At 46.7% G+C, this 71,677-nt stretch overlaps 2 protein-coding genes across 5 annotated transcripts in view; both read right to left on the bottom strand.

Moving 5' to 3' along the window:
* The window catches only part of MAGI3 (membrane associated guanylate kinase, WW and PDZ domain containing 3), a 57,509-nt gene extending 42,032 nt beyond the window's left edge, over nucleotides 1-15,477 (bottom strand). For all 3 annotated transcript variants that reach the window (XM_030965615.1, XM_030965616.1, XM_030965618.1), the window contains exon 1: nucleotides 15,086-15,477. In XM_030965615.1, the coding sequence (XP_030821475.1) occupies nucleotides 15,086-15,407 (322 nt within the window). In that variant the 5' untranslated portion in view covers nucleotides 15,408-15,477. The remainder of the gene's footprint in view (nucleotides 1-15,085) is intronic.
* A 19,680-nt stretch (nucleotides 15,478-35,157) lies between these two features.
* On the bottom strand, nucleotides 35,158-58,398 carry LRIG2 (leucine rich repeats and immunoglobulin like domains 2). 2 transcript variants are annotated; one of them, XM_030965694.1, is made up of 18 exons: nucleotides 58,208-58,398; nucleotides 53,821-53,892; nucleotides 53,271-53,345; nucleotides 52,645-52,779; nucleotides 51,985-52,128; nucleotides 51,711-51,854; nucleotides 50,798-50,941; nucleotides 50,421-50,564; nucleotides 48,194-48,274; nucleotides 47,294-47,365; nucleotides 47,088-47,156; nucleotides 45,450-45,613; nucleotides 43,892-44,212; nucleotides 42,547-42,828; nucleotides 40,871-41,320; nucleotides 40,248-40,397; nucleotides 39,081-39,362; nucleotides 37,956-38,182 (listed from the first exon to the last, which is right to left on the bottom strand). In XM_030965694.1, the coding sequence occupies exons 3-18, from the start codon at nucleotides 53,339-53,341 to the stop codon at nucleotides 37,956-37,958; spliced, it is 2,880 nt and encodes a 959-aa protein (XP_030821554.1). In that variant the 5' UTR covers nucleotides 53,342-53,345; nucleotides 53,821-53,892; nucleotides 58,208-58,398. The 2 variants fall into 2 exon arrangements, with proteins under 2 accessions (XP_030821555.1, XP_030821554.1); XM_030965695.1 differs by lacking the exons at nucleotides 53,821-53,892; nucleotides 58,208-58,398 and having other exon boundaries at nucleotides 35,158-38,182; nucleotides 53,271-53,341.
* Between the last annotated feature and the right edge of the window lie 13,279 nt (nucleotides 58,399-71,677).

Here is a 71,677-nt window from a genome sequence, read left to right as displayed (position 1 = left end):
CGCCACCACTGGAGGTGTTTAAAAAACATATTGATTGAGGACATGGTTTTGTGGTGCTGGTTGATGGCTGGAATTGGTGACCTTAAAGGTCTTTTCCAACCTTAACAATTCCGCAATTCTATAACTTAATGTTTGCGCAGCCATGTTTGGCACAAGGTGAATGTTGTAAGCAAAATAATAATGCTGTCCAGGTCACGAGGCAGAAAGAGTCCTCAGTTACAATAACAGAAGTTTCAATGCATTCAGAGTGCAGTGCATTCCACTAGGGAAACTCGCCAACCAGCATCTGTATGGAGCTGTTTCCAAAGGCTGGAGTCATTTATATTTGCTTAAAGAGCTCACTAAATTAAAGACTGACACAGAAATGGAATCCTTGAAAGAAAGCACTTCAAATAAAGAGACAGCTTTGAAGGCAAAGCCAAATCCAATTTCTGTTCACAATTCGCAATCAACTAGAAGGCAGCTATGGCTGTGCAACCCAACAGGAACTAACAGCACAGAGCTTGCTCCTGAATGTATTGCATCATTCCGTTACTATCATCCTTGTCTGACCACACAGGATCTGCAGTATCCAATCTGAAATGCTCCACGATCACTAGAGCACAGAGTTTGTTACCCTCAGTAGATGGTTCTTTTTAAAACACTCCCTTTTCTCCTCACTTCCAGGACACACATGAACCTGAAGGTAAGAGTTTTAAAAGGCTATATTTTTATCTGAATACCAGTATATGTTATATATCAATTGACCAATGTAATAAAACATTCAGCTAGGCGATGAAAACCCATCCTGCACCTACAAGCATAAGAATTACATTGGACAAATCTGACAGCAGGCACCTGTCCTAACCACATTAATCATTTCACAAAACTGCAACTGGAATGTAGTCAAGACCCCTCCCAATTTTACTCTTCATATTGAGTCAGGATCAGTCAGCAATTACATAGCAAGCACTTGATTGTAACTAAATAAATCCATTTAAATTCCCAAACTCATTGTTCAGTCCCCATTGGCAGATCTACGGCAACAGCAAAGAAAAGGAAACAGACATCTTACTGTTCAAACAAAACACGGGATGAAATAGAGATTAGCTTGTCTTTACCTGCCAATTTAAATTCTTATTAAGAGACTTAACGAGGCTTTACCAGAGGCACTGTCAGAGCTATCAGGTGAAGCCAAGGCTGTGCTATGTGTGCAGCACACCCTCACCCACCCAGCACAGGGCACCTGGAAGATTTATGGTACCGGGAGTGTCTGACTGGAGAGGGCCAACTGCATCATTTGTTATAAAAAGTAACAGTGCAAGTCCAGCATGCAGGTTAAGAATAGTCTTTGCACAGCAAAACTCCAAATATCCTCTGCTTCTTAACGTAATTTGCCACAGCACTGAGGTCCAGCTAAGTTTGCAGGCATCACTCAAATTTTCTGCGTTTGAACCAGATGCACATTGTTACCTTAAAAAGCAGATTTTATTTTTATCTACTCTTATTCGTTAAATAAGAAAAGCCTAGCACTTTGCATTTCGAATTTGAGAAAAGCCTTGCATTCAGCATTTAAAACTTAGACTGCCAAGAAACAATGAATGCTGAATCTTTTCAGATCACTGCAGTCTGAAGTGAACACCCAATTCTCGTGTCCCAATTTCAAAATCTTTAGATAACACCAAGTTCTGTCAAAGAACTGGGTGTTTTTTTGAAAACACTGTTTCTGTCTTTGCCATTTCCTTAATATCCAACATCTTTGCAGCCCCACACCAGGAAGAGCAGCAGACTTCTTAAGAATATAGTTCAAATAGAAAAAAAAAATATGCATTTGCCAAAAGGCAATAAATAAGGATTTCCAACAAATTTCCTGCCACCCAAAGGTAATTCAATAAAGCATAAAGTGACACAAGTCCTTTTTCTTTTTGCTGCATTTCACCCACTGTAAGAAACAGTTCACAGAAAGAACTTCCTCACGTAAAGGCTTTTTTACTATTCCTACAGCATGGCACTTCACATTAGAGATCGGGTTTTGATGTCTGAATGAAAGAATACCCTATTTTTAGCAGGCTTTTCACTGAGAGAACAATTGGTAGCTCTGAATACTTTCCAACTTCCCTGTGGACACACTACCCGCACTTGTGTACAAATACAGACTGATGAAAAGGTTAATGAATACCCCAAAGATCCCATCCTCCACTGCCCCCGACCGGCTGCCAATGTCTGATAAAAATAACTCCATTTTAAGCAGTGTCCAACACCACATTTTAATAGGGGCTCATCTACACAATAGTTTTCATGCTCCCTCATTTCAGGTTCCCTCCCTCCAAAAAGGCCAGAGAAAGTAAATAACCCCCTGCTTCGTACCAGACACACCTGTCTTGCCTGTATTTTGTTACGGAATTTGTGGTAAAATCTGACTGTGTCAAAATCTATTAAAGCTATGCAAATCACAGCACGGTAACAGAGTTTTCCAGCATCCATAGAGTTCCAATTCTCAGTATTTCAGATAAGGAATTGCTGGAGTAACACAAATGCTTCCAAGGCTTCTTTATGAGGCAAGTACCAGCTCCAGTGTCAGACAGCTAACAGCTGGAAATGAAGAGCTGTGCAAATAACTTACGTTTTAAAAAATGTGCTAAGAACATTGTTTCAACAATAAAAATACCTCTGATTTACAAAAAGTTGTAGCTTCAGGTTAAAAACCACAACTTAAGTTTAAATGAACTCAGGGCAGACTCTGAACCCACCAGATCTGACCAGCGCCCACCAACAGGGAGACACCAAAGGCCAACCGGAGCCGTGGCCACAGGGCATCTCACCTGCTGTCTGGGCTGCTCTGGGAGGAAAGTTCAAGGTTATTTCCAACTCAAGACACCCAAACGTGCATGTCAGCTTACAGGTGATGTTATTTCTTCACTCCTGTTGGCGCTACGCAGGGGCCCTGGGGCACAAAACAAGTCGTCATCATGCTCTCAAACACCTCCAGCGAGCTATTTACTATGGTAGAAAGATAACATGAAAAATTCAAATTAATAAGGCCATTCAGCCACCCAAACTAAGTCATAGTGAAGCATTCCCAGTGTGGTACCTTATGGCTAAGCCGACATATGTGACTTTTCTCCTAAGTTCCTCAATTCCATATCGATAAAGTGACAGGAGATTTAAGAGATTTATGCTATAAACCTAAACTTCATTTTGAATCTGGACACTTTAAAGAGGTTAAAAGACATCCTTGGCTGTGGAGGACCCACATATTCTGAAACATTTTGCAGAACAGAAAAATATACCACACAGTCCAGTGTAAATAACACTCACTTCACTGCATTTATTTGCTGTTCTGATGAACATTAAGAGTCCCGCCCTAATGAATTCCTTTAGGTACTAGCAGCTTCTCCTAATTAGCATTAATTAAAGTTTTCCAGCATCTCTACCTTCACCACAGAAGAGTAATTACTCACTGCTGCCGTACAGAGAGGGAAATAAAATCCACAGGATTAGTTTTTTTTAGAGTGAGTAACTAGGACAGAGAGGAAAGCCTGCAACTTAGAGTCAAGTTGCGCAGTCCGTAATTCCACAACACGACCAATACTTCAGGTCCTGGATTGAGTAAAACTGTTTTGCTACTGCCTGTAAATAAACCACTAAATAGAGTTTAATAACAGTACCCAGGTGTGTCAAGGACATAACTACTTGCCTTTTTCAAAATGTATAAGAGGACACAGCTCAAGCTATTACCTCAGCTGTTCTGCATGGTTTAACCCCCAGCTGCACACACCCATCCACAGTTCATACCTTATCTAGCAGGGGATACATTTTAAAAATACATTAGTTGTATATATGGCATATTATTGCCATGTGAAACAAACAGTACATGCGTAAGTGGCATCTGAATGTGTCAGATCTCAAGTCATAGAACCACAGAATCATCATAGCATAGTCTGGGTTAGAATAATTTTTTTTTTTTTTAAATATTGGGGTTTTTTTAAACAGGGACCAACACTCGCTATGAAAGAAAACCACAGCAATTTTGTTGTCAAACTTATGTCATGAGTATTTTTTAGTATGACAAATACAATTCATTGAAGTTCACGTTCCAAACACCATCTTCCAAGGAAGCACTGTCAACTAGAAGGAAAGCCAAGACAGTATATCTTTCAATACATTCCTTAGTGCTGGAACACCACATTTGTTTACTTACTGGTATTTTCCCTTGATGGCACCCACAGAACCAAGCAATTTTCACAAACAAGTCCTCCCTGCACCAAAGCATTTCCAATCTAATCTCACTGAAAAGAAGATTAGTGAAATTACTGAGAGATAATAGTTGCAGCAACAGAGGTAAAAATACTTCCCTGGTACTTTTCGTCAGCTGATTTTTGAGGAATTCTTTAGAGCAATAAAGGATAAAACAAGCCATTAAACATAATTCCCAGGGCTCTGACTCTCTTTTACATAACAGGATTCTGAAATTCCTCCACTGCCCCCCCACAAGTACATGCATTAGGAGGAAATAATTTCTACAAACCTAAAACTTTAAGGCTTAGTTATTTCCTGATAGTTCTGTGGTTTTAGAGGAAATAAACTGGATGTTAATCCTCTTGCATTTAATGAATAGTACCAGCACACTCTGCTGCTTTTTGCTGCAACAAGGTCACGGCAAACCTGGTGTACAACCAAAGCAAAGTTGCATTTCCAGTCAATGAAATCTCAAAGAGGGGGATGGCTTAAGTGGTTTGGGTGTTATTGTTGTCTATTTGGGAAAAAAAATTTGTGTCAAAATAATTTTTAAATGCACAGAATTAAAATCGTAGAAACATTTCATAGGTTTTTCATAGAAATAACTTAGAGGAGGGAAGTACTTAATCAGCATATCAACTTACACCAAGTTCAAATTATTTATCAATGGGTTTGTGCTTTGTTTTTTAATAATGTCAGCAAAAGAAGTAAGTTACATACATGCACCTCTATACTCAGTTGCAGGACAAAGCTGGTAGGCAAAACCAGCTGCACAAACACCAGAAACGTGCCAGACACAGCACATGGCCCTCACTTCTGCTTCACTTACACTTTTGCTGTGATCTTTCAAAAACTCCTGTAGGGAAAAGGAAATCTTATATGAAAACAGGCACTTCTGCTTTGTGTTTCAATTAGTTTTTAAGAGAGTGATTTAAAAGAGTGATTTTCCTGCCCAGACTCACTAAGTTTTAAGCTGAACATCCCTCCTCTGATATATGTTGTGCATCCAGAACCCACAGCGCACACCCAAAACACCACACATGCTTTTTCCTAAAGTTCGACTAAACTATAGCAACTACTGAAGGGACACAATACTTTTACAGGGATTACTAAACTAGACAGCAAACCACTCAGTCATCTAAAGATCACATAATAGAATCCTGAAAGTGTTTGGGTCAGAAGAGACCTTAAAGCTCATCTAGCTCCACCCCCTGCCATGGGTGGGGACACCTTCCACTAGACCATGCTCAAATACATACTTCATTTTCTTATCTTCAAGTTAACTTTGTGAAAAACACCACATAAAGAAAAGCATGAGGTTGCCTATCTGCTGCTTTGTCTATTTCGTTATAACTTTTACTAACAGTCTTAACCACCACAGGAATTTCATTCTCAATGACTTACAAGACTATGTTCTTTATACATAAAACCAAAACAGGTAATTTTTTCTTAGAATACCAAGAATTAAAACTCATTTAATTATTTGGATTCACCCAGTTGCCTGACTTCATGAACTAAGACAGACATATTTACAAACAACCTAACACCTACTCAAATACCTTAAACCCCATATTTTAAATTTCTTTCTGGGAATATTTTTGGTCATTTGCCAGAAGCCGCAGCACTGTCAGACACCCTGCAGCAGTGGGTCCCAGCTTGAAGCCATTGAAGACCGAGATGCCCCAAGTGACTCTCACGGTGTTAATTGAAATATTTAGGAGGAGCAGACAGATTTCAAGCAGGCTTAAGTTTGCCACACAAAACTTGGTGACACTGGAAAATTCAGATAAATAAGTTGAAAGTTACTGCTCCAGGGAAAAAACCACTTTCTATCCTAACAGTACTTCCACGAACAACTTAATTTAATAAACTACATCACTGTATCCAACAGTAATTAAGAAAACGCCTCAGAGAGAATTTTTTCTCTCATCTCTTCTTTCAGCAACATGAAAGAGGTATTTTTAATATCTTTCTTCTACCTAAACACAATGCTGGTGTTTATGCCACTGTGCCCTGCTCCTACCTTGGCTGGAGGACTGCTGAGAGGGCAGTGATGGTTCCAGCTTCTCCCACCAGTGCCAGAGACAGCCCTGGATAGTCCCAGCCTTACCAAACCAACCCAGTTTTGTACTACTACAACTGTGGCTGTAGTCAGATTTTGTTAGGCTCTCACATCAGGGCAAACTAGTCTGGATTTCCTCTTCACTAGCTCCAAATGCACTCGATGTAAGAAGAGAAATACTAACAGACAATTCACATGACCACATTAACCTTGTTAATTGCCTCTACCACCTTTTCTGAAGAATACTTCATTACCGTTTTGATGGAAAATGCATTTCCAGATTCCAAAACCCAGAATACTGCTGATATTCATATAGCACCCTCAATCCATATTCATCAGCCACCAGCTGCCAGGCTGATTGTATTTATTACCAAAGGTAATAACGAAACCACCATTCAAGTGCACCATGATCTGATAGAACTACAGTTCAAGCTTTACTTTTTTTTTTACAAGTAACTGAAGAGACATGACAATTCAGAACTTAAATGATTTCACTTTTTAACTCTATCTCGGGAAAATAATTTACAATTGATCGAGTTATACGAACTACACTATTCAGCAAGTGAAGAGCAATATAGGATGGATAGTAAACACACTAGAGATTTCCAATTTGAAGAAGTTGCATTCAACTGAGAACAATCACCAATTCATAAAAAATTACAGGCTTGAGACTCATACATACTGAAAAGTAGCTTTAAGCAAGCTTTTTTAAATGTAGCCCTGAGAACATACTTTAAAAGCTTCCTGTCAGAGTTACAACTAACAACCTGGCTGTGCTTTGCAAACAGAATCACATTTCTACACAAAACCATTACTTTAACAGGTTGCATAAGCACAGTGATATAAGCCTGAACAAAAGGCTTTGCTGTGATTGTGTATCATTTTGAAAGCTGCACCTGGACTAATGGCAGAACGCGGCTGTGTGTAACTACTTGCATCTGCACCTTAAACAACTGGGGACAGCTTTACAAAGGTTTTACAACCCCCTTGTCACCATTAACGCCTTTAGTGTCTCCTTGACAAACACCCCTCCTAAGATACCACCCTTTCCACCTAAAGTACTTGCTCCTGCTTTTAAAGCTGATCAGATTGGAAGCCACGTTATCCAGCTTCTGCTGAAATAACACCTGGGAGAAGATCCCGTTTCCATCATGACCCACAGAGGGTCCAAAAAAAGACCAATTTAACACAAATTCAAACACCAATTAACAACAGAGATGACAAATTACTAGTAATTCTGATTTTTGTTATGATGTAGCAGATCAACACAAGTCTGCAATCTTCCTATTGCATTTTTCCTCTCACCTTCTGTTCAGCAGAACTACATAAGTAATTTACTCGCAAATACAAAGAGCTCCTATTCCTCTGAATTCAAATCTAGTATTCTCCAGAATACAGTTGCTTCGAAGAAGAAAATGGTTCCCATTCAGGAAACAAGAAGCAATTTAACGAACAGCCCATGAACACAAGAAGATACTTCTTAAAAGGATGCATTGTGAATTAAAAACAAGAACCAGAAGAATGAATTTAAAGATCTTCAGAGCAATAATGAAAACTAGAATAATTTTTTCACCTGTCAATTTAAATGTACAAGCCTTGTCACATTTTAAGATTCTTTTAAGTTTTGCAGCTGAAAAATAACTTGAAGCAATAATAAAAGAGCACAATGCATAGCAAGTTATATGAGTATCACTTGCTTACTTTAGGAAGTTTTCAAAAAGACTGTTTAGTTTCAAAGTGTCTTTGCTTTATCAAAGCAAAATGAAACTTCCTTTAAAAAATTAAGGATATTGTATCTTCTGAGATAAAAAAGGCAATTTTCTACAACTGACTAGCAGTTCATTAAATCCAGACAAGAACTGAAGAGCCATACCTGGACAAAAGTCATTGAGATTAAATCTGCTGTTGAAATCATGACTTCTAATAAAGGTTCATCTTTAGTTCATTCTTGACTTCATTCACAGATAAAAAACTCTCCTGCCATTGCAGAGTAGCATCAAAATTACTCTTCAGTGATTTTAAGCAAGATCTCTGCTGGTATGGACATCTAAGGTTGGTGGGCGCTCAGTAAAAACCCAACATAAACATATATGAAAGAATTTCAATTGAAACTGTCTACTAGCACAAGAAAAGTTCTTTCCAGGAATATCTGAATACAAGTACTTGATTATACAGTCCTGATGAAAATCTGATTCCCCTAAAACAGGGGATCCAAAGAGGTGGGTTTAAAGAACACAGACAGCACCACCTGCCCCACCACCAGTTCCAGATAAATGCATTATCCTACAGGGTCTCTCCTGAGAGACATCAAAGATGGAAACAGAGAAGAAAACCGTTCTCCTGATAGGAACAACAAAGTACAAATTAGTCGCAAAAGCCACATGAGGCCTCCTTATCATCTGAAATGACCACACCAAGAAAGAGCAGAATCATTAGAGGGCATCGCTGGTGCGATCATTACCACAGCATTCATCGGAGTAAAGTTTAAACAAGGAAGTATGTGAAAGGGAAAGGCACTAGGGTCTTGATCAAGAGTACATTTATACAAAGAGGAATATTAGAAGCATGATTATAAAGTACATGAACATCCTAATACCCAGTGGTAATAGTGCTTAATAGTCCTCTGCATCCATACATTTAATGTGCAAGCTTTTTGTGCAAGGCAGCTCCCAAACTGATATAGGACAGTTTTAGAGAGACACCAGCCTCCAGCAGAAAGCATTTCCCCTTCTGTTTTCTTTATCAAGACAGCATCATCTGATGAAACTGGGATACCTCCATTCATTCCAGCGGACCTGTATGCTCTAGGCTTTTTGTAGCATGATTAAATGACTCAAGCTTTCCTCTGCAGTCCAGAACAGGTCAATTCCCCACTAACTCTCAAGCAGGGAGGGCAGTTTCCCACAGCAGCACTCTGTAGCCTCTACCCAACACCCACCAAGGGCTGTGGGACCTAAACTGGATGCACAGCTCCTTGGGCTTCCTGAGTAACACATTCCTCTCTTCCATCATAGAGCTAGACCACTGCCAGCTTCCACAGAAACACAGAATTAGGGTAAAGCCTTTCCTCTGAGAGACAAAATTATCCTAGTGTATGTACTCTGATCTCTGTTTCAACATGGCACTTTTAGAATTCATCCAATTTTGTGGAAATTGCCAGGGAGTGTGGCTTGCCTTCCTCTCTGCCTTAATTGCTACACATGCAAATGTTTACCCCCATATGGAGGCTTTGTGCCTACCTCAAGCACAAGAGGAAATGTAAATGAGCCTCAGATACTTGGCTTCAAATATTGTGTCTCAAGTGCTGAATCCTGCTCCAAGTCACTGGATTTGTCGCCATTTTCATTCATTCTGCATCAGAGAAAGGACTCCCCACCATGCACAAACCAAGTCATAACATTCCCATTAACTCCTGCTGGTAACAGAGGCATTAGGAATTCATCATAGTCATGTGAAAAAATGGATCCAGCAATAAGTTGTCTTTTTGAAAGCTTCTATTACATTTTGATCAGGAAAGCTCTTTGGGAAGGTAAGGCCACAGACCTAAAAAAAATCAGTTTGGTATGAGTACATCCACCTGTCAATCCTCTCCTCCTCTGCACTAATGTTTTGTAATTCACATAAAGCAATAGATCTGAAGCACTTAGAGGTGTCACATCACAAAACTGCAGACAATGGTTGAGTGCACATAGAGCAGCAACACATCTGCTTTGGACTGGGGTGTACTGAACCTACTGAAAACTGCATGAAGGACTGGAAAAAGATCACATCAGTTCTGTCAGTATGAGCTGGGATGTCCTCCACGTGTTCCACTGGAAAAAAAAAAATCAAAGTACAAACTGACACTCGCCAGAGGCCAGGCAATCCTGACTGGAGACACAAAATAAATGCACCAGCTGGAGGAAGAGCTCCAGCCACAACTGAACAGAAAACTATAGGAAACAAGACTATAGGAAATCACGGTTTAACAGCTTCAGGAGCACTGAAAAAAAAGTTAACCCGAAGAAGACTTTTCATCCTTTTACATCTTGCTGCATTTTTTGATTAAAGATCAGTTTTGACACAATGGAGCCAAGGTGCATTCACTCCAAACCCAAGGAACCAAACTATGTGCTCTGGAAACATTTCTCAAGTGGAAGAGCCCTAAGACTCTGCCCATTTCCTCCCACATCCTCCTTATAGTGGCCATGAAAGGATAGTAATTGACACAAAGTAGCTGTATTCGTCAAAGACCCTTAATCTGGAAGGAGAACACATTCCTTCCTACATAGTATCTAGCAACTCAGCCTGTAGAAAGACGAACTTGTAGAGATATCAATAGTTTTTCTTACTTTAAGTCTCCAGTCTAGTTTTGGTGTATTTTAGTTACCATGCTGCTGTGAAGAAAGAAGGCACCCAGGGTTGTCCTGATGAGTATTTTAGCAATCCCATTTGAGCATACAAACATCCTTCTGCCCTAATTCTGAATCATCATAGAATCACCATCCTAAAATGGTTTTAGGTTTTAAGGGACCTTACAGACCATCCAGCTTCAATCCTCCCACCACAGGCAGCAATACCACCCCTAGATCAGGTTGCTCAGGGCCCCTGAATATGCATGCAACCATAGATTTTATACAATCACAGAATCACAGACTGATTTGGGTTGGAAGGGACCTTTAAGACCATCAAGGTTTTACGCCGCAACCACATTTCTCCAATCTCTGTCCAACCTGACCTTGAACACTTCCAGGGATGGGACAGCCTGGACAACTTGTTTCAATGCCTCACCAGCTTCACAATAAAGAATTTTTTCCTGATATCTAATCTAAACCTACTCTCTCTCTTCCAGTTTGAATCCATTCCCTTTTGTCTTATCACAACTTGTGCTTCCAAAAATATCCATCTTTCTTGTAGGTTCCTTTCAGGTACTGGAAGGAAAGTAGATACCTACAGAGGATGAACTTAGCACTCAAATACCATGGATATGACTACAACATTCTATTTCACTAATGGAAATAGAAGACCCTGCAGCAGCACTGGCCAGTTACAAGGGTAATACCCTAATCCAAGTAATGCCAGACAGGGAAGGTCCTTGAGTACACAGCAGCCATTGTTTGAATGCATGTAAGCAGGCAATTAGCTGAAAACCAGCACTACCCAAGCACGGCTAAAATACAAATGGACTCATTAGGATGAGCTGGCCCCTGGCAGCTTGCGTGCACATCCATACAGATATCCCACTGCACAAGCTGCCCTAGCTCTCTGTATGGCTGCTTTGCTCATCTAATCAAGATGATAATGATAAACTACACATAAACAGAGGTATGGTTATCAGCTCAAAGTTCCTCTAGAATTTAAGTGTTATTTAGACAGCTTAGATCCCAGCATCAGTCCCAAGTGCCACTGTCAGAGTACTCAACACTGGCCTTCCACAGACTATGCTGTGTCAATCCCTATCCATAATGGACCTGTGGATTTTCTGGCTAGTCTGCACACACCTGAGACCATCCTCACATGGGACATGATACTCAGCCCCAGCACACTGGTCTTGTTCTCCCTCCTCAGCTAATCAGGTTGGACATTAAGAAGAACTTCTTCACAGAACAGGTGATTGAGCATTGGACTGGCTGCCCAAGGAGGTGGTGAAGGTGGTGTTTAAGAAAAGACTGGAAGTGGCACTTAGTGCCATGGCATTGGTTGACAAGATGCTGTTAGGTCATAGGTTGGACTTGATGATCTCAATGGTCTTTTCCAACCTAGTTGATTGTGTAATTCTGTAATAAAGACAGAACAAAAATGGGAAGGACAAATTTCTTTATCAACAAAATGGTCCATCATTTGTGATGTGCAGTTAACAGATGGCGTTCAAATTAACATTCATAACGTTCAAGTGTCTTATCAAACAAGCCTAAACAGCATTTTGAAATTTCCATTTAAAATTTTCTATGAGCTTGCAAGAAGTATTACAGATTTTACTGCTGTCAACTAAAGCTGTTACTGCCTTTAATGAGGGAGTGACTATATCATGACTTGAACTAAAGCAGTCCAGATCCTGCTGCCCAAGGTCACCAGGTCACCTGCACAGACTTCACTTGGAAGATGGAGCACCAAACTCACCCTTTAAAATGTACAGGCAGACTGTGAGCATCAAGACCTTAAAAACACCCTACAATTCAGATTCAAGGAGACAAATCCCTCACTGTCAACCCCTGACACTGAATCCCCTCAGACTTCTGTCCCAATAGCACCCAAGCCTGAAGAGCCATGGGGCACACAAAGGTCTGCTGGCAGAACACTCCATGCCTTTCAAATGATGGTTTCAGTTTTGACTGAGGAAAATCATGAAACACAGGACCTCGAAATGCAGTAATGCAATTACATGTCCTTGAGAATTCAGACATATTATGTGCCTACCAGGGACCACTAGCTCCCGGCCCTCACTCCCTTCACCTCAACCACCCACATGGTCCCACGGACCTTCCCAGACGCCTTCCAAAACTTGGCAGGTTTGGATAGCTCTGGATCAAAAGGGAAGCCAAATTCAAAGTCATCGGTCTTCATAGAGAATGCCTTGTCAACAGCTTTCCTAATTACATATACCCTGACTGGAAAACTGCCACTGAGCAGCTGCGGCAGCCTTGCAAAAAACAACCAAAAACCAGTATGTTTTAAAATACCATATTCAAGGACACCAAATCTAACAGAGAAAAGGACTACAAAAATTATCTGATGTGGTACATATGTTCCAGTATAGGAAAAATTGCTGGATCTGAAGATTCAGTTTTATCTGTTCCAAAAGTTACATAAAATCAGCACAAAAATGCTACTTCTCTTTGTGCAATTCACCAGCACTGGGTTTACAAGCTCCAGATGACTATGCTAAACAGCACAGGTCCTTACAAGACTCCAGCAGCAGTTTTCTTCTATTGAAAAAACCATTCCTCTGTTTTAACCAGTTACTAAGCCACAGGAGAATTCTGCTCTTGTATTTTTGGCAGCTACACTGCCACACCATGCTCACTCAGCAAGATCTTCATCCAAGTCAGTGATACCTTACTGAAAGCCTACTTGAAAATCCACCTCACCAAAATACTCAGATTTGATTAAACCAGCCAGTGAAACCAGCTCACTCTCCTCATTAAGTGGTATTGGTTCACATCTCCAATATTCTCCTTCTCTTCTAAAACTCAAATTTTAATCAACTTGCTGGAATCACCAACCAGCCTCTGTTGATCTTCTGGATCCTCTTCTCATCAGTACTCTATATTGCCCACTCCTATTCCTTCCGCACCACCCAGAATTTAAGGAACAGGTAACATGCTACTATTAATACTTGATACCTGGAAGTCCTCATGAACATCATCTGGCTCTTGCCATTTTCTACTTTGCTAATTTCAGCAATTTCTTCTAAATCTTTTCTGGCAGTTTTGACAGTTTGACATCGCTGCTATAGAAATTCCCAGCACAAGAAAATTCCTATTTTCCTCCATAGGAAACACAAGAAATCCCTTTGATCTATAGTTTCATCTTCCACAAGCTTTCTCTTTTAAGAAGAGATTATTTTCTATCTTAAACAATTTGTCCCTCTTTTTAAAATCCTCTTAGTTCACATCTAACTTTCAGCTGTTTGTTCTTTTCCATTTTCTCCCTTCAGAAAGGATTTCCAATTTTGTAAATTAGGACCTTTTTCAAAACCTACCAGGCTTCTGTAGGTGCTTTTAAGATGTGCGTCTGTTTCATTTTTTGATTGTTGTTTTAATTTAGCAAGTCATATGAATCAGGACCAACAGCACAGTCTCTACATAGAAGACGACTTTCCATTAGTGGTCAAACAGGGAAAACCTGACTTAAAATATGTATTACATGAAGTCAAACGGCACCCAGCAATTACCAAAGAAGAACAAGACAAGTGTTCAGCAAAGAAGCTCTATGAGAAATACTATAGACCCCAATCATAGGGAGTCTATAATAGAAATACTGATATCCACTGGGATTCAGAGAAAAATATTTTTTCCCAAGACACCTTCATATAATGCAGCAGGCTCACATCTAGGTTGCCTCACCAAGAAAGCAGTAGGTATCTCTGGAGCTCATGAATTAACTCATGCAGCTGCAGGTGCCACTATTCAGCATTAATTTGACATTTAACAGGCACGTTGATAAATATGATTTTACCACAAGCATTAGTTAATTGAAGTGTACTCAAAAATAATACAAATCTGTGGAAAAAAGAACAGCCGGAGTTCGTTCTCAGAGCTTTTATCTCTGCCAAATGGGAAACCAACAGGATGAAGCGATGGCAGTCCGGTGCTCCATCCCGGCCATTCCTCAGCCACCCTCGACCTCTGCAAGCAGCGGATTATATAAACACCACGGAAAGCACTTCCTGTACCTCCGAGAGGAGGACGCAGGCACCGGACCCTCCGGGGGCCATTGAGTCACCCGGAGGCCCCCGAGGGTCACACCCGCACAAGCACTGCATCGCGGCGGCGCCAAGCCGGGCATTCCGGGCGGGGAGAGGACCCTCGGGAGAAGCCACCGGGACGGGACGGGGGAGCGAGCACCGTCCTGGGGCCGCCCCGGGACTCCAGGACCGCCTCCCCCCTTACATCACCCCCCTCGGCAGTGCCGCCTTCCCGAACCCGCGGAAACTTTCCCAGCGGGGCACCCGTGCCCCGGATTCCGCCCGGTTACCTCCGGGCGCCGCTTCCCGCCGCGGCCCTCCCGCCGCCCCGCAGGGCGCCGGCGCGGCCAGGCCTACGCGCGGCCGGCTGGGCGGCGGCGTGAGGGCCTCGGTCCAGCTCGGCGGTGGAGGGCGCTCACCTGGCCGCACGGTCTTGAGGCGCACGGGCTCCCTGAAGTGCCGCACCACGGCCAACGTGTCGCGGTGCGTGAGGCCGCTCACCGGAGTACCGTTCACCTCCAGCAGCACGTCCCCCGGCGCCGGCGCCTTGCCCGAGAGCAGCGCGGGGCCCGGCGCGCCCTCGCCGCCCGCGGGCAGCCGGCCCGCCAGGTACGGGAACTCGCCGCGCTCGGCGCCGCCGCGCAGCAGATCGGGGTCGGGGCCCGCTGGGCCGCCCCAGGACACCACGCACTCCTGCACCTTGCTCAGCCAGTGCCGCTTCTTCCGCAGGGTCTTGGACATGCCGCAACACGGGGCGACGCAACCCACCCCGCGCTGCCGCCGCTCCCGCCCCGGCCGCGGCTGCCGCCCGACTGCGCCCCGCCGCACCGCCCCAGCTCCGCCTCGCCGGCCCCACCCTCCAGGCTCCGCCCTTCCCGTCTCCACCGCGCCCCACCGGCCTCACTGGCCGCGCCCCTCCCGGCCTGCCGCGCCCGGGACACGCTCCTGGCGCGGGGCTGCCTGTCACAGACCGTGCGGTGCTGGGCCGGGCCCGGCCGGCCCGGGGCGGGGCATGTAGGGGGCTCAGACCCGGCCCCGCCGGGACCCTCTAGGAGCTGCGGCGCGTTCCGGATGTGGCCCCCTGCTCCGGAAAGAGCCCCTCAGGCAATCCCCGCCTAGGCCGGGATATCCCCTCAGCCAGGAGTTCTCCAGCCAGCGCCCGTTGCAGCAGGGTCCCCTCTCAGCGAGGGCTTGCGTTGTGTAGTAATCTCTCCTCAGCCAGGAGGTCCTCAGTCAGTGCCCATCCCAGGCAGGGTTTCCTGTCAGCAAGCATCTCTTGTCAGGATCTCTCCTCAGACTGGAGCCCCCCTCAGCCAGGGCCTTTCTCAGCTAAGAGCTCCCAGTCAGCTCCCACCTAAGGAAGAGTTTACCTTCAGCCAGGGTCATCCCTTAGCCAGGAGACCCCCTTGGCAGCTGGGTTCGAGATAGGTGCGAGAGCTGAGATGGGGTGTGCATGATTCGCTCTCATGTTTGCACTTAGTGCCTGCACAACCAGACAGGCAGAGACACCACTCCCGTGTATTCCCAGCATTCCCATGGCTACTGCCACTGGAACCAGTTGGTTCAAGGTAGCTTAAGCACCTCAGGCCAAAGCAGAGCTCAGAACAGTGGGTACGATTTAAATATAAACAGATGCAGATACTTTTTCAACTGGAAAACACAAACCCAGTGGGTTTTCTCTTCACACGAGCCTGTTTATTTAGCTGTGATTCACAAATATATTTAGCTGTGTCACTCACGTATAAAGAAGTTCTTCTTCATATTCAGGTGGAACTTCCTGTGCATCAGTTTCTGCCCATTGCCTCTTGTCCTCCTGTTGGGCACCACCAAACAGAGCCTGGTCCGTCTTCTTGGCAGCCCTCCTTTAAACACTTATAGACATGGATGAGCTCCCCTCTTTGTCACCCCTTCTTGAGGATGAACAGGCCCAGCTCCCTCAGCCTTTCCTCATAAGAGATGCTCCAGCCTCTTGATCAACTTTGTAGCTCTAAATTTAATGACTGGGAATGGTCTGTGCTGGGAGAAAACCCCAGCTAATGGGTGTCACAGGCCAGCTCTCCTCTGCATGTGGAACTGACTGGCAAAGTACGCTAGTCATCCATTTATTAGGAATGTCTGAAGCTATTGGTTTGGTGATGTTTTATAATTTTTACCATCCATTCAGCCATTTCTCTCCACTTGGGTGTGTTTCTGATCATCACCCACTAAAATCCTTTGTTTGACCTTCCCCTTGCTGTCAGCCTCCTTCACCAGCAGTGAGTTAGTGTCTGTAAGCGGTTCATCTCTGTCAGTGGTTTTGCATCTTTAATAGGATATGAAATATCTGCAGCAGCCCTGTCAAGTTTTATAACCCTGTTCACAGGGATTTGGGATAGCTGGCGTGGTCCAAAAGCCTGTCCCAGTCTGTCTCATAAAAGTAATCCCCAGCACCTCTCTGATTCCGGCTCCTTTTCAGCAGTCACTTTCTCTCTCTTCACTGAATATCAGCTGCTTGAGCAGCCTGGGGAAACAAGGAGGACCAGTCAGAGCTCACAGAGCAGCACTCCTAGCCCTCTATGTCTGTGCACAAACTTCTCTGGAGAATGCCAGAGGAAACTCAATTTTCTTGAGAGTTGATGCCCACTCCTGTCAGTCATCACCTCCCAGCCTGAGTCCTGCACATGAGGTCTGAGCTGTCTTTCACAGACACCTTGAAACATCTGAGTGGACTGGAACCAGTGACAGAGGATTAAGGGCGTTATCCTGCCCTCTCCAGTTCCACTAGCCCTACTGACAGAGGAGAGGGGGTCTGAGCTGCAACAACACACTAACAATTCTCTTGACTTCTAGAAAAGAGGATGAAGGAAGAGCAGTGGAGTGTTAGGAAGTGAAAAACAAGTCTCCTTCCCCACCCCTACATTTGGAGGGAGCACTAGGGTTACCTGTGTGTGCATCAGTCCTCTCCTGGGATCATTCCCTAGTGTTTGAGGTGTGATTTCAGACTGACACAGCCAACCTTTCTTTGACTGCTATTGACATCACTGACTTCATCACTTTGTCGGTCTTCCAACTGCTTGTACCTTCCAGAAAGCCTCATTTGAGCAGATCAGCCTTGCCTAGCATAAGGATGACTGCCTTCGTTATTCTGAGCAACAGCTCATGCAGATCTGGTTACATTACTTGTATAAATCTATATGATTAATACATTTCTTGTCTTTCCATGATTAGTATTTAAGCAGCAGCATGCAAGGGTTTACACAGAGTTATTTAGAAAAGAATGTCCCCATTCTTCTTTTTGCATGTTAATAATGTAGCTAGAGTCTCAGTAGATCTGTCATAAAAAATATTATCAAAGGAACCAAGATAAGTGCAGAATTATTTGCTGTTTAGAAAATCCAGACACATCACAGAAAGCAATAATAACACAAAATAACTTTGATAAAAGTTTTACAGAGAGAATTTTTACAGCCCCAGCTGAAATTACATCTCATGTTGAATAAGCTGCTTACAAAGGCTTTAAGTTAATTTACATTTTAGTACAGGAAGTAGAATAACGCACGCTGACAGAAAAAAAGTTCACCTCAAGGCAGAGGTCACCCAGCTCTGGCCACAATAAAGGCAGAACTTTGGAAAAAATATACACCTGGGGTCCAGAGGTCCCTTGGGTTGGGGCTGTACATGGCAACTCACACAGAGCTCCCCATGCTTGAAATGTAAAGGTCTCCTTATTTTCTGTGACTTCCACAACACTCTTGCTGAGAGGTGCCATGGCTGAGCATCCTCTGAGAAATAAATTTTCTTCCCACTGCACTGTGTCCAGTTCTGGATCAGGTTCCTGCCTTTCGGCATGGTTTTCAACACATTGCAGAGGCAGTCTCAGAACCAGAGCTTATGTACAATGTCACCATTCCTCTGAGAACACTGGTGACATTTTTCGTCCTGCATCGGCCAGACAAAAATCCTCCCACTGCATTATGACATCCATAATTCTGGAGCTCTTGTCCTATTATAATTTAGTTATTAAATTATTGCTCTAAATACAGGGAGAGTTTTTCTAGGTTCTTTTTTCTCCTGGCAGAGTTTGTACAGCAACACATGTCACTGTAGCCAAAACTGGATTAATATTGCTGGGTTTTGTTAATAAGTTATTTGCAAAGGACTGTTTGGGAGTAAATGGGATCTAATAGAAGCTTCACAGGTTTCCCATTATACTCCACTGTTATCATTTAGAGGCAGCTTCTTTTGTAGTCATTAATGAATAATGACAATATGGTAATCTTCAAAGCTCACCATTCCAGCACCAACCTTTCCTCTGACTTATAATGAAGATGTTAAAGTTAATTTCCCTCTCACAAAGCAGGGACTTTTCTTTCTTTGCTGATGCATCTGTTTTAGTGATATCAGTTCTCAACTCCCACTGCTGGGCTCAATCTCACTGAAGGATGAGGGGAGGGAGTACACAGTACTTCATCTTTCAGTGTCAGCCCTCAAAACCAGTTTTGCAAAAAAAAAGAGAAAAAGAGCCTATCCTGTTGTTAGATGTGTCCTGCTTGTGGGTTTTGGACACTATTTGTTATTGACAAAAGGGTCAGGAATCATAAAATCATGAAATCATTTAGGTCAGAAAAAACCTTTATGACCATCAGGTCCAACCATTAACCCAGGACTGCCAAAGCCACAACTAATCCTTGTCCTCAAGTGCCATATCTACATATCTTTTCAATCTCTCCAAGGATGGTTACTCCACCACTGCCCTGAGCAACCTGATCCAATGATGGACAACCCTTTTGATGAAGAAATTTTCCCTAGTGCCTCATGTAAACCTCCCCTGGTGCAGCTTGAAGCTATTTCTTCTCATCTTGCTGCTTTACTTGGAAGAGGAGAGAATCATTTAGGTTGGAAAAGACTTTTGAGATCCTTGAGTCCAATGTTAGGATCTTTCACTGATCTTCAGAGTATGGTGTGATGCTTTTCATTTTTAGGTGAATGAAATAAGATCCCTTAGGCGAAGCTGTGCTCCCTGCATGTTAGACATGCTGAAATGCTTCCATACAGCAGCCTTTTGATATGTCTGACACCCAGACTCACACTGGGCCTGCCTAAGTGTCATCCTCAAGAATGGCCTCGTCCCTTTAAACATTCATGTGCTCTTGCTTCTGCTCATGTATTTTTATTACTAACAGGTTTCCCAGCTGATAACACAGCAGTGAATACATTATTCAGCCTGGATTGCTGACTTTACTGCTGGCTGTCTCCATTACAGCAACATCCTCCAACACTAATGGGTAGGGATCTCAAGATTCATCTGAGCGTCCTGGCAGAATGTGGCTGATGCTGCAGGGCTTAGTGGGGAAAAGCAATGGGATGGGACCAGAGCCAGGGATCTCTGTCCAGACTCCACTCACAACACCGGAGCACACAAGCCCAGTTCCTCCAGTCCCCTGTGAGCCCCAGGAGGTGCAGGGGGAGGCAGGCGACACTTCTTGTGGCTGAAGTGCCACTTGTGCTTCTTCTATTACATTACAGAGCTGCTACAACTGTGCCACATTCCTTTCCCTCTTCTTCCACATCAACCATGAACTGAGCAATTACCTCTGAATCGCACAGGGGGGCTGTGAACCTTAATTAATTTGTGGGTTTCAGTTCTTTGTGCTCTCAAAATTCAGTGTGTTTAATTCCTTCATTACTTCCCAGTTAGTAGCATTGTTTATTTGAGTCAGGGTAGTTCCCACCAAGACTGTGCGATGGTGGGTTCCCAATTCCACATGATATGCTGGGCAGGCACAGACTCCCTGTCCTCCCTAACACTAACTAAAGCAGGAAACAATTAGGAACTATAAGGAAGTAGTTCTTCCCTGGGAGGGTGCTGAGGCCCTGGTAAAAGGTGTGGCTGGTGAAAGGTGGCCCTGGTAAAAGGCGGCCCAGAAAAGCTGTGGCTCCCCCATCCCTGGAAGTGTCCAAGGCCAGGTCGTACATGGCTTGGAGCCACCTGGGATAGTGGTAGAGTTTCCTACCCGCGGCAGGGGGTTTGGAATGAGCCTTTAGGTCCCTTCCAACTCAAACCATGATCACCCACCAGTGGGCCTGGGGAGGCCCTCCCCACGTGGATTTGTGTCCCTGCATAGCTGTAGGTTGAGGAAAAGATGCAGGAGCGTGGCCATACCTGAATGCACTGTCATCCATGTGGAAGAGGAATCCGTATTCGATGAGTGGGGTGATACAAGAGGAAACTGAATTGCAAGCAGCCTTCATGTCCAGCTGCTTACAGAGACCAAGCAAGACAAAAATTAAACAGGCCATTAAGCAGCCCTCCAGTGGATTAACATTTGTCTGTCTCGCTTACACTGCAGGATTTCAAAACTCCTTTGAAGTCTGCATATTAGAAAATCACTTTCCAAGCCACATAACTTTGAGGAACAGCTGACTAATCCTTTAGGATTTAATGAGGTTAACTAACATGCACAGTTTTGTAGGGAGCTATTGTTTGTATTTTGGTAGCAAACATGAAAAACAGTAATGTTCTGTAAAGAGCCATAATGGAAGCATGGCATCATTTTGGTAACTTTTGTAGAAGATTTAATTTTCTTCATAGAGCACAGGCTGGGCTTCTGATCCTGTTCAATTATAACAATTAACAGTTAACAGAATTGTTTGCTTTTAACTCTCACTGAAGTCAATAGGATTACAGTTTTCTGTTCTCCAGATCAGTTTATGGTTCTGTAGTTTCTTCTCTGACTCTTCAGGAACCCTGTCCATGGACTGGCAGAACATCAGTAGTGTTTTCCAACAGCTGGGCTGGTGGCAGGGGTTGCCCAGCAGGGGTCTGGCACTGGAGTCACATCCCACTGTTTGCCCAGCAGAGCCCAACTCTGTCCCTGGCAAGGTCTGGCACTGAGCCCTTCCCCATGTAAGCTCCTGGAATAATTATAGAATAGAATCATAGAATCATTAAATTTGGAAAAGACCTCCAAGATAATCAACTCCAGCCTTCTCCATTTGGGAGGTTGGTTGTAGACTACTTGTGCCTCAGGTACCTCAAGACTGAACAATCAACTTAATTTGGTATTTACAGAACACCAAAGTTGCATGTAACAAGCTGACACATAAATTCATTAGGATGCAATTAACAGCAATCAGAATGTAGGCTACTCAACTATTTTAGCAAGAACGCATAATTAACTGCAGGTTCATGTTGAATGCTGCCTGGTGCCATGAAGCAGGTTCCAAGGATTGTCTTGCATGGATAAACACAGCAGCGGGGCTTTTCCCAGAGCACAGCCTCTGGCTGAGATGCAGACTGATGGAAAACAGCAGTGGCTGGATTGGTGGGAGACAAGCCCGAGTAAGACAAAAGGAGTAGAGCATCTTGTCCATCACCTAGCGGCCCAGCTGACAGAGCTGGAGCCTCTAGAGATGTGAGCTCAGTGCATCAAAACTCATTGGGTATTATCACTGCTGCGCCACTGCTGCCTCATGATTAAACAACATGAATATTAATGAGTTCTTATAGCTTCTTTGGAAAAATCTGCTATGGCTTATAGATCATAGTGGTGCTGGGAGAAAATAAAACTATGTCAAACTGTTTGCCTGTTGCTTATTCAAAACTCTCCTTCAGCTCATGGGAGCGGGACACTATTCTGGAGAAGTTGTTTCCTCAGCATCTCTTCCACTTCTGAATTATTTCATGGGAAGCTTCGTCCTAGTAATGAGTGGAAAATTCAGTGTGCAATTGATATTTGTCACCCTCGGGCCTTCACAATCCTTGTCAAAATATACATTACACCAGTAAAAATTCCATACAGAGCAGCAGGCAGAGGTGGCTATTCAGGGGCTGTGCATGGAGAGAAGGAAGAGAAAAAAGACAAGAAATCTCAGGATTTACAGCATACATAAAGCAGGAGAGCATCATGTGCCTGAGTGGCACAACAGGACCTGGAATCTGTGGCACAGAATCCTGTGTGATGAGGAGCCACCTGGCCTTGGAAAGGAGTCCCTGCCCATGGCAGAGGTGAGGGAATGAGCTTTCATGGTCCTTCCAATCCAAACCATTTCATGACTCTATGAAGTTAATTTTAATAATTGCCGTCCCTCATTCCCAGGGCAGTGCCATGGGGTGCATGAATTCCATGTCCCTGGTCCCATTCCATTGTTTTAGGAGGAAGTTTCTGCAAAGAGCCTGATCTTCCCACAACTCATTTCTAACTGGAATTTAACAGACCCCCGTCTGCCAAATAATAAATAAGAACCTTTACATGCAACACTCTGTTAGTTAAGCAGAGCTATAAACAAAGCCTTAACAGCAGCTGATTTAGGGAACAAGGTCGTGAAGGCAATGCTGCCATAGCTGCAGCACATGGGTGGGATGAACCACCCAGACCCATATAGTCAGGTCCCCAAAAACCAAACCTACTGCCAGACTTGAAGCCACCATCAAGAGCTTTCCCCTGTGGCAGTGAAGGGAAGGCTCTGAAAGATTAAAGAAGATGCCTTATTACAGCAAAATAGTGTGGCTCTGGTTTTCACTGTCACCACTCTGTGGGGAAGGCCCAATGTGGTGAAGCTGGTGGCACGGCAAGGGCAGGACCAGCACTGGCAGCTGCATCATTCCCAGGGAGAGCAGAGCCAGACATGCTCACAGACTTCCCAGGCCAGCCTGGGAACTGGCATGCACCAAACCGGGACAGGAGCCTGTGCACCAACTTGCCAACAGCTGGAATGGGGTTGGCAGAGACAGGGGAACCGCAGGGCTCATGGCACCTCCACACAGTGGATCCGTGGGGTGCTCTGAGCTCTTTACACACTACTAACTCATGTATTTCCCTGCTGCATAATTCATAACTTTTAGCAGAAGATAAAAACTTCATAACTGTTAATGTGCAACTGTTTATTAATGTGAGCCTTCCAGACAGCCCTCGGATTTGGAAGGAGTTCTTGAGAAAGAGCCAAAGTCTGTCCTCTGTAAGCAGATTTTTTTGAAAGCTCAGAGGCTGGTGGATATCAGTCTCCAAACAATTCTCCAGTGGCTGCTGAGCTGCTGCTTCATCCTGGTTCCCCTGAAGAACTTGGAGCATCACAGAAGCAGAAATAAATAAATAGATAATTTCCTTTACACAAGGCAAGGTGCTGGATGTGCTGTATCGTTCATGTCTCTCCTGCGCAGAGCAGTCAACCAAGCACAGAAAGGAGATAAGAGCATTTGTTCCCACAAGGAACAGGGAGAGGACAAAAAACAAGATTTCTCTTGTGTTATGTGCAAGGTTGTTTATAACTCCTCTGACTATTTTTAAGCCTGAGAAATGAAGGGCTGCCAGCTGCAGCCTGCTCTTGAGGGAAGGTGCATTGTGTTCTGGAGTACTGTCAGGTGAACCAGAGCAGACACTTGTTACCCGGCAGCCAGCATGGACACATCAGTGACACCTTCCTCCCCATCCCTGTCCTTGGCAGGAGCCTGGCTGCCCTTGGAGCATCTCAGTGGCCTCCTCTGGCCTTGCTCCAGCAGCTCCACATCTTCCTGATGTTGGTTCCCAGAGCTGGAAGCAGCTCTGCAGGTGAGATCTCACCTGAGCAGGGCAGAATCCCCCGTCCCCTGCTGCCCACACTGTGCAATCAGCCCAGGGCTCAGGGTGGTTTCTGGGTCCCAGCACATGTGGCTAGTGCATGTCCAGCATCCCCAGGTCCTTTTTTCCATGGCTACTCCATGATATTTCGCAGTGACACTCATTGGGATGGTATGTCATTGGAGCGTCCTGCCTGATCCTCAGCACACTGTGTGCTCAGCTGTCCCACTGCCTTTAGAAACGCCCCTGGAGAGGATCTCTGCTATGCTCCCAGCCTTGCAATCCATTTTGGAGAAAAGCAGTGAGCTGAAGGCTAGACTGGCAGGCAGATTCAGGTTGTTTCTCTTTTCTAGCTGGACATATGGATACAGACCTTGAAAAGGAAAAGTACCTCCCTTTGCATTGCTAAACCGATGGTGTGGCTAAGAATAGCCTCTGAAGGAAGAGGGAAGATGAATGACATGAGGCATTCAGCACCTTTTCTTACTGTGCAATAGTCTTGAAATTTAAAAAGTGAAATATCAAGGCGTGTGCAGGTGAAGAGGTATGGCCAGTCATGCTGAGGACATTTGGAGGAGTGTGTTATTATGTAAAGCAAATTGGAGAAAGGTTAGCAAATACCACTGCTTCCCTGGGGAGCTCTCTCTTGCCAGAGTCATTAGTGCACTGGCAGCATAACAGATCCTCTCTGCTAATTCTCTAGGTCATAAGCAAATTAAGACAGAAAAGTTGATCTGCTATCAGTCTACATTAGGCACAGGAGTCCAGCTCACCTGTCCAGTAGCTGCTGGTTTACAGAAAGTTTAAGGCTGGAATATGAAAGTCTTGTCATTAAACGGAGCCCATTTTCCTTTCAGCTCAGGCAGGCTGGGCATGGAGCTCTGGGACAGGGTTGCATGGTTCTGGCACCCCTCGGGTGAGAGCAATTTCACAGAGGGTGCCCCAGAACCTCTACCAGTGCCGCTTCATCCCTTCAGGGGAATCCATGGCCAAAGTGTTACAGCTATGATCCATGTCAAGGGTCTCTGGGGGCCAAAGTGTTACAGCTATGATCCATGTCAAGGGTCTCTGGGGTTGCAGCCCTATAGGGAGGGCTTGGATTCAGCCAGCTTGTGCTCGCCTCAGAGTCTTGATGCCAGCTTTCAGTAGTGTAGCTTGCGATTTGGAAAGGGACAGACCAGGGAAATGTTGCTCGTGGGATGTGGGAAACTCCTTCCCTAGGCAGGAAGGGGTGAATGAGGGTAGGAGGAGGCAGAGTTTTTGCTTGAAGCAGCCCAAGTATCTCCCATCTCAAAAGAGCTTTTGATACCCTCAAGATAAACTGCGTGGTGCAATTAAAACAACCCACTCCCAGGGAGGATTCAGCCCAGGTCTGGAGCTGCTCCTTCTGTGGACACACCACTCTGTGGGTGAGTACCCTGGGCATGGCAGGTGCTGGGAGAGTGGTCTTCTCTGCCAGGGCCATTCCATGGATGCTGAGAGGTTTCAGTTGGATATTAGGTAAAGATTTTTCCCCAGAGGGTGGTTGAGCACTGGAACAGGCTCCCCTGTGAATGGTCACAAAGCTGCCAGAATGCAAGAAGCATTTGGACAATGCTCTCAAGCACAGGATGGATTTTGGGTTTCTCCTGTGCAGGGCCAGGAGCTGATCTATGCAGGTCCCTTCCAGCTCAGGATATTCTGTGCTTCCACAATTTCAAACAGAAATGGTGCCAGCAAAACCTCCAGAGTCACATTTGCAGTGAACAAAAACACCCATCTTCACGCAACACAGCATTTCAAATCCTGCCTTTAATCTAAGGTTCCAGTAACAACCTTCTCACCATCCAATTACTTGTCTTACAATTGGCATAGAAATATCAAATTCCTAAGAATTAAAGCACTTTGAAAGTATAACCTACTTTTAAAGCAGACAATATTTATAGTGGGAGAATTTACTTTCTAGTCCTTGACATTATCAAAGTCACTGATGCCTCATCAGCAGCTCCATAAATGAGGCCTCCAAACACAATGTCTGGTTGCCTTTTGCTGGGTACTTTTTGCTGGCTGAGCCTCTCTGACTGTGTGGCAGGTGACAGCCTGTCACTGTCCCCTGTGACCCTGAAACGAAGGTTTGCCCATGGTGTGCCCTCGGCATCCTTTTGCTGTCACACACTGCCTGGCGCAATCAGGCCTGTCCTGCACCCCTCTGACCATTGCTGAGTAGCAGAGGCAGCCGCTGGCACTGTGGGCTCACTGCTGCCAGCCACAGCACCCAGAAAGCAGCTCAAATGGAAACTGGGGAATCTTTGCGCTGGAGCAAGCACCAGGCTTCTGGCAGCAGCAGTGGCAACGGTGCCCTGGTCCCCACCTCTGCTTGGCCCCAGCCCTCATCATAAATTGTGGCACTAACCTACATGGAGAGGCATTAACTTTCACTCCTGAATCTAGGTGCAGTTGTTTCAGCTGGGCATATAAGGACATCAAGTGATGCTAATTACCCTCTAAAATATGAATAGAATTAAGCCAGAGAAGCAGAAAATTAGCTTTGTGGGAGATCTACTGAAGAGTTTAACTGAACAAGGATGGTAGCTGGATTGGCAATGAAGAATTTGTCTTTTAACGCCAGTTCACAAGCACCTTGACTATCACCGTGGAAATCATCCAGAGTTTTAATTAGCCATTAACTCTTCCCTACACGTTCAGCAGTGTTCAAGGAGACCATTGTACTGGTTTCACACCCCTCCCGCAGCCTCAGGCTACCTCAAGGCACTTTGTTGATCAGTAATTGCTTCCAATGGCACATAATCACTGACAACTCTGCTCCTTGCAGCCTGCCCAAAGATCATAGAATCAACAGGACAGTTTGTGTTGGAACCACCTTCAAGCTCGTCCCATTCCACCCCCCCCCCCTCACCTTGATGAGCAGGGGCACCTTTTGCTACACCAGGTTGCTCCAAGCCCTGTCCAACTTGGCCTTGAGCACTTCCAGGGATGAGGCAGCCACAGCTGCTCTGAGCAGCCTGTGCCACTGCCTGTTCCAGAGATGGGCAGCAGCCTTCCTGGGAAGTCATGGTTCCTGGAGCTTTGCCACCAAACCAAGCTCCAGCCCCACTCCTGGGGGGTTTGCATTGATGCTGCTCTGTGCCAGTGCTCCTGCTTTGCAGAAGGTCCCAGGCCACCACCAGATGTGATGGAGACAGGACTTACAAAACGAACGGGGATCTGCCCCAGGTTTATTCCCATGCAGCCCTGAGGAAACCTGTTTGTCAGGATGCACTCCAGCTGCTATGCAGTCCAAGTGCTTTCTGACTCCAAATCCTTCCCTTGCACAGATCTCTGCTCTGGCTGATGCACCCAAAGAACCTGAAGCATCTGTGGAGGAGCTGGAACCCAATCAGGACAACTTTGGGACTCTATGGCGAGCACATGCGCGGGGATGTGCCACGAGCAGCCAGTGACAGACCTCAGCACAAGTGGTTTTCAAGACTGATCAGTCATGGTGATTTGAAGTTCTCACCCTTCAGATCATAGCACTGAGCTCAGAGCTGCACCCAGGACAGACTCGCCCCTCCTCCCAGCACAGCCCACTCAGGGCTGGAATTCCCCACAAAAAGCTGGAGGTAACGGAGTTTTATCCAGTGCAAAGCCACACGTATCCAAGACCTCAGGGAGTTTCTGCCCCATCTGTTCCAGGCAGGTAGGAAGCACACAGTACTGTGCAGCTCCTGGGAATTTTAATAGTAATTAACAATCTGTTCTACTCAAGTATTGGTGGTAAGAGTCTAGGAAAAGCTGTCTGTCAGGATATGGAGCAAGAAGACCACCAGAATGGCTCTGATGTGGCTGCAAATGCTCCTGAAATGAAAAAGATCCATCTCTCCCAAGGACTGTTGCCTCAAGAGCCTCCTGCTTTCCCTATTGCTCTCTGAAGTTCATATATAAAAAACCTTTTTGTCCCCATCACTGCTACTCCTGGATTTATGCTTATGTGAAAAGCTCGTGGAATGTGCTGTGGGAACTGACAATTTTGAAAGCAATTTGAGAAGCAGTGCAGGGAATGTGCTCCCAAGAATGGCTGCCACTGCTCTTCCTGCTGTGCAGGACTTGTAGTACCTGCAGCACTGGCTGCTTGTTCCAGCCTGGTTCCAGCTCTCTTCATTTACAAGATGCATTATTTACCAGCCTGACATGCAGCTCATTTAAAAATCAGATTTATCAGCAAAATCGTAGCACTTGCTATGGTGGCTTCCAACAAGAGTATCTTGCTGGGCTTGTGGTGACTCGGCAGTTTTCTGCTCAATTCATCACCAAAGGGCACTAGCATAGAGCCCTCAGCCCCTTCCCAGCCACGGTGCTCTGCTTACAGCACCACTGGGATATGGACCGCCTTGGACTTTGGACTTCCGCCAGCAAACCAAGCAGGAGGAGGCCCACACCAAGGGAATTACCTTCATGGAAGCACAATGAACTCAGTGCTGCAAAGAGCCTGGATCCTGTTTGGGCAGCTGGATGCTGTGCTCTAGGGACCATCAGTCTGTCCTGCTCCACAGCACCCACAAAGCAGGGTTAACACAGTTTGTGACATGTACCAGTGGTGGCAGCAGGTCCTGTGGAGGGTCCCAGGATGCAGCACTGGCACCAGGGATGTCATCCCTGTGCCCACTGTTGGCAGATCCCTGTGTGGCTGCCTGGGAGAAAGGCCAAAGCAACAGCTGAGCAGTGGCCACGCTCCTATGTGGCACAGGAGGGTATAAATATGTATGGGAGGGTCCAGGCAGTTCTTGTAAAGTTGCATCCCGGAATGCACCACCTACCCTGTGCCTCATGGATCTCCGAGCTGCCACTTCCCACACCTGGGAGCAGGGTCTGCCCTGCTCCTCTTGTTCCGCAGCAGTCCAGGTCTGTTGTACACAGTTTTGGGGGTAGGAGCAGCTCACACCAGCTGAACCATGCTGCAGGAACTGTTCTGGTGCCAAGGACCTTTTAGCACATCATGGGAAGTGTCAGTCACTTTGCAAGGGTGGGACTGTTCATGGAGTGAAGTGTAACTAGAGTTCCTCGGCAGCTCAAGATCCACCCTAGAAAGGGGATACTAGTGCTCAGAGGAGCAATGTCCTTTCCCCTATGTGCTCCCTTCCCAGCCAGCACCCTCTACCCTTTTCCTCCCGCTCCTGCAACAAGTACCCCACTGGGCCATTAGCCAGTGCCAATCTCAGGTGGGAACAAACCAAGGCCCTCCAAGAAAAGCAGCAGAGCCATGGGCACAAGAGCCAGACCCAGTCATGTTTATATCACCCACGGCTGAGGGGCCCATGGCCACCTTGTCACACCTATGTCTTCACTCCACAACACGTGTGTGGACACTCACTGCTCCGAGCAGCCCCTCCTGTGCAGCCAGGAGCAGGAACACACTGTAAACACACATAAATATTTATTCTTCAGAGAGAGAGTTTTTACCATTACCCAGATTACTTTCCCCCTGATGCCCCACCAGGACCCAAGGGGATTGAACAAAATGGGAGGTTGGATGTGGACGTGCACAGCTCACCTCTGTGCACAGCAGCCCCCAGCCGAAATCAGCCAGGATGGCACATTTTCCCTGCCCACTGTCCCATCCTCACAGGGCTTGTCTTTGAGCCATCCCTCTAGGTGCCACACTGCTCACCTGCAATGGGGACAAGCACAAAGTGAGAAAGTGGTGGTTGCCTTGCTCCCTGTGAGGTGCAGGAGGAGAAGCTGGGATGCTCCAAGCAGCATCAGCCTCTTTCCTGCAGCAGCTTCTCCTCCAGGAGAGGTGCCCGACGGGAGTTTCCCAGCCTCAGATCCACCTTGAGGCAGCATTGCTTGGTTCTTTTTGCCACCTGCTCAGGCCAGGGGCAGGTTGACTTCCCTGGGACCACCCACAGGCACTGGCAGGGCTGAGCATTGCTCCCCAGGTCCTGCTCCAGCTCACAGTGGAGTTGTGTCCGCCAAAGGCAGTGCTGCCTTATCAATAATAAAAGACAATTTCCCCAGTCATAGCCAGGAGATTACTCAGCCCTTCGTGCGCTTCATCTGCAGCTGACAAGATGGAAAGAACTTTGGGAAGATGCAATTTGACAGTAACACAAAACAACAACAACATTAAGGGAAGAATAATGGCAAAGGCAATCTGTCACAAACTTTGTGTTCCTTAACCAGGAGCAAGAAATCAGAACAGCCAGATCCAAGCAGAAGCTGAAAGGGAGGGCAGGAGTGCAGCAAGGAGCCAGGTACCGCTGCCCATGGGGCATCCCAGCACCGTAGGATCTCAGGTTCAGGATGTGGGAGGATGAGAGGACCCTGGTGTCACCTCAGCCTGCTCAGAAACTTGTCAGTTCCATGACCACAAGTGTGGTTGAGAGGACTTGCCTGGGAGAGAGGCAGTGCTGCAGGAGTGTTTCAATGAGCTATTGGGCTCTGCTGAGTGAGGGTTTCCCACTTACCAGAAATGCTTCCATCCCATCCCCTCACACAGACCTTCTCCTCCAGAGAGGGTGTCCCTGACTCTCGCTGAGGACCTTGGGGATCCCCCATTTTGGAATGAGGGTCTGACTGACAGCGTGGTGGGTGCTACAGGCAGACGATTACTGTGAGGGACTGGGGAGACCCCACACGAAGACTGTAATTCCCATCATGAAGCCACACAGGAACAACATATCCTGCTGTCTGTCTGAAGTTACCCCCTCCACATGGAGCCAACAATTGTGCAAGCCCCTGTCCCCTCTGGAGCCAGGCCCCTGCAGAGCCTGACGCTCATTTCTCCCAGGCTGGATGCTCCTGCTTCCTCCAGGCACTCAGTTTAGCATAAATCACTGTGGGGTCATGACACCCATTATACAACCCACTCATGAACATTGCAGCTGCTTTGGGCAGCCCGACTGGCCTGGGCAGGTGCTGCATTGGGAAGCAGCAGAGGGAAAACCTCTCCAGAAAGTCACTGTCACGGCCCCAGCACCACCAAGGAGCTGCAGACCTCTGCAGCTGTGGACAGTGCCAACACAGGGCAGAAAAACACCAGATGCAAAAATGACATCCCCCTTGGAAGGACACCGAGAGCCACTCACTGTCAGAAGCACTGTCCTGAGATTTTACAGCCTGGACATGGACATGAGAGCTCTGGAAGCAGAGGCTCAGCCAAAATTTCTCTGGACCTGGCCATGTCGGAGCATCTGAGGGAGAGAGGACACCTCCTGTGTTATTCAGGCTCCGAGAGCTGCTGCTGCTGATAATGTGTATGCCTGGACAGACAGACTAACAGGACTGAACGAACTTTTATTTTAAAAATATAATTTTTAACTTAAATGTGAATTGGGTCCTGCATTAGCTGTAGGTCACTTGCACTGACACACTGCTTAATCAGGCTCAGGAAGCAACAGCACAAATGGTTGGCCCTTTCCTGGGCATTTATTTTAATTAAAATTTTTCAGGACAGGATCAGTCCTGTTCTACAGAACAGCTCCTCACCGAGTTCAGCCAGACCTTTCCCAAGCCACACATGCTCCCAGGGATACTCTCAGCAGGCTGTTAGCTATTAATAGAGCAGGGCACATTTATTTCTGCATCTCAAAATCCCCTTTGGCAAATCACAAATCACAGCACTCTGTTCAATAGATGCTCCTGCAGCATCCAGCATCAGGTAAATGGTGTCAGTGACACATCTATGCAAGGACAGAAGAAATGTTTCCAACTGCTGGGGCAAATTACATGGGTAAGTCTTTAGAAGATACATTAAACCTAATGTGAAATCAAACCCTCCAAGTGGTGAGCAGAGCAGTTATCCTGTGTTACATGCAAGTTATGTGCAAAAGGGCCTTATTTATAGAAGATCTGCCTTTGCCAAGAGAGATGAGCTGGCATGAGAGCCCTGAACCAAGAGAGAAGGATGCACTGATCTCTGGTCAGGGCTCCTGGCGTGGAGCTTTAACCATTCCCTCAGCCCAGCTCTGCCTCGTGTGAGAGAAATCCTGATGTGAAACATCACCAGGAGATGGAGAGGACAGAGCAGGAGCGACCCTGTGGCTGTGCCTGTCAGTAACCACTCAGAGTTCAATCAGTGCCATGTCCCTCACAGAGCGGATAAATGGCAACTCACTGGGAGAAAACGAGATAAACAGTGGCCTTAATAGCACTCCATTGCCCTCCAAATAGCAAGCCCAACCAGGACTGCCTCTAGGCACAGCAGGAAAAGGCCCTTGGATTAAAGGACATGCTCTGAGGTTGTCCCTTCTCTGCTGTGCTGTGTTTCAGTCCATTTCCATCCTGGTCAGCTCAGAGCAGATCCAGAACCAGTTGAGTCAGACACACAAAGAAGCACTGGGTGGAAGCCCAGGGCTTGGTATGTGCCAGTTCTCCAGGAGGCTATTCCTTTCTTCCCTCAGTGTCTGCAATCTGGAGGGGACAAGCTCACCCATCCTCCTAAAGGGTGTTGGAAATCTCATCTCCACTGCACAAAGGGAGCTAACCATCCCTTTTCTCACCTGGGGAAGCCCCCCATCACTGCCTGCAACGGCAGACATCCCTGTGTGATCTCTGCCATCATCTGCTCATGTTGCTGGGACTTAGTGCTCGTCTGGCTGGAAGCAGCTGATGCTCTCTGGGGTGGTGATCCCTGCTGCTGGTGTTCCCAGTGAGCCACTTCAGGGCCAAAGCCATAAAAATCAGGATTTGGAGTTTATTTGTTCCCTGTACTCCTGTCTGCCTATGAATATGTGGGTTCATTCTGAAAAAGGACCCTGTGTATCTTCCAGCTTCCTATGTGCAGGGAAGAGCAATCTGGAATTCATGGGGCTCCCAGTGCAGGTAACAGCCCCAGCTGCTCTGGGATTGGAGCCCAAAGCCCCCAAGGCTGAAGGTCCCATGGACCCAAGGACTGTCTTCTCCTTCCAACTCAGCTATTTGCTTATTCCCTTGCTAAGACCAGACCTGAGGGACTTGAGGGTCAATTTAGCAGAAGGTGACAACATCAACCCACAAATGAGGGGGTAACTTTTCCAAGTGGGTGTCTGGAGGTACCCCAGGGACACATGGGGCTGCTCCCAGAGGGGGATTCACCCAGCCCCCTGCCCTTGCTCACGTCCCCATGTCACACAGCCCTGCCCACCACACTGTGCTCATCAGCTCTTTCACTCCACGGTGCCCAGCCTCATGCTCACGGCACCAACCATCACACTGGAGCCTGGAGACACATCCAAAGGGGCCAGAAACTCCTGCAGGAGGGAAGGAGGGGAGGAGAACCTGGCAGGCAAAAGGGAAGGTGCTTTAATGAAGCATCCAGTATTAAACCACTGAAGGCTTAAAGAGAGGAAGGACTAGGATCCTCCACAAAAACCCAGTCATTAGTGAAGCCCAAGGGCAAGTGCAATTGTTTTCCGTTTTTTTCCTGTCTTTGATGACCCAGTTTTTTACTCTCATCAGCACCAGGCTTGTGTTAATTTTTAAATATGCTTGGGTAACTGAGAACATTAACTATTCATGATCTTATCTGCAATAGCTGTTGGCTCTGACACTGTGCTAGGGAGAGCTGAACTTGCCTGGGAAGGCAGTAGCTGGTTTTTCCTGAGCATCTTGTTGAAATGGTCACAGGGGTGGGGTTCCATAACACTCCTGGATAAATCAAGGCTTGTGGGGCTGGTTAGGATCATTGAGGCCATTCTCCTGCAATTGAGGCGGCTTGAAAATACTTAGGAGGACACAAAAAGCTGCCATCTGGGGAATGCTGTGGACACTCTGAATGCTTCAGCTCCAGGGAAACCCCAATATGGTTTATAAATATAAGGTGGTCCTCCTCAGGTGGCAGGGGACTCTGCTGACCCCTGCCCAGCCAGGTAGTGTCCTAGTCCAGGCAGAGGCTGAAGGAATCCCTGATTATCAGGAATGTGAGCTGATAAATCACAGAATCGTGGAATGTTTTAGGTTGGAATGGACCTAAAACCTCATCTCGTTCCACCGCCTGCCCATGAGCAGGGACACCTTCCAGTAGACCAGGCTGCTCCAAGTCCTGCCCAACCTGGCCTTGGACACTTCAAGGGATGGGGCAGCCACAGCTGCTCTGGAAAATCTGTGCCAAGGCCTCAGCACCCTTACAGGGAAGAATTTCTTCCTAATATCTACTCTAAACCTTCCCTCATCAGCTTAAGGCCTTTCCCCCTTGTCCTGACACTGCATGCCCTTGTGCAAAGTCCTAGTCCAGAATAAGCACGGAGGTCAGGGTGTCTAGGGTGGGGGGAACAAGGCACATGCAGGTCTTGGGAGCCCTTTCCCTGGGTGTAAACATCTGTCAGCAGGAGTCGGGGATGAAGCAGCTGCAGGAGCTCAAGTTAACCTGGGAAAAGCTAGTCGGTGCTAAGATCTGGGAACAGGTACAATAGTGAAGAACACAGGACAGAGCACAGGAAAACAAAGGTGTTTATCAGAACATGAACCAGCAGAAGAATGCAGGGAGATAGAGAGGGAGTTATTCAAAGGAATAAAAAGCTCATGCTGGTTTTCAGGAGGGATTGGGCTAGCAGCATGTCCTGCAGCTGGCATGTGGGAGATGCTCCCACCAACTTGTGCTGACAGTTCATTGCTAGAAAGAAAATCATCTTTTCAGAGGATCCAAAGTACAGGAGGGCAGCATTGGAAAATCAGGAGAAAAGTGTGGGGAGCACAGTGATCTGCAAGGCTCCTGGCACAGAGTTAACACTACCACAGAAGAACCACCCCTCCCCCATTTTCCAAAAAGGGTACAGGTACTTCCTGCAGGAAAACTGAAATGACAATCACAGAATGAGAGAATGGTTGAGATGCAAACACCCTCCAGAGGTCACCTTGTCCAAATCTCAGAGTCCCAGAACCATGTCCAGTTCACAAAGTTTACTCTATTTTTTCCCCCCTATGAAAATTAAATACCACAGGACAAAATATAATTACTCAATTTGCAAACTAACAGAGTTACACTGAATGTTCAATGTATACAGCATTTTATTGTTTGGACATATGTTACAATGGACAAACATATATTACATATGCTATACAAAATGTACATTCTGCTGTGAAAAAAATATAAATAGACAATAGGAAATAGCAAGAGGGAACAGAAGCAGCTTTGCTCTTGCTGCTTCTGACCCCCTTCAGTTCCTGTACCGGTAGTGCTTTGGCATTGATTGAGGCAATTGCTTGTTTTTACTGAAAAAAAGAAAGGCCACTCTGTCCCTCTGCAAAGGGGAAACAAGACACACATGATTTTCTCCTCCAAGTCTACCAAAGAAGTTTTTCCACAGTGCAGCAAAGTGTCACCTACTTACAAGCATCAGCTATTTACAACCAGCTTATAGATTTTAAATGCTCGTGGAAGGATGTAAATGTCTTAATTCAGGATTCAGCTTTTATAGGCCAATCTCTCACAGAAGTCAGAGCAGCTTTAGCTGCACTCTCTGACAGCCAACATAGTCCTGGTACAGACAGTAGCGATTTTAAAGCCCTGACCCAGGACAAGCAGGTCTCATCTACCTAAAGCGAATTCTCTTGCTCCAGGGAGTTGTACCCCAAGTACTCTCAGGGTCTGGATGATGCCAGCTGCACTGTGACAGATGTGTGAGCTCAGCTCCTACAAAGCGAGAAAGGAATGAAAGAAACAGGAATAAGCATTTGCCAAGTGGCGATGAGAGAGCAGCAGCAGGGACGCAGCTTTCCCACTGCTGGGAATCACGGATGCCAGCAGCACCTTGTCCCAGTAGCCTGAGTGACTACTGGCTGAGAGAGCAGCCCAAAATGATAAGGGCTTTGCTGCTGCTATAGTTTCATGGCATGACTTTTTTCGTCTGGATTTAAACTGACAGTGCTGGGTCCCTGCAGCAGGGAGCACTTTGGATTCAGAATAAGCACTGTGCCTTAAATGCTACCTGGGAAGGAAAAGTCTGGAGGAAATAAAACCAGAAAGAAATGAACTGATAAAAAAAAAATTAAGATTTCACCTGTCAGAATCCCAAAATTTACACACCTGTGTTTCTCTCTATTTTACCCAAAGGTCAAGGACAATTGCATCCCCTTTCCACTAAAGCTGCTGTCTACCAAAGCAGCCATGCTGGCTTTGAGAGCATGGGAAGAGGCCTTAAAAATATTTACTCATTTGCAAGGTTTTGACTGTTATTCCTGTCCAAAGAGCCATGGGAAAAGCACCATTAATCCCAGTGTTTCCCCACTCATTTACTCAAATACTTCAGTCTCTAAATTCTGCTGTGATTCTGCACCACTACACCTAACAATTGAGTCGCAAACCTTTCAGTCCAGGAATGGATCAATGGGAATTCTCACATACCTACAACTTAGCTGGGCCAAAAAGGGGTTTCTTTATAAAAATATCACACAGATGGCTTTATTTGGGTCCAAATCCTATAGCTCCAAAGCAGACAGTAGTGACCAGGAAGGAAGCAACTCACTCTAAAGGCGTGTCCACAGAGCAGAATGTACCTGCTGAAAACCCATCCCTGAGGAGTCTTTCAACACATTCTACAAAAAGGGGAATTTTCCCTCAAAAAGAACAACTTTCCAGGAAGCCTTTATAATGTCATTTGTCATCCTCATTTTCTCAGGCACATCTCACTGAAACTATGGAGTCTGAGCTTCCTTTGTGTCAGCAAGATCTTTCAGTAGTGAGGGGTTGCCTGCATGGTATAATTTCTCACCAGTCAAATACTTAAATATTTTGACCACACCAAGATTTAAGGGAACTATTAGTTCAACAATGTAGCCTGATATTTTACAACAGAAAAGGATCAGTGTTTTAAATTCCATATGCCTTTGGCTATGCAGAAGAAATAAGTATTCATCAAGTGCTCTCTCAATTTACCTCATGCTTTTCATCACCACATTCTTTTTAAAAGTTCACTTAACTGTCAGCTAGGAAAAAAAATTCACTGAACTGTCAGCTGGAGACCCTCTCAGCAGATACAATACAAAGGGTTTTTTATAGATAAAAGCTTAGAAAAACCTTGAAATTCTGCTACTATCATGAAATGAATCAGCTTGCAGCCAGGCACACAGTTGTAGGCAACAATGAAATTCATCAATATCACAGTTCTACCACATATCTATAAGTAAATGCACTTTTCAAAACAAAGACAGCTCTATTCCCTCACAAACAAGCTTTCAGTCCCCCCAAGCTCCCCATATGGCTTGATATGCAGCTGTCAAGACTAACAGTATGATACATACTTTGGCATAATAAAAAATAATTTACATTACAGTCAACACATTTATATGCTTAGTGTATACAAAATATTTATAAATGCGAGTTTATTTACAACTAGAGTCCATTATTCATAGAAGAAAACAAGCCCCAAATTCAGACTGGCAACAGACACCTGCCAACAGTCTAAGGAAGGAAAAGCTGGCCAAGAGTTTTACACTTACAGTTCCAGGGGAATTCCATGAGGAGGCCCTGATGGTTTGTTTCCAAGCAGACAAAACACTGAAATAGCTACACACGTTCTCCAGAGCTTTCCAAAACATGCACCACCACAAAGACTGCTTCCAGCATCACACAATCCATGTTTTAATGTTATTTTTGTAGATAGCACTAATTTTCCATGTGTTCTCTGATGCACATTCCCATTTCCAATGGAAAAATTGCAGAAAAAAGGGCATGTGGCATCTCCTCCAAGTACTCTTTAGTACTTGCAGACACATACACAAGCATCTTTGGCCTTGGGGTTAGTACTGAGGTAGTAAATACAGTCAGTCAACGTGGATTTGCTTTCAAGGCTTTGTTTTATGTGGTTTCACTGTGGTCATGAATGTTCCGTGTCCTGTTAAAATCAAAACTCTCCTCCCGCAGCCTCCGGCAGGGCCTGGGCGATGCCTGGTCCCGGCCACTGTTGGCAATACTGTCGCTCCGGAGCGGCTGTGGGGCCTCGTGGGCCAACGGATGGTGCAGGAACTGCGGGTGAGAGCAAGCCAGGTCTTTGCTGCCTCCCCACAGAGGAACCTGGAAGGGCTCTGAGGGAGAAAAATTAGAAGATAAACAGAATCAAGTTCATAGAATCAAGGAATATCCTAAGTTGGAAGGGACCCTCAAGGATCATGGAGTCCAACTCCTGGCCCTGCACAGACACCCCAACAAATTCCACCCTGTGCCTGAAGAGCGTTGTCCAAACATTCTTTGAGCTCTGGCAGCCTTGGGGCCATGACCATTCCCTGGGGAGCCTGGGCAGTGCCCAACCACCCACTGGAGGAAGGACCTTTTCCCGATACCCAATCCAAACCATTCCTGACGCAGCTCCAGCTGTTCCTCAGGTGCTGTCACTGCTCATAAAGAGCAGAGATCAATCACACTGAGATTTTAAAAATATTTGAGCTCTGTGACTCGGCAATTACAATCCTTCTGAGATTATTTTCTCTGGTTTTGAGAGTATATTTTACTAGATGCTCTCCTTTTCCAGCAATCTCTTACAGTAACCAGGAACACACAGAGTTTCAGTGTGAATTTTTAAAAAGGTGATCTGGAAGAAAGTCAACAGAAAAATAACCACTTTAGGGAGTTCTTTGAACTTCAGGCCAGCTCAAACAGAAAGGCTATTTGAATTTCTTACGTGAAGCTCCAACTTTTGGTTAATACATGTCCTTGAAGTATAAGCAAAGGCTCACATTCCACAAACTTAAACCTGCAAATTAAGAAATTCTATCTTTTTAACATCACCCTCTTCAGTCTCAGGTACTGCATGCAAACTGTTGCTTGCTGATGCAACATGGGCATTTGGAGAACAAGTGGTTTAACATGTGAGTTATTCCACGAACTACTGGCACTTGAAGCTGTTTGTCAATAGTGAAGGGCAGCATAACAAAAGCTAAAGTTATTAGGGAATACAAAGCAACAAAAGGAAAAGTGGACACTCACCAATAATCTGCTGGGAAGAGATTTTCTTATCACTTTTTTTGTCATGGTTGGCAAGGAAGATGGGCACATCTCTGTCTGCTAAGAGATTACCCAGAGCATTGGTTTCATTCTGGGTGTGTGCTGTGTAGGTTTCCTTGGGCATCTGCACCATGAGATTCGGGAGGGTTTGATCCAGGGGGTCCTCCTCGGTGATGAAGGTATAGGGACAGTACTCTCGGGTCCGGGAGTAGATGTTGGCATTGTCATAACAATCTGAGCAGATCACTAATGGTGCTGCACCACCTGATGAACACAATGGAAAAATAAAATACTCTCAAAAGGATGAGGATGCCAGATTTCCACAGGCTTTATGTCCTGGTATGAACATTTATTACAGCAGCACAGATTGAAGGGTCTTTTTACAGTTAAGGGAGTAACAGAGTACTTGGCTTGAGAGGTCACATGAGAAATCCCCCAGGTTCCCCCATCCAAATTCTCCACAGCAGTCCCCTTCTGAAGCTGACCAGGGGAACCATAGACATGTTCCCCTATTTCATGGGCAAAAAAGTTCAATGCAGGTGCAGCCAGCTTGAGCACCAGGGTGAAACAGCCTAGAGATTAAACTGGGATACCTGCCCACATCCAGCTTGGACCTCACTTGCCCCTGCATGCCCACACACATCAGAGCTGATGATAAACCGGTCACTTAGATGAGCTGCTTCTCAACTCCTTCCTCATAGAGACTCTAGTGCAGTGGGACTGGGCTGAAGGGACCATGGACGGGTGTGAAAAATTTACACTGAGGATCAATTTTCAAGCCAGCCTATATAACGAGTGATGAGTCCTCAGCATTTTGATGACAAAGAAGGCATCTCTGTAGCTCAATGACATGAACATCCAGAAAATTGCCCAAACAAGGTAGGGAAACAGTGCAGACCCTTCAGTTATAACTGTAACAAGCCAACCAACCTTCAAACAAACCAACCAGCCAACCTTATACCAAGGATAGGAGTCACAGCTAGTCATCTTCCAAGCAAAATCTATTTTCCACCTCTTCTGCCTGGGCTCTTGAGATGCCAAAGGAAAGAAACAGGATAAAGATCTATCTTGACACTTAAGCTGTGAGGATGAGACTGTGCATTGGCATCCTGATGAGGCACTGGCAACACACCTGAGGCCTTTGCTTACCATCTGTGCCTTTGTGCATGTAGCTGCCAGCTGGAGGCATCAGCTGCTGATGGCTCCCTGCCTCCAAGCTACTGTAGCCTTCCTGAGGCTCAGACAGTGTTCCTTGGGAGGACAGGTAGCTGGGAATGTCAGCAGGTAGGTTCATCTCCTCTGCAAGGCAGAATTAACATTGGCAACATTAAACAGTGTGAAGATTTCAAGGTATTACCACCACTATTCCCCACATTAACAAGAATATCCAGAATTTCAACTTGCATGTAGGTATCGTTTTTCTACCTCAGTAATTACAAATCCAGACAGCCAGTTCAAAGCTGACAGGGCCAGAAAGATACTTTACACCTATTATTCCAGGCCCTGAAAACATTTCTAAATTTATTCAAATATCTACTTCCAAACTTTACTGTTTTCCCTCAATGTAGGGCAAACCGAGTGTATAAGGAATAGAATTAGCACACTTCTGGTATTTAAAAGAACTTCTAAAATGGGGGAATTTGAGCAAAACCCTGAAGGGATTTTAGAAGGAAATCTTCAGTTCTTTAATCTTATTCATTTGTAACAAATCCAGAAATTTCAAGTGTTTTGGACTAAAAACAGGACCAGAGATGGTTGATTTGACACTTAACCTGTGTTAGTGATGCTGTAGTCCTCATTCTTTCTCCTCATGTGGTAGATGACGATAACCCACACCAAGGATGTTCCCACCACACAACACACAACAACGATAATCACAATCCCTACTGTTGTCCAGCCATCCTCTTCATGGACAATGGCACTCTGGGAAGAATCACAGTTGGGGGAAGCCAGGACATTTAGGTAAATATGGCCACGCTCAGTGCCTAGTGTGTTGGACATGATGCATGTGTACTTCCCAGCATCCTCCAGTCCTGCATCCACAATGATGAGGAGCTGATTTGCTGCAGCGAAGAAATGCCGTTCGGTGACTGTCAAGGGACCATCGTCCTTGGTCCAGTTCAGGCGAGGGGCAGGGCTGCCACCAGCTATGCACTGCAGGACGGCAGTTTCACCTCGGGTCACTGTCCTGTCCTCCAGGGGCCTCATGAAGGAAGGAGTTTCTGGGACAAAAAGTGAAATTGTAAGATAACTTTAAAGTATCATGGAAAACTATAATGGTTTGGGTTGGAAGGAAACTCAAAGATCATCCTGTCCCATCCCCTGCCATACACAGGGACACCTTCCACTAGACCAAGTTGCTCCAAGCCCCACCCAAGCATCTCGAGCACTTCCTGGGATGGGGCAGCTGCAGTTGCTTTGGGAAACCTGTGCCACTCCAATTCTAAATTTGGCCATAATGTTAAGAGTCTGGAAGGAACTGACCTTCCATTATTACTCAGCATAGTTCACAGGATGGGTCAGCTGGGAAGGCACCATAGTGGGTCATCTGGTCCTACCTCCCTGCTCAAGCAGGGTTATCCCAGAGTACATGGGACAGGATTGCATCCAGGAACATCTCCAGCGAGGGAGACTCCACTCTGGGCAGCCTGTCCCTGCACAGTAAAGAAGTTCTTCCTCACATTCATGCAGAGCTTGCTGTGCATCAGTTTCTGCCCACGGCCTCTTGTCCCATGGCTGAGCAGCACCAAGCAGAGCCAGGTCCATCCTCTGACCCCTCCCTGCAGACACGGACACACATTGATGAGGGCTCCTCTCTGCCATCTTTTCTCAAGGTTGAACAAGCCCAGTTCCATAAGCCTTTCACAGAATCATGAAATCATTTAGGTTTGAAAAGGCCTCTAAGATTATCAAGTCCAACCATTCACCATTTCCTTCTAAGAGTGATGCTCCAGTCCCTTCATCATCTCTGTAGCCTCTGCTGGACTTGCTCCAGGGACTCTGCATCCCTCTTGTCCTGAGGAGCTCAGAACTGAACACAGTACTCCAGATGTGCCTCACTAGGGCTGAGCAGAGGGGCAGGATCACCTCACTGACCTACTGGCAATGCTCTTTCTCATGCATCCCAAGATCCCACTGGTCTTCTTTGTGGCAAGTTTGTTACCTGTGACAAAATTTGCTATAAAGCAACACAAATTACTTGCCTGATCTACACTGCTGGACTAAGATATGCCGCTCAGCTCCCTGCAAAGATCACACTAACTCCAACTCCACCAGGCAGCTCTGCAACTCAGGTTCTAAAGCTTCATTGTGTAAACATCACACCAAGTGCTGCTCCTTGTATTTTAACTTCATTCTCCACCATTTCAACTTGCTACTTATAGCTAAGCTACACTTCCACCTCAGCTGTGCAGGGATCCATCTGCCAGTACAGGCCAGTCACACTTACCCAGCACAGTCAGGGTAGCATTGGCTGACAGTCCCCCTGCGATGTTCTGGGCCATGCAGCTGTAGATCCCCATGTCTTCCATCTTCACATTTGCAATGAAGAACACATCGTCCTCAGGCATGACATGCATCCTCCTCTCTCTTGCAGCAGGGAAGTCTGTGCCACCATCTTTCTGCCAGGAGATCTGTGGGGGTGGGTGGCCCTCAGCAGCACACTCCAGGCGGGCCATGGCCCCGGTGCGGATAGTGAGATCCATGGGAGTTTTCAGGAAAGAAGGGAGCTCTGGAACAAAGGGGACATCAATTCAGCATTTTCATTATCAGGTAAAATGCAGCAAAAGTTCCCCAGTAGAGAGGAAATTTGAAAACATATCTGAAACACTCCGTAAGAGAGAGCAACAGATTCTTCTGAAGAACTGCACAAATTTTCAGTGGTTATTTTTAAGAGCTTTTCTCCCAAAATTTAAATACAGAATCTGCAGTGTTCATAGAACTACAGAAAGTTTTGAGTTGGAAGAGATCCTTAAGACAATACATGCCCAAAGGCAAGGACACCTTCCACTCTCCCAACTTGCTCCAAGCCCTGTCCAGCCTGGCCTTGAACACTTAAGAGGGATGGGGCAGCCACAGCTGCTCTGGGTAACCTGTGCCAACCTCACTGGGAGAAATTTCTTCCTAATATCCAATACAAACGTACCCTATTTCAGTTTAAAGCCATTAAGTTCCTCTAAGATGATGAAGGGAAGAAGATGATTTCTCATGGAAAGAATCAAGGGAAAAGTCTTTGCCACACTTTTCTTCTCTGCTAACAGGGAAGGCAAGCTTCCATCTCATCACCTCTGCTCTGAGGTACTGTGGGGACCAGTGGCCTGCTGACTGATGTGAACATTGTCTTCTTACCTCCCCTTCCCTCAAAAGAAACAATCACGATGGCTAAAAATAAAAAAAAAACTTCACTTTTGACTTTTCAAAGTTTTTAACACTTATTTTCTGATGAGTCTTCCCCAGTTTTACAAACATGTGGGAAAGGTGCTGAGTTCTGAGAAGACAGTAGAGGGAGCTTTTAGTTTAAAGAATTCCACCTCCAATTAACAAAATGAACAACTAATTGTGTTCTAATAAAGCATGGGAGATAAATGCCACTTGTCAAAAAAGTGAACAGAGGCTTTTCATCCACAAAAAAAAATCACCTCTTTCTAGCTTTATAAAATTATGTGTGATACATCTAAATCCCATTGATATTTGCAAGAGTATTTTGGGCCAGCTTTAGTGAAAAATAGACTTGTAGCTACCTAAATGGAGTTTTAGGTTCAGAGTGTTTCTCTTTTTTTACCATTATCACTTACCATTGACAGTCAGCTTGGCTTTGTTGGAATAATTGGAGCCAAAGTGATTGGTGACAATGCACTGGTATTTCCCTTCATCAGTGAAATTCACATTGAAGAGGTGCAGGACAGTGGTGTATTCCAGCACCTCCCCACTTTGCTGCTGGTACCTGGCAAAGTTCTCAACGTCAGCATCATAGAGGACCTCGCTGTCTTTGCGCCAGGCCGTGGCCATGGGGGAGTCACTGCTGCTCACAGCAGTGCACATCAGGGTCACATTTGTGCCTCGCAGGGCCACCGTGGTCTCTGGGTGCACTCTGATCTGTGGTTTAGGGAAATTATCTGAAAAGAAAAGCACGAAGATCAGCTACTTTCCTCTTAAACTTGAATTAATACTGCAAGAAAACTCACTTGAAAGAATGCAAACAAAACCAAAACTTTGGGAACAGATGTCCTGCTTGAGGGGCACAAATTCAGCTATTTTGAGCTGGAAATCAAGCTGTGAAGGAGGCAGAAGAATCAGCATTGAAAACAGTGTAGAAATGTGGTGCTGAGCAGCCCTGCCTTTTGTCCAACTTCTGAAACTTGCTATATTTAGATCACACTCAAAAATCCTGCTCAGCTGAAGAGCCAGACCATTTTATGAAGGACTGAGACTTACTTTCAGATAGTTTAAATACCCTGAAGAGCCCTGAAGTTCCACAAGCACAAAGCATGACAAGCTGGAACTCCACTAACTCATCCCACTCGATGAAAATGATTTCCACATCCATAAATTCAGCCAAGACACTCCCACAGGCACATGCAGAGCTCTGTCAGATGCCACTGTGGTGGTACTGGAGCGGAGAGGTTGATGCATGCACCTACATGAATACTATTGTAGCCTTTGCCACCAAAGCAATGAAAGAATTGCACATACACAAATAACTGTTATAAATTTGCTCACCAGGAAAGGGAAACATCAGGTCTGCCACAGGCTTCTCGCAGACTCTGGGCAAAGAGTTTCAGACCACCATAAACATCACAGTTATGGAGCACCAGAAAATGCGCCAGAGCCTGAACTACTCTATTTTGCCCAGAGCTGCGGCTGTCCCATTCCTGGAAGAGCTCGTGGCCAGGTTGAGCAGGGCTTGGTGCAACCTGTTCTCATGGAAAGTGTCCCTGTCTATGGCAGGGGTTGGAACTGGATGATCTTTAAGGTCCCTTCCAACCCAAACTATTTTATGATTCTGCAATATTCTGCTGGTACGGGCAAGGAGCAGGAAGAAAGTGTCAAACAGACCTTACAAAGCTAAAAGTAGTCATAAGCAGGGAGAATGAAAGCATAATCCTTTCCTACTAGTAAGCTAAATAAATAACAATGCCCAACAGCACTACTCCTTCGGGTTAACTTCAGTGCTCAAACACCATAAAACAGAGCAAAAAGATGCAGAATTAAACCCCAAACATACAGCAGACTCAGGGATGTACATGGGCACCATGGCCAGGACCAAGTACCTCCCCAGAACTACAGCCTGATTTCAGCTACAAAACTTGTGTTACTGTGCTTTTTATATCAAAAGTCACTAAAAATACAAACCACAAACAAAGTCATCAAGGTCCACACTGAGAAGGCTTTGTCCTGCCAACCACTCAGGGTGAGCACAGCTGACACTGACAGCCTGCAGCAAATGGTTCTCACTGAGCCACTGGGGCAGCCATTTCAACTGGCAATCACAAAGCAAACTGCTTGTGTTCAACACTCTGCAGAAACAGGGCAAAACAAAAGGGTGAGTGAAGTTTATTTCACATGCATACATGTGATTTCACACAGCAAAGCAACTTAAAGCATACACATACAGACATATATTTACAGTATTATTTTATACTTACAGGTATTCATTATAAAATCTTGAGTATTTATGCTAGAATCAGTCCCCCTATATCATAATTAAAATCTAACATTTCATTTTAACCCTGGAGAATATAAACTCAGAGTTTCAACTTCTAAAAAACAATCCCAAAACCACTAAGCCTGTCTTTACAATTATCTCATCCCTCTTTAAAGCAATTAAAAGAACACAACACTGCAGTGCAGCTCCATGTTTCAAACTAAACACAACTGCCATTATGAAATGAGCAAAAGCCTCAATTCTCATTTTAATGCCAGCGGATAAATATTTAAGGCCAAAAGTGATTTGTTTCATACAGATATCAACTGCAGCTCGTTTTCTCTGCTCCACAGAAAACCTACCAACAGAAAGCAATGATGGGTCTCTTCTTTCCTACCATCTGCTTTCAAAGTTTCCCAAGTATTATTACTCATTCGCTGGAGAGCCAGACGCCACCTCTGAACTGACTTCAGGACATGGGGGCTGAGTTTTATTTGCCATACTCCAAATATGAGTTTGACTGACTTGAGACAGTCTAGCATTTAATAAGAAGTGATCTAGCCTAAGATGCAGCCAGTCATGGGAGAAAAGAGGCCAAACAAGCCAGGATTCCATCCTACTCTTTGCCTGCACATATCAATGACTCATCACTTTTAAAATACATCAGAGAACGCAACTTTAATACCTGAAATAGTCTCCTCACAGCAGCAGATCTTGCAGACTAAGTCCATCTGGCCAAGGTTAACTAATGGAGTAGTAAACAGTTTTAGACCAGATTACAACAGTCAGAGACTTTATCTCACAGAAAGGACCGCATTACAGTAGTATTAGTCTTGGGTGCGAAGGTCATTTCACATTATACTACTTCAGATGTCTGAAGACCACAAGAGACCCTATCAGCTTAAACATCTGCTAAGCACGTAGAAAATACTGTCTAGCTGTGAATTTTAAAGCCTTTCCCTAGCCCCCAAAAATAGGAAGAAAAGACCAGGATTTGCTAATCCCCCTGAGAGATTCCTGATGAATTATTTGTTTTGTTCACTGCCTACATGCAGCACTGAGCCTGCTGCAAAATCAGAATAGGAAAAGCTTAATGGTTCAGTACTGCAAGAAAAAGTTAACTCCTCCTAATTGCAAATAAGGAAATACAGTTGAAGATTTTATCAAACCTTAAATCTGAATATTCTGCTACCAACTTTGAGTTGATATTTTACCAGCATTGCTGCAAATATTTCATGATGAAAGCAGGCACACTTCAGACAACTTCAAACAACCCTACAATGGCTGAAGAATTCTTTCCAAGGTAGGGCTTGTAAAGAATCTCTAAATAATTGTTATGAACTTACAGCTCCTTCAGCTGAGCCTGGGCAAAGGCATTTTCTTGGATGGACATTATTGCATTGTTGCTTAAATCTCTGTAAGTTAAGCAAAGAGTACAATGAGGAGTCAGTGTGATTTCATGCTGCCTTCAGTTAAATACTTGAAAATCTCACAAAGAGCACAAGACCAAAGTTGACAAATAATTAGGAGTTCTACAAATTAAAATACTTACAGATGTTCAAGTCCTTCGAGACCAGAGAATGCTTTTTTGGTAATTGACTTAATTTGGTTTCCCTGCAAGATTCTGAAAATAAAGGCCCAGAAACCAGTCTGAATGTCAATATGAGTTCAGAAACAAGACCCAAAAGAAATACCCTATGATGCTTAACTACATTTTTTTCAATGGTAGTTGAGATACAGGACTAAATACTATTCTTTTTAGCTTAAAGGCTCAACTATTTTTCCTGAGAACAGGGCTTCTTTTCTATTTTTAACTTAGAGATTTGGATCAGAAATGTGTCAGAAGATAATTTAAGTCAGGAGGATGAAAGAGCAATAAGTAGAACTTGGGAATGGAGCAATAACTTCCTAATACCAACCGGCTACCACCATACAACTTCTGGGACCGCACCCTCACACCAGGCTATTTGTTATAAACAAAGTTTGTAACTACACAGGATGGAACTTCCCAGAAAACACGTGGCACTGGATAAAAAGTGCACAGTCTAAGTATCAAGCAGTTTGTTAATGCAATAGTGTTTCAAATTTGCTCAAAAATACTTTGTATTTTGGGGTTGTTTTTTTGATAAGTAGTAACTTTTACCCAAACCAAAGAAACACAAAAAATGACAATCACCACACAGAGGGAGTGAGGTATTCAATAATAAATGCAGTCAAATACTTATGCTTCATCTCATCAAATTGGTGCTGTAAGGAAATGCAGTGCTACATGGATCTGATGCCCCTGAACAAGGAACCCAGGACTACATCGAGTGGTTGTTACACACAAGTGGAAACACTGTGAGAAAGACTTTCTACCTCATGTCATTGACTGACAATTACTTAATATTTTGCACTCTCCCTCTCTGCATGCCTGGGAAATGCTGTTGCTCCCCTAATTTGTAATACATACAGTTTATCCAGCCTGCTGAGTCCCACAAAAGCTTCATTTGCATCTTCTATGGCCCAGGAGATCTCATTGTTCCGCAAGTCCCTGCAGGAGAAGACATTTCTCAGAAAGAAGACTTGGAACATCATTCTAACCAGGGCTAGTGGTGAGCTGGGGAAGACAGGCCAGCTATGGGGCTCTGGCACACCTGGAAGGTCTCAAATCTTTTACAAAACTAAACTTGTCAGGAAATAAATTTCTCACTTCAGAGGGGTAAAAGGGAAAACTTCATGGTAAGTGCTGCAGTAAGCATGACAAACAAACTGCGCAGCAGAACTTCTTGATGTGGCATTTAAGGAAAGCCCCAGTCTGACCAGTACTTTTCATGTGATGGACTATATGCCAGGAGCTGGGAGAGGCTTTTGAAGCAAGTTGGTTCATGTAAGAGAATTAACCAATACACCAGCAGCATTAACCTTCACAAGTAACAGGCTTATACCAGCATTAGCATATTAAGGAATTACACCCAGACTACAGTGTAGGCCTGCCAGGCACACCGTGGTGGCTTTTTCAAGATGAAGTTGATATTCTGCTCACAAATCTTTTTATCAGCTAATGGTATTTCTGGTTGACCTCAGCATAGCACTTCAGCCCCTCATGGAGAAGAAAGGTCTGAACAGCAAAAGCAATAGAGCAATACAGTTTGGAGAGGATTAAATGCTCTTCAGAAAGAAGATGAAATAAATTCACTTGCATTTTTAGCCTGAATGGCATGGACTGAGCCAAAAGCAGCTGTTTTGATACCACCATGCATAGAGAGGAGTGTATTTAAAGGAAATCACGCTAATAAAAAATAGTCTGCCCTGTGTTTTACCTGATATTCTACAAACAGCTAGACGAAGCTTCCAAACAAGTCAACTGACACAAATCTAGCTGCATACACAGGCAACTGTATATACCACTCATATAAGCACCTCTTTCCCTGTGCTAATGAGGGGAAAATGAAGGATCTACTTTCCCATTACGTGAGACTGTAAACTGTGTAGAACACCATTGTGGAAGAGACTGGGATCAACCTCCAGGATATCATCAGTGGTAACAACAATTTTCTTACTTTTCTTACTCTGAAATATGGAAGTCCTGTTAAAACCACACACAGAAATATGTACACCAGCTGTAGCACCAAACAACCAGCACACAATCAACAATGGAACTAAAACCACATGGTATCTCTCATTTTTTGAGGTATTTTTACACTCCACTACTCAGACCACTCAGCAAAATGAGTGAGCAGCCCAAAAGAAAACCCCTCATTGTGTGAGAGAGGAGTTGGCTCCTCATGCCTGGCTGGGCACTAATGCTTGGAGCCTTGTTAATCATCCCTGCTCTCCATCCTGCACATTCCAGTCCCAAAGCAAAGGGTCAGGCCCTCACTGTTGACACCCCTGAAAGCCCAGGACAACTTACTAATTAATCTGCTCTTGTTCATTTTCATGCTACTCTAAATCTAAGAAATTAGGTTTAATTATTTCATTAAAAGGTTGTATTAAGGTTAACAGAGTATGACTTACTGCATGAATCTCTCTGGTGAATTTGCTTATTTAAGCGTTTATTTAATGAAGTGACAGAGGGGTTATGAATTTTCACTCCTTTCTCAAGTACTGTTGTTTAAGATAATTATAACTGTTCAGATCTACTTGGGACAGGACTGGATCTCTTCAGAAATATCCAAGATCTGCCAGAAAAAATCCTGGCAAGTGCAAAGCTGTGCCTTAAACAGCAAGAAGCAACTCTACACCCCCTGTTATGTTTGTGAGGTCAGAACATGAGCAAGATAGGTTAAACCACACCCTCTACAACACAGAAAGGTTCAGGCCTTGCTTTCTGAGGTTCCAAACCTAAGGAAACCCTCTAGAATAAAGAGCTCCAGGCTATTTGCTCCACAACTGGATACACAAGGTACCCACACCTCTCAGAAGCCACAGGACACACATCTGAGCACCCAAGGTCACCAAGTCATTGTTTCTTACTACCTCTGCAATTGAGCAGTTGGCTTGTTTTAGCTGGGCTGGAATTCTGTCATCTTGGCAAGCCAAAAGATTATCAGCCCTTCCACACCTGCAGGCAGGACAGCACCAACAATGATCTCAGGCTCCCACAGTGCAATATCCATTGTCTCTACTTCCAAAAGCTCCACTTAAACTAAAATAGCACTAAACTGAAACTTCTGTTTGAAGTTTTCCGTACTTACAAGGTTTGAAGATTTGTCAGACCTCTAAAGACACCATCAGCAATGTGATTAATGCGATTGTCACCCAGGTTTAGCTTCTCCAATAAACCAAGTCCCAGAAAGGCAGATTCCTTGAGGCGAGTGAGCTGATTGTATGACAAGTCTCTGAAAACATTCAACACACACTTTAAAGGCATGCAGGGGGACTAATTATTAAGATACTATCTGACTTGATTAACTATTGTGTTCTAATTTCTCTAACAGAATACTTATAATTAAAATACAACATCATCATGGGCCTAGCAAGGAAATTGAGTACTTCCTTCAGTAATTCATTCTTGCCAATCAATAACTGCAACATTTCAAAAATCCCCAATAAATAGTAGCCCAGGACTTACAGCTCAGCAAGTCTTTGGCAGAATTCCCATGCATCTGGGCTGATCCTGGTAATGGCATTCTGGCTAACATAGAGTTGTTGCAATGTCCGCAGCCCATACAGCCAGCCCTTGTTTACTTCTGTTAAGTTATTATGTTCCAGTTCTCTAATGAATTAGACGGAAAAAACATTTGCCAAATAGATAATCAATGAAACATCTACTTACAAAATTTCACCTTACGGATGTCAAAATTATTTATTAACTTTAAGCCTCAGACAACACAAAATGCATTATTCTTTCAATCCTGTTGAATTTTAAAAAAGCAACTAAAGTATATGAAGAACTGAGTAACTAAACACCAGCTTCAGGGATGAGTGGCAGAAACAAAACTATAGTCTCTATTCTCAAAAATAACTTCTTAAAAAAGAAGTCTTTTGCTAACATCGCATCACACATCCTTGTGTTCACACTGTCAAAGTCACGGAGGAAAGAACAACCCCATGTTATGGGGATTGCAAATAAAAACCAGCAAAAAGCAACTACAGAGACAAACATTCTTGATCAACATGTAGGAAGAAGCTGGAAAGAGGACCAATATAAAGGAATCACAAGACTGGTTTGTGTTGGAAGGGACCTCAAAGATCTTCCAATTCCAGCTCCCTGCCATGGGCAGGGACACCTTCCACTAGACCAGGTTGCTCTATTCAACCTATTCAGCCCTATTCTACCTGGCCTTGAACACTTCCAGGAATGGGGAAATGTATCTTAGCACTTCTGAAGTAACCAGACATGACATAAAAATAATGGGAAAACTCTTTTCCTATGATTTTGTCAATATCTCAGCACAGCCTTGATGTAAGGGAAACCGTACAGGACACAACCACCCAGAGCCATTTTCTTTATGCTAAAATACTCCATAACCAGGCATACTCACAATTCCTCTATATTACCCAGGCCAAAGAATGCTCCATCCATTAGTCTGCTAATCCCATTGCGCTGCATTTTCAAGGATTTTAAGGATTCCAATCCTTGGAATGTAAGACTTTCCACTATTTTAATCCGGTTCCTTTTCAGTTCCCTTTCATAAAGATGACAGTCAAATATTAAGACACCTTGCAACAAGCATCACTGTGTGAAAGTCAAGAACATGCTGAGATTAACAGCTCAGCTGTAAATGTTGTTTGGATGTTTTCAAGACTGTTACTTACAGAAACTGCACATGAGGCAATCTGAAGATCTTTGGTGGAATCATACTAATCCTATTTCTGTTCAGTTTTATCACCATTAGTGAGCTAGATAAGTTATCAAGGCAACCTGCTTCTAGAGTAGTTATTCTGTTGTTACTCAGATTCCTAAGGAAGAAAGGAAGGAGGTCTTTCAGAACACAGAGAATTTGATGAACACAATGGCACAAGAACCTCAGAGCAACCACTGATTAACAGAACCCAAGACCCTTGCAAAGTCACATGAGAAATCTAAATCACCAAGCTAAATCCTTTTTCCCAAAGGAATAGGTGTGAGGAGCTGATTTTTACAGCATGTCCATGCTTTAGTTAGAAGCGGTTCACACAATGTCCACAGTGATCTACTCAAACAGGGCAGAAATTATTCCCTGTCCCCGATGGCTTATGTACCTACATTCTGACAACAGCAATTGCTGTTTTCCGTGTTATTTGGGAAAATACAATACAAATTGGTATGAAAACTATTTTATTTCAAGGACATCTGTAGCTCCATTAAGCACTGCTACCAGCTCAAAGCTGTGTAAGGATGTCAACTTTAAGACACTAATTTAAGAGTAAATAAGGTCTCCAACACTCTCATTGCAGAGCCAGGAATGCCAGAGACAGAAGATCATTCATACTTACAGGTACTTCAGTTGCATTCGTGGAAAGGAAGAGGCTTTAATTTCTGAGATATGATTAGAACTAAGATCTAGGTTTTCCAATGAAAGGTAGACCTGGAGTTGCTCAGCATTTATTTCTGGAATGGTATTGTGCACCCTGAAAAAGATCAGCAATAAATATGATTATCACAGCATCTCATCCTTCTGGATGCACAGCTGAAACAGCAAGAGGATTCGGTATATCAACAGTACTAGTGAGCTTCATGAATGAGACATGCATAACATGCTTACAAAAGTGTTGATTCCTAAAGCAATACTGCAAATCCAAGAGCTATTTGCCACCATGACAGATTTGCCAATATGAACAGATTCAAATTCTGAGGCCTACAGATGAGTGGGAAGTTCCTGGACTGAATCCCACCCCTTCAAAGCTGCCTGCCTTGGTTGACTGCATTTTATTGGTAATTTAGGGTGACTTGATTGTCCAACTGATTTGTATTTCTTTAAAGAGTGCTTACATGTTCCCTGATGCTCTTCATGTGAGCAGTAGTTCAAGAAAAAAGATGTTTTCCTACAATTTGATAGCAGAACCCTAATATGGTTCTCCCATTTGTTAAACAAGAAAAAGGCAGATGAGCTATTACTTACAATGAAAGAAGAGTTATATTGGAAGTTGTTTCTCCAAAATATGGAATTTCACTTAGCTCATTGTAATTCATTTTCCTTAAATAGAGGGCAAAAAAAATTACTGACACTTCAAAGAGGAGAAAAATCCTTCTGTATACAGAAATAATACATATCAATGCATTTAAAAATTTTACTGTATTAACAATACTTAGCAGTTGACAAAAAAGATTCCTCAAGAGCTCAAATACTAACAACTTGAACAGTGAAACATGCTAGCTTTTCTCATTTTCATGGATACTATTATTTCTCTTTCATTTAAAATCAGCTATAGCCAAAACAAATACTCCTCATTTCTCTTTAAAAACACTGGTCTTCTGCTCTTTCATGGGAAAGATTTCTGCTCACAACACAATAGTTTTATACATAAAATGTGCTGCCAATATGAAGCATCAATTTTTAATTAATTTGCACTGAATATTTCTGCAAGACAGACCAGGTATCTTGACATGCAATAAAACATTCTAATTAGAAAGGATATCTTTAGACTTTATCCTCATAAAAAATAACTTACACTTCTTGGAGAGTAGGGACAGACAAATCAATGCTCCAATTGGATGATAATAAATGATTATGACTTAAATCCCTAGAGAACAGAGAAAAAAGTTATTTAGTTCCTGGAATAATAATAATAATAAAAAAGCTCAACAAACCCAAAACATGTATACGTTATGCAATCTCAAGTTTGAAACTGCATTTATGTATTTTATACAGTTGCTCCTTCACTAAAGAAAAGAGCTTGTTTTAGTGGTCAGTCACAATTAAAAGTCTAAACAGTTCTGTTTGTCTGTTCGAATAAAAAAACTTTAGTTAAAGCTTCTTGATAGGAACATTGTACTTGACCAGCAAATTTTGGCTTTAATCCAGAGCTTTATTAACAACATTAGTCCACTACAAGAAAGAAAAACTTTGCGGGGACATAAGAGTAATTTCTTACAAAACACCCGTTATTGAACTGCTTCCATTTTCTCAGCTTTCCAAAGATGCTGACTAGCCAAGGCAGGTTTATTTTAATGGAACAATATACACAGAATTCCCAAACAAGCTGAAGTAGAGAACCCTGAGGCTGGGAATCTTGCAAACAGATGCTTTAGCACCAGCTGGTTTTACTTCTAAGAATCAAATGCAGGAGTTGGACTCTTTCAACGGGCAAGAGTCATTAAACCCAGCTTTAATGCTCACATTGGGTGCTGGTGCTATTCCCATTGCTCTAACTTTACACAGTATCTTAGTTTTGCCTTGGACTTGGTGCATAAATGCAACAGCTGCATCCATTTCCGAGCACGGGCTGCCTCTAGTCATGATGGACCAAAAAAATCAGGTTTGTGATGGAAACCCAGTCCCAGCCACACCAGAAAGGACAGGCAGATGTCAGTCCAAAAGGTGAAACCAACCCATCTATGTGACATTTTGCTGGTACAAGTCCAGCACAGAGGTGAATCTCCGAAAGCTCACGCCAAGAACCTGAATCATTGTGTATCAGGCAGGCAGCAGCTATGCTGACACAAGAGACAAAATCACACTTTGCAACCAAAACTCTGTTTATCTGTTAAAATGAATATTAAAATGCAAATGAGTATAATTCAAAATATTTCCACTGACAAGCAGGTTTGGACAAGCCACAGCATCCACACACTCCTCTGTTTGTGCAATAGCTTTGGGCCTGTGCTTGACTCCAAATACACCAAGGGCCAAACTTGATCCTGCAAAAATCATTAAGTCCAATTCCTGGTCCAGAACAGGTCAACCCCAAAATTCCACCACATGCCTAAGAGCATTGTCCAAACACTCCCTGAGCTCTGGCAGATTATTTTTGATCTGTAAGACCACAACCTACTAAAAGACAACATGGACTGACAATTGACAGACTACAGTATAGTTACAGTTGTTAACTTTCACTCAGGTTCAGTGTAAAGATTCTGCTGAATTATTAAAATCCTGGGTGTCGTGGCAAGTCAGGCAGCTAATGTATTCTTTTAATTACACCAGGATGCAAATTATACAGATAGAGCAGTGTGGGTTTGGAAACAATTGGAAAAAAAAGACTCAAGAGAACCTGGAGAGAAGAACTGCAGCCAGTTGCAGAACTATTCTGCAGCTCTGCCTCGTCAGTACATGTGGTAATTAAGCCAGGCCTAAACACTAGGAAAAACACAAAAACAACCAAGCATGAGCTGCTCCTGAGCAGGCTTCCCACCTCAGGGGGCTGAATGCTCAAGACACTCTCTCCAGCTGCCCACATTCCCCTGAACCCTGCTCAACCCAAGCCTCTGGGCATCCGCAGGAGCCTGGCACAGACAGGTGGAGGGAAATATGATCCCAAATCCCAGCAGTAGACTTTCCTGAATTTTTCAAACATGCAGGCACCCAGCCAGTGCTGGCAGTCTAATCTTGGAGCAGAATGTTTAACCAGAGCAGGAAGTACTAAGCCATGCTGTTTCCAAAGAACCAGTGCGCAACAGATGGAGGAAGGAGACAATGGACATGGAAGATAACGCTGCACCCCTCAAGGTGCGCAGATACTCCACTAATGAGCAAAACCAGGCCACGGGTTCTGAGCCAGACCAACCTGTATGTCAGGCACAGCTAGTGGACACTGACATACATCTTGGAAGCAAGATTAATACACATAGAAAACTGAAACTTGATTTTTCTAAGGCTTTCAGGAAGACTATAATAGAATATGTTAACTGGGTAGGGAACCTACAACAATCTTTTAGTCCACCTGCCTGACTACTTCAGGACTGACCAAAAGTTAAAATTATTCAGGACACTGAATTCCTCCAAATTCCTCCTAAATACTGACAGCCATGGGGCCAAGGTGATGAGGATGTGCTAACATCCAGTTATCCCCCTTAGAAACCTACTGTCGAAATACTGACTTAGAAATTAAGATTTTAATTCAGAAAGCACGGGAAGTATTTTTCTATTCTTACTCAGATTTGGACTACAATGAAGTTTTCATTACAAGAAGTCTTCTTTCAAGAAGCTGGGTAGAGTTGATATTTAAAGTGATTCTGACATTATTTATATCTACATTCTGTTACTAATGCTTTTCTTTTTCAAACAGACCAACTGATCACAAAAAACAGAATTAAATACAATGGCTGATTTTCTGTGTTCAGAGATCATTCAATCACACAGCTAAGATTCCTGCTATTCTGGAGAACCAGATGCCATTCCCTTGTTCTGGAAAAGCCAAAACCAAAGAACCCATCCTTTAAGCAGCCTTTGTAACTGGGAGGCCCAAGCTGTGCAGAATACAGAGCAAACACGCAAAATTTGTATTTTAGAGATTCATCTGGTATTGTATATAACATCATCTAAACATTCATTTTGAGCTTAAATGGTACTCATCTCTTAAGTAAATAACACAGAACACACATACCAAAGTGATTATGGATAATGAAGAATGATCCTAATTCAGCCAAGCTGAGCATACTGCGGCACTGTAGAGGTGTTGATGCAGAATGCAGGCAGCCAGTTGAGCTCACCCAAAAAATCTACTGTGAACAGAACCTGCTGAACTAATTAACTGATACCTGAACAACTACTATTCATCGTCTGTCTGGTTACCAGGATACATAAACACACCTGCCACTATGGGACTAGAGGCAGTGACCACCAGCATTGTGCTTCTCTCTGCTCCTACACACAGGGCTGGCATTCCTTACTCTACAGAAACTAATGTTAAGAGGCAGACATACAAAAAAAAAATTCATAACTCCCTAACTTCACAACGCTTTTCATCACCTACCAGGCTAGCCACAAAACATATATAACTTCAGAGGCAAAATGAAGTTAGTTTCCTGAGCACTTCCGTCATGAAAACCAAGTTCTGTTCTGCTGGCTTCAATAAAAACAAAAAGTGAAAATAAAACCAACCTGCACACACACACACTGGAAGCACCACCTGCAAGTAATTAGAGAATTAGGAAAAAGAAGAATTTTTAGTCCTCAGTGCCAGTTGAAATGGTATCACAGAACTAATAGAGAAAAGCACATCAGGGACTTGATCATGTGAGAAAAATTAGGCTTTGATTAATTTTAAACAGCGGGTATACATTATAGCTCATTTAGATTCAGAACTGCTAGAGTAGTACTAGCGAAGAAAAAACATCACCCATGCTTCACGTGCCAAAATCCTGAAAGCCACAACAGAGGATAGACACAGAATGGATAAAGAGCAGCTCTGAGGAGGACTTGGTGATGTTGGTGGATGAGAAGCTCAACAGAAACGTGCATCTGCAGCCCAGAATATCCCCCCACCCCCACCACGAGCCCTGGGCTGATCCCCCAGCATGAGCAGCAAAGGAGGGGGCGATTCTGCCCCTCTGCCCCGCTCAGGTGAGACCCCACCTGCAGAGCTGCCTCCCCACTCTGGGGCACCACTGCCGGGTGCTCTGCCCGCAGCCCTCCGGGCTCCGTGAGAACATCCCGCGGACAAAATCACAGAATCTATCAGGTGGGAAAACACCTCCAAGATCATTGAGTGAAACCTATGACCAAACACCACCCTGTCAATCACACCACAGCACTGAGTGCCACGTCCAGTCGTTCCCTGAACACCGCCACCTCCCTAGGCAGCCCCTTCCAATGCCTAATCACCCTTTCTGTGAAGAAATTCCTCCAGATGTCAAACCCGAACCTCCCCAGGCACAGCTGAAGACTATGTCCTCTTGTCTTACCGCTTGTTATCTGGGAAGAGAGCCCGGCCCCCAGCTGGCTGCACCCTCCTGATAAGAGTTACAGAGCGAGATAAGGACACCGAGCCCCGAGCCCTGCCGGCCCTTCAGCCCGGGCCTCGCACCGCCCCCGCCGCCGGGCCCGCACCCCCGCCAGGCCGAGACCTGCGCACAGCCCACCGCCCGTCCGGCCCCGCAGCCCCCGCGCTCACTCACAGCCCCGTGGTGCCGGCGGGCAGCGGCGGAATCCTCCGCGGGCCCGGCCCGTTGGGCAGGCGCTGCCGGCTGCAGTCCAGCAGGCCGCGGCGGCACGAGCAGGGCGCGGCGCAGGGGCTCAGCGGCGGCCGCCTGCGCACATAGCGCTGCCGCCGCTAGCAGAAGCAACGGCAGCAACGGCGGCAGCAACGGCAGCGACGACGGCAGCGGCGGCCGGCCGCGGCGGTGGCGGCCCGCGGGCGGCCCGCAGCCGGCCGGCCCCGCTACCCGCATCCCCGGCCCGGCCGCGCCGCGCCGCCCCGCCCGGAGCCACCGCAACGCGCAGACGCCGAAAGGCAGGGCCAGCACAAGCCCCGCCCTTCGCTGCCTCCCGGCGGATTTACCGAGCCGGGCGGGGCCAGGGGAGAGAGGCGCCACCTCAAGCCCCGCCCAGAGCCCTCGACAGGGCTCTCGGGGCGGGGCACGCATGCGCGGCGACACGGCCGGCAGCCCGGGCGGCCCCGCCGCCCGCAAGCCCCTCCCACCACGATTTCCGCTTGGCGGTGTAGGGGCGGGGTCGGGAGGGCCCCGGTGCCGCCTCGGGCGGCCTCGGGCGGCCTCGGGCGGCCTCGGGCGGCCTCGGGCGGGGCGGGTGGACCTTCTCGGTGCCTCCGCTTCGTCCGTTTGCACCGCCAGCTTGTCCTTCGGTGGGTGTCGGGGTCTGCACGGAGGGCTCAGATGACCCACTGCTGTTCCTTCCAAGCGGACCCGTTCTGTGTCCCCACGAAGGTGTCACCCTCTCCCCGGGCTGTGGCTGCAGCGCATCTGTGCTCAGGTGTCCCCAAAGCTGTGCGGCTTCACTGGCACCACGGCCTGAGCTCCCACAGCCAGCACGAGGGCACACAGACCTGAAGGGCTCCACCCGGATCACACCAGCATAGCCAGCACTGGCCATCGCCAGTGCCCAGCCTGGCTACAGCACCTGGGCACGGACCAAACCACCGGCTGTATGCCCAGTACTGCGTGCCCTCTGCAGCCCCTCCATGCCATTTATGTCTTAACGGGGGTCTCAGGCTGCTCCCATACCCCACTGCCATGGCCATAGCCTCCAGGTTGGCCAAGGTCACAGAATCATTTAGGTTGGAAAAGACCTCCAAGATCATCGAGTCCAATTTGTGACTGAATACCACCTTGTCAACTAGATCATGGCACTAAGTGACACATCCAGTTGTTCCTGAAACACCTCCGTGGATGGTGACTCTTTGAGCAGCCTGTTACATGTCTAATCACATTTTCTTTGAAGAAATTCTTCCTAATGTCCCATCTAAATCTCCCCTGGCACCTCTTGAGGCCATTTCTTCTTGTCCTGTCACTTGTTCCCTGGAAGCAGAGCCTGACCCCTGGCTACACCCTCCTCTTAGGGAGTTACACAGAGTGAGAGGGTCGTTGAATGAGGAATTGCTGAGATCACTTGGTTTGTTCAGCCCAGAGAAGAGACGTCTGAGGTCAGACCTCATCAGCATCTGTTGCAGCTTCCTCCCGAGGCCAGCAGAGGTGCAGCTCCAATCTCTGCTCTCTGGGACCAATGACAGGACCCAAGGGAATGTCTGGAGCTTTGTCAGGGGACAGTCAAAATGGATATTAGGAAAAGGCTCTCCCAGAGGGTGGTCGGGCACTGAACAGGCTCTTCAGGGAATGGGCATGGCTGCCGGAGCTCAAGGAGTGTTTGTACAATGCTCTCAGGCAGAGGGTGGGATTTTGGGGTGTCCTGTTCAGGGTTTGGAGTTGGACTCGGTGATCCTTGTGAGTCCCTTCCAACTCAGGATATTCCTTATGATCTGTGCAAAAAGGGATGAGCAAGGACAGGGAAGATGTCAGGTGGGAATCTGCTGCCTGCATCAGGGTGGCCACTGGCAGTGCTGCCCCCAGCTGCCACAGGCTCAGGGGAGCTCAGTTAGGAGAATCTTCTTAGACAAAGTCCAGGGCCCAGCACAGGTCTTTCCAACAATAGTTCCCAGTGCAATTTGCATTTATGAGATTATTGCCCTGGCAGCAGAAATTTGCATATTAATAGAAGCCAGTCTTAATTGCTGAGCTGCTCCTAACAGCTTGGAACAGAAAGGGACCTGCTGTGATTCACCAAGCTACAACTGCCACTGCTGGGGGCCCTGTCTTCTCAGGCAATTCCCTTAAAATTGCAGGGCAATTCTCCTACTCCCTCTGCCAACCCCAGTCCAACACAGCTCCAAGACCTGTGCAGCTGCCCACAGTATCCATTTAGATGTGACATCCCTCTGAGGGTCCTCTGGGACGATGCCTCTGGAATCGATTTGCCACGCAGGGCTGGTGCTATAGACAGAACACCTCCTGTGTGCTCAGCATTGCCCACAGGTGTTCCAAAGCCCAGTCCTGCTGACCGTGCTAAAGTGGGCACAAACCCTTGCAGGGTAGGTACCGAGGGTACAGCTGAAACAACCCTGCTGGAGGTAATTACAGCCCAGCCATCAGCGTCAGTGTGGTTTAAAATGGAAGAGGCACTAGATCCCTTTCCTGTCCTTGGCTGGGACAAGACAGATTGAGTGGTCAGGGACTTGCCATGGAAGGACTTTAACATCTCCCTGAGATGAGGAGTCTCCCCACTCCACAGCACAGATCCGGGATCCCTAGGGAAGGTGCAGGAGGCTTTGCTGCAGTCCAGCCCTGCTCATCCCCCTCGGGCCACTCTCCCCACCCAACATCTGGATTGCTTCCTGGCATTTTGAGGGGAAGCCTGGGATCCTGCTACAGCAGGAGGCTCCCTCGCCCTGCCAGGAGCATCGTTGGCCTGGGCATGCTTCCCCGGCTGGGCAGCAATGGAGACTCAGCGCATCCCACTGCTGTCTGCAGCTTCCACACTGGGTCCTCCACGGCGAGATGCTTTCCAGACTCCAGCCCAGCACGGTTCTGTCCTTCGCGGCGCTGGGCGGCAGCGTGGGAAGGCTCAGCCTGTGCTGGAGCTGAGCCTTCGCCACTGGATGGCACACGAGCCCCAGCAGAGGGGCCTGGGCGGCCTTGGGGTGCTGAGCCAAGCGCTGCCGGCTGCGGGCTGGGGGTGCCGGAGGCTGCCAGAGGTGCTGGCAGGTGCTGGGCTCCTGGCCCCTCGCGTCTCTCCCTGCACGCCGCCCTCGGGACTGTCGGAGCTGGGTCGGAGCGGGACTCTGACCTCGGCTGAGCAGTATCTGCCGCACCTCCGGTTGGGCGTCCAGCCGCTCCTCAGGAGCGCAGAGTTTTCTTCCAGCACTCCCTCCAGATAAGGCTGAACTTACCTCCCTGCTCCTCGCAGGCTGAAAATTCAGGGAGGTTTTTAAACCTGCTGGCCTTGACAAGCACGGCCTGAAATGAGCTCTTTATTTAATATGTTTGTGCCAATGACGCTGCTGGAGGGCAGAGGATGCCAGCCTGGCCAATAACTCACAATAAAAACTCTTCTCTCCCCCAAATCCACTTTTCTATCTGCCCTGTTGCCCTCTCAGCCCTGTTCTCATCTGCATCCCTTTCCTCACCGGGACATCTCCACTAGCATCCAGGCAGTGCAGGGTGGCCTTATGCTGTGGGATGCCCAGTGCTGCAGTGCTGGGATGGGGCAGTGCCAGACTGCTCAGGCTGTGGCCCCCCTGTGGGGTCACCCTGCCCCAGCTTCTCCCTGGTGCTGCCACCTCATCAGCTGTGCTGCAGGTCCCCGCGGCCCAGCTGTGCCCAGGAAAGTGAGCGGACAGCCAGAGGAACAGACAGGTTGTCTCTCTGCTGCCCTTGGCCCCATTGTTCTCCCACAGCCACTGTGTCAACAGGAGCTGGAAGAGGAAACAGGGGCTAAGGAGATGCCAAGACCCCTGCTGCTCAGGGAAAGATAAGGAGGGAGGGGGCATTTATGGAGTGTCCAGGGGTGGCGGATGCAGGAGGTTCCCCTGTGGTGCAGGAGAGGGACAGCATTGTGTCCCCAGACAGTTTTCTATGTACCATGCTGAGTGTGGGCAGAGACTGGGGATGCATGGCATGCTTGGGTGGTGGTTTAAGCCAGACGTTTAAAAAGATTGAAGTGATTTGCCTGTGAAGCTTTGGGAAGAACTCCATCACCCACAGACCCCCCTCATGGCACAGAAATGGCTGAGCTCTGGCTGGGGTTCTTGGAATGTTCCTGTCTCCTCCAGTCCATTCCCAAGGTGTCTGCACCATACCAGAGCCCTGAGGGATGGGATGCAAATTGGTGATCCTGGCTGTGTCTGCCCATGGCCCCAGTATGCAGGCCAGTGCACTTCTTGGGAGGAAGGGATGAGTGCCAGGGGGCTGGTGGCACTGCTGCCTCCCCTGGACAACCCCGGGATGCAGCAGTCTGCTGGCATCTGCTCCAGGAGCAGGACACTAACCTTCTCACATCCACTCTGTCAACAAACCAGGAGAGAACTTTGAACTTTGCCCTTGAAAGGGGTGACAAAGCCCAAAGAGCAGTAGCCATGGGCCTGGCCAGGGCTCACCGGTCTTGCTTGGACACACATGGGAGACACCTCCATTGCCACAATCTCCTTCCTGGTTCCCTGGTTCCCAGTCTATGGGTTTGGTGCCAATCTGGACCACCAATCTGCAGCTGCTGATGGGCAGCAGCCCAGGAGCTGCTGTGCCTGTGTCCTGGACCTCTCCAAGTGCAGCATGTGCATTTCTTTGCAGACACCCACTGTCTGTCTGGGAACCAGAGCCGAGCCTTGGCACGTCCAGCCATGTGTGCTGGAACTGGGCACCGATGCCTTGTCCACTCCTGCAGGTTTGTAGTCACATCTGCTCAGGATCACAATCATAACATTGTCAAAAGCCCCCAGTACCCCCACAGCCTTCTGGGTGCCCCAAATCCACACCCTCTCAGTCATCAAGTGCTTCCCAGGAACAGTAAGGAGATCTCCAGGCCTGTTTTTCCAGAGAAATCACTGCAACACAATAGCATCTTCAGCAGGAGTCTGGCTTGGCTCCACTGACATGTGGCCAACACCTACAGCCCTTCCTTTCCCTCTCGGCAGTTTGTTTTGTTTCCTTTAACATTTATAGGTCAGCTGGAGTCAAGAGAGCTAATGAGCAGGAGCATGTCCTCAGGAACTTCCCAGGCTCTTATGGACTAGGAACAGGGTGGGATGAAGATGGGGCATGCTTCAACAGCATACAGCTGATATGGGAATCCCTGCATTTCAAGGATGGTGCAGGTCCAGTTCAAAGATGATAGAATTGATTTGTGGTGAAAGTGAAAGGTGAAAGTGAAAGGTGAAAGTCTTCGTAGAGAAGGTCTGTGAAAAGAGAATTAGGAACAGTTTAATATTTATCACATCAGAGAGACAAGACAACGTTTTATATTAAACAATAAAACAGAATGGTTATTTTGTAACCTTTAAGCTATACTCAAATTTATGTTCTTACCCTCAGACCAGATCAAAGGATTTCCTGGGGAATTTATTTAAGGAAGGGTTTTGGGACATACACTTGTGATGCTGCTCTACTGGGCCACTCAGACTATGACACCAATCACAACTCTTCCTGTTGTCACTCAGCATTATTTCCAATGTGGGAACCAACCTGCACATCCCCTTCTCTGGTGTGGAAAAGCACTGGATCAAGGCAGGAGACTGTGACCTCCAGCATCTCTGGCAGACCACTGGGTGTGCCCACTTCAGGGAGAGGTGAAATGTGAAAGCCATCTCCTGGTCCCTTGCTGCTGGTAGGTCCCACTCAGAGGACACAGGGTCAGGCTCAGAAGCCACAGCCACACCGGTGCAAAAAGTGAGCACCAGTGAGAGCACAAGGCCTTCGCCTGCCACCTGAAGCTGCCCTGAAGCTGCAGCACTTCCCAGCACTGCTGTGGCAGGAGCTCCTGGAGCCAGCATGGGATCCAAAGAGCACACCGACGTCAGAGCCAGGACAAAGTCTGGCAGGACACAGAAAGGTGTGAAAGGCAAAGGGCTGTCACATGTGCCTGATCCACGTGACTGCCAGCGCAGAACGTCGCCCACACCGTCTGCCCAGAGCTCCACACTGGCAGCACACATCGGGCCAAGACGGGGATGTCTCCCACCACGCACGTCTTCTGAAGCAAGCACAGGAGCAGGGAGAATCATCCATTCCTGTGACTATTGAGTACCTGGGACATGCTGTGTGGTGTGTTCCAAGACAATCCTGGTCCCCTGACATGACTGCACCAGTCTCTGGTGGGGTGCGGGGTTGAGTGGGTGCATGTGAGGTGCCCACGCACCCCAGCCAGGGCATTGCCTTTCAGGGGGCTTTGTCCACACCATCACTAATAATATCAAGGTGTTCTGCCAAGTTCCTTGCAGCAAACCTATGAGTTCATTCAAAGTGACAGGGGACCTGATTTATTATACTAACGAGCCAGCGATAAATAAACATGACCTGAGAGAATCCCAATCCCACAATTCCATTCTTGTTCAGCTCCTTGGGGGAGATGAAAGGTTTCCTACAATTTCCCAGTGCTACCCAGAATCTCCCCTACTTGATCTGCCAAAGTTTTCTCCTGCTGTTGAGCCTGGCATTTCATTGAATTGACAGCAGCGGCTTATTAATTGTACTAATGAGGGGCTCAGCAATATGGAGCAGTGGAGAGAGTCCAGTGTGGCTAATAAAATGCTCAAAGCTGAGCAGAGCATAAGGTCACCGTGTTGCCAGGCTACTGGCTAAGCTGCCTGGAAAACGAATACGTGAACCAGTAGGTGACTCTGGGAAAAATATTGCTCCAGAACTCACATAATTAATAGGACAGTGATGCTTTATTTTCTTAGGAAGAATATAGAGCAGGGAGGGTGTGAGTGCACAGGCGTCGCAGCTGAGCAGCTGGGGTGGCTGGGGGCTGCGGGAGCTATGCTGGGAGTGGGATAACAGGGTCTCCTCCTCTCCTGGCCTTTTCCCAGCACCATTTACTCCTCCTTGCAGACATAGAGGAGCCCAGAGCCAGGTTCCAGGAGAGGCCTGAGAAAGGTGTCCACAATGTGACACTTGGGTGCGGCCTGAAGGGAGATTTTGGATATCTGGTAACGATAAGGGAACTGCCCCGTGTTTGACCTGAGCTAGTTCCCCAAATACCACTGCAGGGAGAGATAAACAAGGCTAATTAAAACTTGCAATAACTGTAAATTTGGCAAGGGGATGTTCTCGGGATCTCTGATCTCTTGAGACAGTAATTCCCCCTGGGAGTTTACCACACAACCCCCAGGGGTTTATAGCAATAAACAGGAATATTTTTGCTCCACTAGGAAGGAAAAAGGAAAAGAAAAGGACAAATACTGATCTTAATCTCTTTATTTGCAACTGGTTCTGTAGCCCCTATTCAAGTTCTCCAAATTGCACCTCACCAGGGGACCTTATTCTCATACCAGACTGTTATCTGAGCAAAGCCCTGGAGCACGAGCATCTGCCTAAAGCAAACACTGGAAAAAGGTCATTAATCTTTCAGGCTCGTGTGGGACTTGCAGCTGGGGGCTCCCACGTGCCCCCTGTGCTGTCTGTGAGGCTTCACAGGCTGCCAGCTCTGTGCTGGGAAATGTCAGAAGGGTCCCTGCACACAGAGGGATCTCTAGGGGTCTGGAGTGTACCCCCAGCACAGAGCTGCAAGCCACTGTGCCATGTACTGGGTGGGCACTGACATGTTCCCACTCTGTTGGCAGGAACAGCCTTTCAATCAGCCATCAGGTGGGCTGGGATTGCCTTTGGAAGAGACAGGTTGATGTGGCTGCGGTGGCCAGCGAGTGGCCACTGCTGAGCCACAGAAAAGACACTCGACAATTTGGCAGAAAGTTCTCTTACAAAATCCATCATGGTAATGTCAGGAGAATGAGGCAACATGACGGGCTTTGCCCGTAGATGGGATCATGGAATATTTTTCCGTCTAAACGGAGAGGGCCACAGAGCTCCTCTAACTGCTGTGGGTGTCTCTGTCTGCATGGAGCTGGATCCTGGCCCTGCTCCTGGCTGTGGATGGGCTCCTGGGGAGGTGCTGGTTGCTGCCACACTGTCCTGGGATAAGCCAGCTGCTGTTCCCCACAGTGGTGGGGTGTTGGGGCAGGCAGAGCACAGGGTGCCCCAGACCCACATTCCTGAGGAGCTGGTGGCATGTGGCCTGGTGGTAGGGCTCAGATACCACCTGCAAGGTGGTGGGGTGGGAGCAGAGGTGGAGGGGCAGGAAAGTAGAAAAGACAACCTCTCTCCATGCTGTGCCTCAGCCCCGGAGCTGCCAAACAATGGCTGGAAAGGTGATGGGAAGATGGGAAGTGTGGGGGGAATGGCAGGACATGCTGCAATTGCGTGTGCGCTGTCCCTGCCAGATCCCCTGCCAGGCAGGCTCCCTCCTGCTGGCACTTCCCTCGGGCCACAGTCTCATCCCTGTCCCCATGGCTCTGTGCTCTCCCAAGGACCTGCCAGCCCTTCCCTTCCAAAGTCTTTGTTTCCCAATCTCTGGAAGCCAGAGGCTCAGGTTTCCAGGGTAGAAAAGCAATTTCTTCCCCTGAAAATTGCCCCTGTTTTGTTTTGTCTCTCCTCACACAGCCGTGGAAGCCAGGCCACTGGGGCAGCTCACAGGTGCTGTGGTGGGTCTCCCTGGAACCCAGGGCCACTCCAGTAAGTATGAGCTCCCTGTGAACTCTGCCCAAACCTTCACATGAGTGGGTGTGGGAGCCAGGTGCCTTTCCCAGCAAGCTGCCTGCATCCTGGGCTCAGCAAGTGCAAGCTGGCCAAGCATAAAGCTGCAGCTCAGTGCGGCCCCCCACGCCAGAGAGTGAGTAGACAGCATAGCAGTAGAGAGCAGGGCCAGAGTTAGAGTTCCTGGGCTCTGGTATCCAGATGGGACACAGCCCCAGCCTCAGTATGGCCTCAGCTCTGGCTCAGGTGGGATTCTGGTTTTCTTCAGATAGAAATGAGTGATATTAATCCCCTGCTCACCCCAGGGATCCATACCTGGGGTCACAGCTTCTGAAACCTCACCGAGACCCATGCAGCATTAAGGATGTACAGAGGTGCACACTTTGTACCAAGCAGGCTGATCCATGGATTCTGCCCCATGAGCGTGAGTTTCCTCTGAGTTCCCCCACGAGGGAAGTGAAACTAAAGATTTCCTGGTGTGAAGGCTCTGCCAGCACTGATGCAGCCCGCTGTTCTGTTGCCTGGGGTCTCTTGGACAGGGGACACCACTCCACAGTATCCTGCCTGCACTCCCACTCCCCTTGCACTGAGGATACTGAAGGCCCCTCTGCCAAATTCCTCGGCCTGGCTCCTCTGACCAGTTTGAAATTCACTTGGGAAAAAAATACTTAGACTAACAAATAACAAACCTGGCGTCTGGCCAGTGATTCAAAGGCTCCAAAAACGAAGCTGAAATTTGCAGCTGGCCACACTCCCTGCCTGACTTGGCAACAGCGCTGGTGTCTGAACACCTGCCAGGGCCAGGAGCGACCGTGGCGCCCGCAGTGGAGCACGCCGCGCCGGCCGCGGGGCACCGTGCATGCCCTGGCACTGCTGCTGGGCCGCCCAGTGTGGCTGTACCTGTGCCCCGAGCTTTATTCTCACAGAAAGGGATCTTCTGGCTCCCGGGAGCAGCTCTGCCAGGACAAGGAAAATGACCTGGAAAAACAATGTTCACAAACAACACTCCTGCTGTGGGAGGCAGGGTGCACGCTGGAGCTCTCTGGGTTCAACACCACAGTGTGCTCAGCACTCCCGCATACTGTGGGCCATGACCAGCCAGACTGGCCCTTCGCCCCACCCCGGGCAGGCTGGAATCACTGCCTGAGCCAGCTGAGCAGCAGCTCAGCTGGGACGGGTGCTGCTGGGGTGGTGAGGGAGCCGGGGCTGAGTGGGCAGGGGATCAGTGCGGTGCTGGAGAGTGAACAGGCGGCTGTGAAAATGCAGCAGAGCCTGGCAGAGGGTTGGGGCTCCTGCAGAGAAACACAAACTTTGGTAATCCTAAATGACAAGGAGGTAGAGAGGTGCAGGGGAGTGGAGGAGCTGAGCAGGAGGCTGTTGGAAGGGCAGGGCACTAGGCTGCAGCCCCTTGGCCTCCCCTTGCTCAGGAAGGGGTGTCATGTGGAAAAGTAATTGGATCCTGGGATTTACTGAATGATATTGTGGATTATTTCACAACCATCATGTCGCAGTGTAATCTCGTTATGGCATTACACAGCCACGTGCACGTGCAGTCCTATTGGGCCCATGGCTGGTGACACATGAGGACCTGCCTGGCCTATACGTTTGCTGAGGCTTGATCTGAGACCAGACAGCAGAGGAGGGGTCATTTAGTCAAGGGTGGCTGGTGACAGCTGGGACCTGGGATTTTCCAAGACACACAAGAGGCTGGGACAGGGTGCCATGGCTTTGTGGCAGAGAGCTGAGCCCCCAGGTGCAGGGGGAACACTGGCAGGTGGCAGTGTGGCCATTCCTGCCCTGGGGCTGAGGTTCTTGCCCCCAGCATGGGCTGAGGGACAAAGCAAGAGGCGGCCGTGCAGTTTGGAATGCAGCAGAGGCGCTGGGCTGGTTCTGACAGAGCTCAGACACTTAGAGAGAAACTCTCCGTCCTGGGAGACCTGAGCCCTGGGCATCCTAGGGGAGCATGGTCAGGGCATCCCACAAGGCAAAGGGGGCTGGGATGATGCAGGAAACCTGGAAGCGAGGTCTGCAGCTGCTGCTAGCCCTACAACAAATATCTGCTGTGAGCCCAGAACACGTGCTTCCCCTCCTGCTCTCTGCACCATTGCTGGTTGCTTTTCCAAAGCATAACAGGCAAATCCCATCTCTGAGACAGTGAAAACACAGCTCACCCCTGCAAGGTAAGAATAGCAGATGAGCTGGGACAGGCAAACAGCCTTGACCACAGCTTCCTGCCACAGACCCAACAAGATGGAGCTGAAGGAGTCCCTGACCCCTGTACTGGGGCATTTGGAGCCAAATGGGAACTCGGGGGACTCACGGTACTGCTCAGAGAGGAGAGCAGCTGGTGCAGGGGTCTGAGACTTCAGTCCGCCCGGGCTAGTGCCTGAATCCCCAAAGACAGAGGGTGTAAGGAAACTCTGTCATCCTGCTCATCTTCCCTCGTCCCTCCAGCTCAGGACTGGGAAGTGAAAATCACAGGGCAGCATCAAGAGCTGCCGCCACCCAAGCCATGGCACTGGGCATTGTGTGATTAATCACGTTTGGTGCTTGTGCCCTAATGAACTTCCACCTAGAAAGTAAGTATTTGTACCCGGCAGCAACAGGCTTAATCAAAAACAAACTTTTAGAGTTTTTTTTATTTGCACCCAACTGAAACATGGAAATCTGAAACACTGCAGATCAGCCAACTCTCCCGCAGCAGCTTTCCAGCAGGTTAACTTTGAACTGGGATGATAACAAATTATCTGCTAAACACACATGTGGAGGGAGCTCAGTGGCAGTCTGTCTGACTTGTCTTTAGCTGTTCCTGCTCGAAAATCTAATTTTCTTTAACATTTTGTATCACTCAATTTTGTTCCTTTAAGCCCGTAAACCAGGGAAAGGGTAGCAGTGCCTTTATCCTAAGAGGAAGCATGACCTCCTGCTTCAAAACAAGAGCTGGCTTTATTTATCCTATCCCCAAGCTGGGCTTGGGGAATAACAGAAATGTTTGTTGTCCCACAAAAGACTGGTTTATCAGCTATTATTAGAGCAGTAATGGCAATTTAGAATGAGCTTATTAGGCACATTTAACCCTATTCTCTGATTATGGAAGATCAGGGATTTGTAACTGGGGCTATTGCAACTATTTTCTGCTGTGAGTTTTTGGAGCCAAGCATGGTGCACCCACCCTGTGCCTATGTACCTGTTGAGCCATGGGGTGGTTGTGCCGCCGCAATGGGTCAAAAGTCAGTTCATGGGGTACTTGCCAAGTTGAAGAAGAAGCTCTGGCTTGCGCAAAAGACTAATTAAATTGCTTTATGTAACTCCTCCTGCCTATAGAGCTCAGTCACCAGAGTGTGTACAAACCCAACATAAAACAGCATGTGAAGAAGGTGGATCTGAATTTGCTGGTGAGAGCTAGTTTTGATGGACGCTTCACAGTGTCCAAACCTTATATCCAGTAATGTTGACTTGGAAGGTAGGACTTGGGCTACATGAATATATTTTCTTCCCCTAAACAACCTTCTTTCTGGTCACCACTATGGACAACACTATTTCAGAGAGAGAAGAGTGGGACCTGATCTAGTGTGTGGCATCTCTGCTGTTGTGGGGAGGTGGAATGAAACTATTTGTAAGGTACCTCCCAACCTGAATGTTTCTATGATTCTATGATTCTGTGATGACCTGCAGAATGGGCAGAGCAAGTAGGGTGGGTGGTCAGAGTGGGGAGACCATCCTAGTGGGATGGGATGGGAAGGTGCACGTGGCAGTGAAGCAGCAGCTTCTCAAGGACAAGCCAGCTGCATTCTGACCTGAGCTTTGCTGCTGGCAGGGCATGAAATCCCATCTCCGTGGCAGCAAAAGGCAAAGTCCCCAAAACCTGTTCTGGGCCAAGGGCTGCCTCAAACTGTTAGTATACTTTGGTGGTGTTGGACTTAGGCCTGTTTGTGCAGGGGGGGCACCTGACCCACTTCAGAAAGAACCATCTCCAAACGAGCCAGCCATGGGCACTGCTCCTTGCTCCCATTTGCCCAGGGTCAGAAACGATGCTGTGTTGGCCCTGTGAGGGAACAGAGCCTGCAGGGTGTCCTCCCTGCTCAGACCTGGGGCCCACTCCCTGTCAGGAGCAAACCTGTGTCAGGGCACGCAGCAGCAGTGAGCTCCTCTCCGGGGATCTCTCCTCCAAACAAGCACGGTCAAACAAAGCCAGGGGGACAGAGGCTTTCCTGACATTGTCAGTCCAGGCTCTTTGGGAACAGAACAAGAGGGGTTTTGGAAACAAGCAGCACAAATATGTATTTACACATGCACACAATAGGTTGTGTGCTCACAGTGTGGGATGTGAGCGCACTGTGGCTGTCCTGCCACTGGGCCCTGCCAGCAAGGGGAAGATGGAAACAGTGACACACTCAGCCACCAAGAAACTGCCAGTGTTGGCTCTCCTGTCTCCCCTGCTCACCTCCATGCAGCCTGATGGGCTGGGGGCTGGGCATTTAAAGAGACAGGCAGCTGCACCGGCTGGGGCGTTGCTAGCAGTGTGGTGCAGGTACCCCTTTCTCTCTCTTTTCATTACCAATGGCCTCTGGGGGGCTATTTTGGGGGAACATTCGGGTATCGAGCAGCCCAGAGAGGGAGAATGGGGCTGAAGCGTCCTCATGCTGCTGCTATCCATGGGGGCAAGAGAGTTCAAGGCACCTGGGTAGGGATGCCAGGGGAGAGTCACACAGACTATTGTCCCCTCTGCCTCCCCTTGGCACCACAAGTGGGGTCATGTTCACTGCACAGCCATAGGTGTGACTCCAGAGGTGGTCCTCCTCAGAAACCCAATCTGAACCACCAGGAGCT

Source organism: Camarhynchus parvulus, chromosome 26 (genome assembly GCF_901933205.1).
Source record: "Camarhynchus parvulus chromosome 26, STF_HiC, whole genome shotgun sequence".
In the NCBI taxonomy this organism is placed as follows: Eukaryota; Metazoa; Chordata; class Aves; order Passeriformes; family Thraupidae; genus Camarhynchus; species Camarhynchus parvulus.
Note: the sequence above shows the minus strand (reverse complement) of the source record. Positions and strands in the feature narration are given on the sequence as shown.

Bases quoted from the DNA above. Each gene is read 5' to 3' on its own strand.
- LRIG2 (XM_030965694.1), bottom strand. From the start codon at position 53,341: ATGAATTACAATGAGCTAAGTGAAATTCCATATTTTGGAGAAACAACT. The intron at 44,213-45,449 runs GTTTGTATTTTT...TTTTCTTTTCAG, and splicing joins CCTTGATGACTTTGTTTGTG to ATAATTTCCCTAAACCACAG. The intron at 39,363-40,247 runs GTAAGCAAAGGC...TGTGTTCATCAG, and splicing joins CATGCACAAAGGCACAGATG to GTGGTGCAGCACCATTAGTG.